Below are 72,089 nucleotides of genomic sequence, written 5' to 3' on the forward strand. Positions count from 1 at the left end.
AGCTTTGAAATCAGCATCATTATTTAAATCAAAGCTGTAAAATTCAGAGGAATGCTGTTATTCCATTTTCCCTGTTGCGCACATTGTGGTAGAAGCCAACAGGCAATACACCATGTGTGGTTGATATTTGAAGGCATCCAGACTGAAAAGTTAATGATCGTGATATAATGTATAAATATTTATGTGCGGATCGTCCACAGATGATTACCCGAAAATTATGAAGTCAATGGGGTCAATTTTGACAGACTCGCCTTGTGTTAACAGGGTGGTAACAGTGTCAAAATGGGACCAGTAGCCTTACTGCCTTGTTAACACTGGTGATACAGCTGTCTCCATTTTCAAAGGGGCCTACCACCGGGTGTCCAAAGCGCCCGCCTGTTTCAAGCGAACAGCCCATTTTAATTTGGAAATCTGATTCCTACGATGTAAATAGGACTCTGATTGCCATTTTAGGCCAAAACTCATCAGCGCCTGTGCAGTGCAGGCTCCAACCAGTTCCACAGGCGATGGAACCAAAGAGGCCTCAGGGGGCCGTAAAAATAATCTGGGCCGCTGCCGCCTGGGACTCAACCTTCCGGGTGGCCCTCCTTACCTTGCTGGCAACCTACCAGCCCATTCTTGAGGCCCTAATCCAGCAGGCTGCTCCGGACACCTGTTTGGCGCCCCACAGCTCGCCTGCCAGATTTAAATGAGGCCGGGACCTCAAAATCGCAGGGACCTCTTCGCCGCTGGAATGGGCGACCAACCAGCACGGTCTGCCAGTCGGTCGCCCAAAAGTCGAAATAGACCCCAATATATATTATATTACATTCTTCAATCTATGCATAACTGTTTAAATGCTCAACACTATTTGCAAAATGAACTGTAATGATGAGGGAAGTTTTGCTCTGTGCATTACATTATGTTTTTTTTTACACAAGGCACACAGAGGAAAGCTTCGCCCCCTCCCCACTATATATATTATTGCACAGTCACAATAGTTGCCTGTCACAGATTTCAGGCATTGTGGAGGTGACATTATTACAGAGGAATCTTACTAATGGCGCAATGATCAGAAATGGGTAAGTAAAATATTAATTTTACAGTAAGATTGAGGAAAAGATGGCACAAGCCCAGTGATTAAATTCAACTGAATTTATTGAAATAGAGATTCTGAGTTTAGACAATGTGTATTTGATGTAACATAAAGAATTTTTTTTTAAAAAAGGTCTTTAAAACTTTGTGTAATTTCATCATAATAAAATGTTCACGAGACTTTAACCTACATACAGTTCAGCCAAGCATTCACAATTCTATCCCTTTGAAATCTTTTAACTTTTTTTTTAAATTTTAAAATATAATTTTTTTTGGACATTCAAAAGTGCAACATGTAACGTGCCTGTGGAGTACATCACAGTCAAAAATATAAACATAGGCAGTGATACAGCTAGACATAAATGTATGGCAGTAACTCAGATGACTACACTGAAATACATATATATGTACAGAAATGATGTATAACATCATCATATATATCCAATGTCCCTTGTCACTTAATAGGACCATTGGATAAAAGTTTAACCACATTTTAACATTCAGGCCATTCAAAGATAAATTCATGTTTCCTAGGCAATGCTACATCAATTTGTTCTGCTGCATTAACTTGTTCATTTAAGGTATTGGCTGAAAACTCCCTTTGAAAGCCTGCAAAATTACTTAATTTTTTCTTTACATTTTATCTTACATTTTAGAAAATGAATTTTCACTTAACATATTTGATTTGTTTTTTTAATACTGGATATGGAGGAAAGTGTTTTGTGATTTCTAACATTGGTCTGAGCATTAGGAGATGTGTGATATCACTGAAGTCAGGATATGAGCCTCGACAACTGAAAGCAGTTGGAAAAGTAGTTCAGGTTTGTAGTTTATGACCAGTTTCCCTTTGTAATTATTCTATAATGCCACTGTTAATACATGAAGTATAATGTGCTATGGAATGTATATTATTATGTAGTATATTAATACCTCAGCAGATAGAATACATCAGCCCCACCTACTGGATTTGTTGTGAATTGCAGTAACAACAGTTATATCCCGGATGTCAGAATGCATGAAAATACAAAAATAAAAAGCTCTGTAATAATAATATTATTGATGGTTAATACATTTTGAAGCTGGGGAGGCTCCTTAATGCACTTTGTTCAATCAAAAGTAGATGTGCATGTGTAGTGTCTCACCAAATTAGGAATAAGCCGGATGACTAAACAGCGAAGCCCAAAGTGGAGTCTACTAGTCTTCTCGCCTATCTCAGTGACAATACTTATATGAAGTCATTCATGTGGGAAAACTTGATGATTAGTTTGAATTTAATCAACAAATTAGGATTTGGTTATTTAAATGTAGCCAATGTTTGTTAATTGATTTGAGTTGACAAAGATTTTCTCAAAATGTTTCAAACTAATGACTAGCACTGGAATTTTCAACATTTTGATGTATACAGAAAATCAGAAAACGTAATCCAGATCCTGGATTGTTTATAAAGGCCTTCGCTTATGGGCCACAAACAAAACCCGATGATTCTTTTTGTGCCTGGAACTTGCTGTTTGTAAATGCAAGCAAGTAACGATAGACTAGTTATCAGCTTCAATCAACACATTCTGTTCTTAAACCAGATACTACCATCAAATTATCCATTGCATTAGTCATTACAAGAAGAAAACTATTCAAAAATAAATCTGTCACTACATGATGGCTTCATATTTGATCAGACAGTAAAAAAATCCATCATTGATATACTGTAAAGATTTCTATTCCATATTTTGTAATATGTTTCATTCCTCCAGTTCTAAACCCTGGATTGTTTATAGTGCACTTCTCCTACTGGTGGTAAATTAGTCCAGTTTAATATCACATCACCACCTCAATCAACAAGTTACAGTGCCTCGAAACCAATCGACTTTCAATACGTCAGTCGGTATGACTGAATTTACGATATTTACATAATGGAATGGTGTGTGTTGTGGACTCCTCCTTCAAATTGCAGATGTGGTTGTAGACAGAGAACCTCTCCAGGACTTTTGGCCCTTACATTGTTGGTACTATTGGCTTCCGATTAAAGCAAAGAGATCTTCTGTTGCCAGATTTGTCCATCAGCTCCAGGCTCAAACAAGAGACACTTTGCTTTTCCATTCAGCTCACTTGATAGAGAATCTTCCTCAGCAACAATCCCCTTCATTACTCCTGAGGTGCCCTCGTCACAATCCTACCAGGTCTTGTACAGCTGGTCGACCACATCAATTTCCAAGCTTGGTAAATCCTTCAATCCTATAGCAGTTGCATTAACACAGGTCAGTTTAAAGTTTGGCTCAATCCACTGGTCCAATGATAACAGTGGATCCCAAAGTCGCAAGTTTTAAATGTAGGTTGCAATTGGTCTACTCCATGTTTGTAGTGTTTTATGCATCAATGGCTTTCCTGAATTTGCACGAACAATTAAAACATTGAAGTGTAGAATCTTGCAATGATGCAGTGTGTTCTTTACATGTAATAACTTCCAAAAATTGTGCTTTGCAAAAAAAATCATCGTTCATAGTAAGTAGGAAGTAAGCACTGAAGAGAACACATGTTTGGTGATAATGTACATTAGGGTTTGAACACAATGACAAACAACATATTTTAACCCATCTGGGGAGTGATAGTCATTGTCTTTCTATTGCTACAGGAATACAACATAAGGTACACAGCATAGATTCTTAGTAATGATTATCATTATGTACATACGAAGCAGTCTGGTAAAGTAATAAATGTAGCCAGTTATCAGAATAAAAGAACCATCTTCCATGTAGCAAAGGGCCTTTGAAACACACAACTAACTTTGTATGGCCTTATGTTTAGTCCATTGGAATGGCAGTGTGCTCACACACTAAAAAAACACTATAGAGAGTACCATAATAGAAAAATAATGCACTGAAATATGCACATGATATGTATTACAATAGGAATCATATTGTTTGCCCAGGATATCTCTCCAAGTTGGACCCTGCTTTACGATATACCATCAAGTTCCCTCCTCGAAGTTCTCTCCTTGGGGATGCCTCAAAAAGTGGTTATAGAGAAGGTAATGTCTGTAATATGGTGCAATTTGTTTTCTCATGATAAATGAAACTGGTTACAGGAAGCTGTCTTCCACAAGGTCTGAAGGATCGATTGCTACGTCATCCATCATTTCCATGTCTTCTATGGTTTCATCCTCACGCTTTACAAAAGTCGAGCTGCTAGAACCTGTCTCTATCGCACTTTCTTCGGATGTCTGGGAACTGCAAAGGAAAAGAAGTGTCAAAATAAAAGGCAAACAAACATAATGTATGCAGATACCCAGGTGGTGCAATGAGCTGGTGTGCCCTGTACTGAGCCATAGATTGGCATGACGTGGTTAGTATGGCGTGACTTACTCCATAGTGAGCTCCCAATCCTCCAGGTGCTACAAAAAAAATGAAAGTCTTCTTGGGCTGCTTTTACCTATCATTAGCATCGGATAAAAAATGGCATTTGAAGAGGACAGGAAACAGATTGCTTCCTGCCCTCTAAACCAGGGAATGATGCATAGCATCCTAAAGGAAGGAGAAAAGGGAAACTTAATAAATTCAGAAAATATATATATTTATATTCCATAAACATTTCTTGAGTTAAACTAAAAAATGCTTTCTCTGAACAGTTAAACAGAATGAGATGATGAACTTTCCTCCCATTTTTTTTTTTATTCGTTCACGGGATGTGGGCGTCGCTGGCGAGGCCAGCATTTATTGCCCATCCCTAATTGCCCTTGAGAAGGTGGTGGTGAGCTGCCTTCTTGAACCGCTGCAGTCCGTGTGGTGACGGTTCTCCCACAGTGCATTCATTTGGTGACTAGAATTATTTCCTGTACATTCCAGACTGTTTTCCTGCAATTTTTTGTGTGAAAACCCCTCAGATACAGAAACAATTACATTTGTTATAATATTTTTCTAAACATTAATGCAATCCAGTACTTAGGGCTAGAATTAACCTACAAGCAGCACTTCTGTAATGCGCCTTACATTATTGAAAGCTGCTAGTTTGGAGATGTGTTCTCATATCTCCATAGAGGACGAACATATCCTGTAACTATTATTTCATGCACCCTACAATGTCTCACCTTTAACAAAAATCATTACAACGAGTTAACGGACATTATTAACGGGACAACAGGATGCACCTCTCTGACTCTTCCTTGTCACCTCTGCATTCTCGTAGTTTTCCTTATTTTCCTTCCTGCTCCTGCTTATAGGTAAACATCATAGGAACAAGAGTAGGCCATTCAGCCACTCGAGCCTGTTCCGCCATGCTATTAGATTTGTGGCTGATCTGTACCTTCACTCCATTTACCTACCTTTGTTCCCTATCTCTTGATACCCTTACCTAACAAAAATCTATCGATCTCAGTCTTGAAAGTTCCAATTGTCCCAGTCTTCTGGGGAGAGAATTTCAGATTTCCACACCTCTGTGTGAAAAAATGCTTCCTGATTTCCCTCCTAAATGGTCTCGCTCTAATTTTAATTTATGCCCCCTTGTTCTGGATTCCCCCACCAGAGGAAATAATTTCTCTGTATCTGCTCTATCAAATCCTTTATCATTTTAAAGACCTCAATTAGATCACTCCTCAACCTTCTAATCTCAAGGGAATACAAGCCAAATTTATTCAACCTGTCCTCGTAATTTAACACTATAAGCCCCACTATCATTCTAGTGACTCTGCGCTGTACCTCCTCCAAGGCCAATATATCTCTCCTGAGGTTCAGTGCCCAGAATTGAACGTAGTATCGCAGATGGGGTCTGACTAAGGCTCTGTACAACTGATGCACCACTTCCTCACTTTTGTATTTCAACATTCTTGAGATAAAGGTAAACATCCCATCAGCCTTTTTGATTTCTTTTTGTACCTGTGCACTAGCTTTTAGTGATTTGTGTACATGGACACCTAAATCCCTTTGCTTTATATTTAGTTTTTTATTTATTCTCGGGATATGGGCGACACTAGTAAGGCCAGCATTTATTGCCCATCCCTATTCTAATATATATTCCACTATTGCACTTATTCCAATTTGGAAAATATTGGCACCATGGAAGATTCCTTCTGAAGATGTTCCTAATATCACCTAAACATGCAGAGATTAGTTCTGCTCCAGCCAGTGAGGTGTTACAGGAACTGATGAAAAGATCAGTTGTAATGGATAATAAAATGGTCCAACTGACTGACTTGTCCAATTTACAGTGAAATGACTGAGGTTTCTCGGCCATGCTAGGACATTCTAGAACATGCTTCATCTCAAGGTACTTGTTACTGTACTTGTACCTGTGCCGGTTTCTTGATGAACCAGGTTCACTGTCTGTGACTGGGTCAATGTCAGGCAGTGGGATGATGTATCCACTGTCAGCACTTAGCCTCTGCTCATCAAATCCACTCTCCCGATCTTTCTTTTTATCTTCATTGGTGTAGGTAACTCCAATGTAAGAATCACTGGATTCCGCCCGCATGCGAGCAACAGCAGGATGGTCACTCTGCAGAAAGTCATCATTCACCTGTTTGTAGCTCTGTTCAGTTAGGAAAAAAAGACTTAGAGGGCTTGAAAACAAAATTTATGTTTGTACAATACATCCCATGAATCATTCAACAATATTATTGACAACAATGACAAATAGGGCTACCTGGGGCCCTAGCAATGAGCAGTGCCTAGATTTGGCCTGCTTGATGCCTATCAAATGCCTGGTCAGATCATCTATTACTGTCAGGTTGTATTCCACTTTTTTAGGAAATACTACCATTAACAGGCCTTTTCACATTTAACTGAATGGTCCAAATGGTAGCAATTGCCTGAATCCTTGAGGTACAAACTATTAGAAAAGTGACATGGACTACATGACCCAATGAGTGGTAGTCATGAGGTCAGCCTATGGATGAAATATTTTCTATAACTCTACAAATCACTGAATTATTCTCTGTGCATCAAATGAAAGATGACGCCATCAAATAAACAACATTGCCTGCAATGCAGAAACTGTGAGAGTAGGACAAGGAATCACAAGTTCAAACAAGTAAAAGGCAAAATTAGGACTGATATCAGGATGTTCTTCACATCAACATAGCGTAATGGAGGCAAAAGCCTTGAAACTATTTAAGAAACAGTTCAATATTGTAATGGAGGGACTTTAAAATCTTTCTGGATGGATGAGCTAAGATGGGATGAAAGGCCTTCCTCAGTTGTACCTATCTTGTAATCTAGTGAGGACTATTTCATTTTAGCCAAGGTCCTTTCCTCACTGATCATTGTAGCTGCTATTCACTAAAACTCTGGTGTTGTACAACAAGCAACAAGACATACCTTCTTGTAGTTCTCTGGTAACAAGCTGCCAACAATTTCAGCCAGGCGTGTGAAGGAAGGCCTCTTCTCAGGCTCACTATTCCAACACTTCACCATCAAGTCGTAGCTACATCGGGGAGGATTAAAACAGGAAACACAAAGATTTAACTTTACAATTTAAGGCTATTATTTATTCACGTTAATTGTTCTTTTTTTAGAAATTAGAAGTATGTCGGCTGAAAACATACATATCTGAAGAAGCATGTTCTGGTTTAGTCATCCTGTAGCCACTCTTTATCTTGTTGTAAAAGTTGGAGTCCACCATCATTCCTGGATAAGGTGTGCCACCTAAAACAGACAAGACAACCCGGTTAGAAATACTGAGAGATGAGCTTATCTTACTTACACAGCACTGGCGCAGCAAGCCATCAATTCATATTCTAAAAGCATCAAAGTGGCTACAATAATCCTTTCAACAGTTCCCATGGATCGTGCAGGAAACTGGTCTTAACCAATTAAAGTAAAGCTGCTTTTGCTGTTTCATCGAGGGGCCAGTTGTTAATTCAAAATAACAGAACTACTAAAGTTAGAAAAGTCTAATATGTAAATAATAGAAATTCATAATTGAACATGGTGAATGCTAACACCCTAGCTACTTAATACAGCTGAAGTTCAAAACTATTTCTAATTAAATCACAACATCTTTCAAAAAGTGTCTTGAAGTAAGTTCTTCAAAGTTTTTTGAATTGTGAGCAGTTCACTGGCAATGGTACCGACACAGTGCAGTAGGGTAATAGCCCTCAATTCCACATGCAGTGACCTCGCTGTATTAGTCAGCTCATTGAGAGGAGATGTAGAGTGAAGGCAAGGTGCTTCCCCAACATCAGTTCCTGGAATGGGTCAGCTGCTGAAAATAGTAATAACTGACTCATACAGACCAGGAGTCCCAGGTTCAAATCATGGTCAGTGTTGAGTTACCTGTTCTCAGTCAGGCCAGCAGTAGGGGCACTACAATTACACTCAGTGGCCATGGGCTAGGAAGCAGGAAATCAGCCATGGATTCTTGGTCCTGATCATTATCCACTGACTCTTGTTGGAAGGTGAGCAGCAGATCAGGCTCAGCTGCGATCTCCCTTCCCCGCCATTCCCCCTCCCATCCCCCAACACCCCCCCAACTCCCAAGTGTTTATCTTGTCAACACTCGCGGTCTGGGCGCGCTTATAAAGAATAACCACTTGAGGGTAAGTTTGAGTTTTAGCCCTCCCATTTTACATGCCAGGAATGCATATCAAGAATTCAGTCAAGCATCCGAATTTCCGATATGCAATCCCAGTAAGCGATGTTCTGTACCAAGGCCACTCCTGTCAAAAATTTACCCTAATGTATTTACCTATCCTAACTCCCAAAAACATGGATGATGCATTGAATATAATTTCATCAAACAGCTGCTTATATGAAATAAATCGTATAAAGAAATTAGCATCTCATATGGCCTCATTTCCATAGTCTGCACCTACCCAAGGAGAATATTTCCCACAGAAGAATGCCATAAGACCAGACATCGCTTAACGTAGTGTACAGGTTGTCAAATATGCTTTCAGGAGCCATCCATTTCACTGGTAGGAAAGTCTGAAAATATAAATTGGAAAGATCCAAGCTGACTTTAAAAGTGATACATAATCATTTAAAAGGGATTTTGTCAACAAGATACTTTACCATGTTTATAAGGGGGGGGGGAGTAAACAGTGGTTTAGAACCTAAGATTAAAATGCAACATTGGAATTGTAAGAATCTATACTGCAGCTGTTGCAGTGCAGCATTTACTTTTCCAGTCACTGCAATAGCACAATAATGGAGTTTTTACAATGGCTGATCTATGGCCTGAACATGCTTGATTATTCCTAAAGCTAGACCAGCCATTGTTGTTTAATTTTATTTTTATTTTCTGATTGCAGAATTCTTCATGGAAGCATTTTCAGATCTAAGATGACTTGGCTGATACTCACGCTGCCTTTAGAAACATAGTTGGAGTCATGCATGATGTCTCGTGCCAGACCAAAGTCACAGATCTTGACAATCATTCCTTGTGCTAGGAGGACATTACGAGCTGCCAGATCACGATGTACACACTGTGTAAAAACAAAGAACAAACACTGCGACTTTACTACGCTATAAAGCCAAACCATAATAGATTCTGTGCCAAAGTAAAATGAGAGCATTCATGGATCTACTTTAGTAGTTCTTCTTGTAAAACAATCTGCACGTACATTTTTAGAAGCCAGGAAATCCATTCCTTGTGCAACTTGGAAGGTGAAGCTGATTAAATCCATGAAAGAGAGGCCCTCTGAGTTGTCATCTAAAAGGGGATTCCAAGTGTCAGTTGTCTCTGCGGGATAAATGGTAAATGTTACCTGTAAGATGTGATCAATAGCTTGCATTTGCTCACATTATAATGGCCAATAAACAATCTGAAGCAAGAGATTTATTTTACAAAGCAAGAGAGGGGAACTGGTTGATGAAGTGTGTCAGACACTGGACTTCCACTTCTTGGAGATGGGTTCCAATTCTGCCCAGTCTCCTCTGACTGTAAGTGTCCTCTATGAAATGAGTTTGGGCAGATTTCATCCAGTTACTAGTGGGCATGAACTTACAACATGAAGCTGCATTTAATTCAGCACTAACTGGCAGTCTCACTCAGAGGAACCACACAATGTCTTATATGGGAAATGGAAAATGTCACAGTGTAGGAGGAGATGGTCCTTTGGAGTTGAGGCTGACGCACAGCAGGGAAAGCTTTACTCTGCATCTAGCCTTGCTATACCTGATACAGAAGCTTTTGATGCTGGCACTGGGTACCTGAAGTGAAAAGTGTTCCATTTCCTAGCACTAACATCTCTCACCTTGATTAGCACAAAAATTCTGAATTTTAAAAAGTCCAGAAATATCAAGCCACAGCAACATTTATTTTTAATGGGGCATGTTTCATGGAAAAGTGTTGACCAGAGATTTTTTGGGGGAGGGGAGGAAAACAGCCAAATGAACTGTGTGACATTTCTATCATGACAACATCATTTGCAAATAATGCAATGATGTATTTCAAGATGATTTACATTATTACATCCTGTGTTTGTAAACAAAATGGAAAAAAATGTGAAGCGTTTTGCATGCAGACCATGCCTCTTTAAATTCTTAGAAATTACATTATTATGTTGCATATATTAAAGAAAACAACAAAAAGCCAGTAGTGAATTTAAGACAATTACACAAGTGCGGTTCAGAAGATTCAGTTGCAGCAAAATGTCACCTCACTAGATTTTGAGGGGGGCTAGTTTCTACAGAATGATCAATTCTACTTCAGAAGACATTACCAATCTTTCATTTATTGGGCTCAGCTCTTCGTCTCCAGTGGTATGTGCTCCACAAGCCTACCATGTTTCAAGTATCATTGAATAAAATAGAACAAGAGAAAAGCAGGCTCTTACCTGTTAAGGATGTCTTTTTGTGCGATGGTGGATGGTCGTACATGCACTGTTGTATGTCGGTGTATTTGGAACTGGCTTTCCTTTCCAACATTGGCACATACTGAGTGCTTTCAGCTTGTTTCATGTCCATGTAGTCCCCATTGTTCTCAAAGGACAAGATCACATAACTACAGAAACAATAACATGGCATTAATCTTCAATACACAAGCAAAGTTCCTAATTACAGAGACTTGTTCTGAAAATCACACTGTCATCTTTAAGAGTCACTGCGAGGTCTTTTCCTCCATCTCGTTGGATAGTGGTCCTTGCTTTATAGCTGAAATTATGAGGGTGAAATTGGTCTTCATCAGTAGCACGAAATGCACTCATAACAAATTGACAGCTTTTTTGTACTGTGGTCGATTTTCTTTTTAGCTGATTTGCTACGAGCACTTTTCACACTACTACCGAAGACCAATCACACCCCCTACATGTCTGTTATGTCCTTTATTCCATTTTAAAAAGATGCATTTGTGTAGCACCTTATCAGGTCTTTCAGAAACGTCTTAAAACATTTCACATATGAAATACTTTGAAGTGCGGTGACTACTATTGTGTAGGTAAATACAGCAGCCATTTTGTGAACAGCAAGATCCCACAAACAGCAATGGGATGAATGACCAGTTTAATTTGCTTTTGATTGTGTTGGTTGAGGGGGAATGTTAGCCATGACACCCGGAGAACTTCCCGCTCTTCTCTGAATAATGCTATGGTATTGGAAACGTCCATCTGAACCAACAGATGGGCCTTAGTTAACGCTTTACTCAAATAATAGCACATCTGACAGCACAGCACTCCTTCAGAACTACCATAGAGTCTCAACCGAGATTATATGCTCAAGTCCTCGAATGGTGTCCGAATCCATAACCTTTTGATTCAGAAGTGGGTGTGCTACCAATTGAGCCAAGCTGCTATTTAAATCTTATGAAGTTGGATATTGGACTTGAAAAAGATTACTGATTTTTTTCTGCATTCTAATATATTCTAATTAACTTGAATTTAACAGCAGTTAAATGGAAATGATAAATTGACCAATATTTTATTTTTTATGCTTTTAATTTAATATTTTCAAAAAAACCAGACCGGATATAATGAAAGCAACACTTTTATGAAGAGATTCCACTAAGTCTCCCACATTGCTCTTTTAATGCATGCAAAGGGATCAAGTGCTTTCATGGTTCTTTTAAAGAGAGTACTTAGTTAAGATGATAAATTCATTTGATTGATCTTATGATCTAGTTATAAAGTAAATTATAAGAGGCTGCATTCCTATTTAGCCATTTAACTCACCTTCTTGTGCTTTCATCAGCAGGGTTTATACCAAAAATATCCACTTCCTTTTTGCTTTTCTCAGAGTATCGATTTATAAAGCTGTCCCTGTTCTTATGCAGGTAGTTTACCAGGTCTCCATAGAAACAGTATTCAGTAATAATATAGATGGGACCTATTGGATAGAAACATAAAATTAGTACAGTGTATTTCAGAATAAAGCTCATTTTCCTCAATCTTGTGTTGAATGGTACATGTATGGATTGGTTGGAGAGGTAAATTTGAATCTCAACTCCATACCCTGGAAATGTTTACAATTGTTATTCTAAAGATGGATCTATACTGAATTCAGACTACAATAGATTGGAAAAGGGGAAAAAATAGGGGAAATAATATGAAAAACAAAACTCACCAGCTTTGGTACAAGCCCCTAGCAGGTTGACAATATTTAAATGTGGGCCAAGATGGGTCATTATCTTCAGCTCCGACATCAGGGCCTGCTTCTCACTGGACCGAGCTGTAGCTGTGAAAAAAATAAACATAGATGTAAATTATAATTGAAACACTTAATTGTTAATGACAAAATTCAAAATTTTTTTTTTTTTTATTCGTTCACGGGATGTGGGCGTCGCTGGCAAGGCCGGCATTTATTGCCCATCCCTAATTGCCCTCGAGAAGGTGGTGGTGAGCCGCCTTCTTGAACCGCTGCAGTCCGTGTGGTGACGGTTCTCCCACAGTGCTGTTAGGAAGGGAGTTCCAGGATTTTGACCCAGCGACAATGAAGGAACGGCGATATATTTCCAAGTCGGGATGGTGTGTGACTTGGAGGGGAACGTGCAGGTGGTGTTGTTCCCATGCGCCTGCTGCCCTTGTCCTTCTAGGTGGTAGAGGTCGCGGGTTTGGGAGGTGCTGTCGAAGAAGCCTTGGCGAGTTGCTGCAGTGCATCCTGTGGATGGTGCACACTGCAGCCACAGTGCGCCGGTGGTGAAGGGAGTGAATGTTTAGGGTGGTGGATGGGGTGCCAATCAAACGGGCTGCTTTATCTTGGATGGTGTCGAGCTTCTTGAGTGTTGTTGGAGCTGCACTCATCCAGGCAAGTGGAGAGTATTCCATCACACTCCTGACTTGTGCCTTGTAGATAGTGGAAAGGCTTTGGGGAGTCAGGAGGTGAGTCACTCGCCGCAGAATACTCAGCCTCTGACCTGCTCTCGTAGCCACAGTATTTATATGGCTGGTCCAGTTAAGTTTCTGGTCAATGGTGACCCCCAGGATGTTGATGGTGGGGGATTCGGCGATGGTAATGCCGTTGAATGTCAAGGGGAGGTGGTTAGACTCTCTCTTGTTGGAGATGGTCATTGCCTGGCACTTATCTGGTGCGAATGTTACTTGCCACTTATGAGCCCAAGCCTGGATGTTGTCCAGGTCTTGCTGCATGCAGGCTCGGACTGCTTCATTATCTGAGGGGTTGCGAATGGAACTGAACACTGTGCAGTCATCAGCGAACATCCCCATTTCTGACCTTATGATGGAGGGAAGGTCATTGATGAAGCAGCTGAAGATGGTTGGGCCAAGGACACTGCCCTGAGGAACTCCTGCAGCAATGCCCTGGGGCTGAGATGATTGGCCTCCAACAACCACTACCATCTTCCTTTGTGCCAGGTATGACTCCAGCCACTGGAGAGTTTTCCCCCTGATTCCCATTGACTTCAATTTTACTAGGGCTCCTTGGTGCCACACTCGGTCAAATGCTGCCTTGATGTCAAGGGCAGTCACTCTCACCTCACCTCTGGAATTCAGCTCTTTTGTCCATGTTTGGAACAAGGCTGTAATGAGGTCTGGAGCCGAGTGGTCCTGGCAGAACCCAAACTGAGCATCGGTGAGCAGGTTATTGGTGAGTAAGTGCCGCTTGATAGCACTGTCGACGACACCTTCCATCACTTTGCTGATGATTGAGAGTAGACTGATGGGGCGGTAATTGGCCGGATTGGATTTGTCCTGCTTTTTGTGGACAGGACATACCTGGGCAATTTTCCACATTGTCGGGTGGATGCCAGTATTGTAGCTGTACTGGAACAGTTTGGCTAGAGGCGCAGCTAGTTCTGGAGCACAAGTCTTCAGCACTACAGCTGGGATGTTGTCGGGGCCCATAGCCTTTGCTGTATCCAGTGCACTCAGCCGTTTCTTGATATCACGTGGAGTGAATCGAATTGGCCGAAGACTGGCTTCCATGATGGTGGGGATATCGGGAGGAGGCTGAGATGGATCATCCACTCGGCACTTCTGGCTGAAGATGGTTGCAAACGCTTCAGCCTTGTCTTTTGCACTCACGATATGTACTTTTTATTAAAACAAAATCATGAATTTATCAAAGTAGCATACAATTTTTTAAGAGAAAATAACATGAAATGATAGAGTGAATATTTTAGATCACTTTTTTAAAGAGTGCTTAATATTATTTTATTCCCTTCCCTCTTTGGTGAGTCTTCCTTTATCAACCACTATGTGTTAGCTGCTCCCAAGCCTCTACCAATTACATGGCAAGGTACACTTGAAGAGTTTAAGGTACCTCTGCCTCTGGTCTTCCCTCCCAACACATGAGGAAGTGTGTGTTTTCCACTTGTCTATACCATCATGCTGACACAGCAAATTACAAATTTAAGGATTCTTGTAGAAGAAGGTTTAGTAATAGTGAGCAATTTTAACAGTGAACACCCATTTTAAAGCCTCTGAGGTACCACCACAACATGCAATATTCTTCTATGAAATATTTATGTTAATGCACTGGTACCTACCATAATACAAAATCACATTCATTTCACACATACCAAAGAATCCTTATAAAAATGTATTGCAACAAGTTACAACATTGCCTCAAAATAAATTGATGTCAGGCCAAGCCCAGCTGTGCAATATATAATACAGGTTAACTTACGCTTCAACATTTTTACTGCAACTTTCATAACAGGCTGTGAGCGACTTAAGCCGTATGCAGTTCCTTCAACTACCTTTCCAAAGGCCCCAGACCCAAGAATTCGCCCTTAAAAAAGCACAAGAAATTCAATAATTAATGTGACATGAAGAATTTTATCATGTAAACAACATGGGTCTAGACATTATCTAAAACTGCCAGAACTGACAGAACAAATAAAGTCAGGATGGTCAAATTCCATTCCAGATTGCAAATTATGCTTGCATATTTGTTAACAAAAAAGTGTGTGATGGCCTACTTTATATTCTGACTTTCTAAGATCAACAGTGGTATTCATCCACCTAGATAATAAAAACTCGATTTGTTTAGTACTAAAGGTACCATAAAGACCAATTAGGTTGGGGTGCCTACTGTTGTTTTCTATAACTCTACTTTATCATTGTCACCATTAGGTAATTACAAGAGGATTATAAATTGCCGATGGCAGAAGCCCTGCATGAAAAGAAGGACTTGCATTTATTTAGTGCTTTTCACATCTTCAGAACATCCCAAAGCGCTTTACAGCCAATGAAGTACTTTTGAAATGTAGTCACTTTGTAAAGTAGGAAATGTGGCAGCGAATTTGTGCACAGCAAGGTCCCACAAATACAAATGAGATAATGACCAGATGATCTGTTTTAGTGATGTTGGTTGATGGACTGGCCAGGACACCAGGGAGAACTCTCCTGCTGTATTTCGAATGGTGCCATGGGATCTTTTACATCCACCTGAGAAGGCAGATGAGGCCTCAGTTTAACGTCTCATCCGAAAGACAGCATCCTTCAACAGTGCAGCGTTCCCTCAGTACTGCACTGGAGTGTAAACCTAGATAATATGCTCAAATCTCTGGATTGGCACCTGAACCCACAACCTTCTGACTCAGAGGTGAGAGTGCTACCACTGAGCCAAAGCTGAAGGAAGTGAAATGGGCACTTTACTCAAAAGAGTTAAGTGGCATTCTGCATGTTAGTTCAACAGTCCTGTTACCTGACATTTGAGCAATTATAGTTAGTGGCTAATAGGATATGTATTTAAACCAGAATGCCTCTGAGCTCCAACACAATGAAGACTTACCAAGGACAAGTCCATCCCTAGGAAACTCCCATCTTGTATCGTAGGGAAGTTGCATGGGGTCAACATAAATATATTCATGCCCATCTGGACTTATGGATTCAATGACTCTCCATCTTATCTCATATCTTGGTTTCTATACAAAACAATAGATCAATGTTTTACATTATTGGAATGAGAGAATTTTTTTTTCCTGTCTTAAGCAGACTAAATTTTAAAGATCTGTTGAAATATATCTACTTTGCACCATTAAGTTTATTTATATTAACACATTCAAAGTCTTAGAGTGCCATCAAACTATCTGGAATTAAAACATTTCCAATAAATCTCGATTACATCTTTTGGAAATACAAATTATATGGGATTATATTAGACGGCTGTAGGAATCATGCAAAAGAATCCTAAAAAATGTAGCCCCGATAATCCGTGGGGCAGCAAATTTTGGCATCAGTGCCGAGATCTGGCTGCTCCAGATCTCCAACACTGATGCTGCTGAATCTGCGAGGTATGTCCCATGACATCAATACCTTCAGTGGTCTTGGGGCGCTGCCCCTGTTGGGAAGTTTGGCTGAAGGGACCCAGAATAGGGGACAGTGGGTGGGTCCCCACCAGAAACACTTTGAAGCTGCCTCTGTGGTTGCCTTAGTAATGGGATCACCGTGAAATCATTACATTAAAAAATTTAATCTTTGGGGTTCCAGGCCATGATTCTAGGCTAGACCCCTGATGGGTCGAACATCTACCCCTTGGTTGACCAGTACACCTGATCTCACCAGGCATTCCTGTACCAACCATAGAAGACCGTGGGCACAGGAACCCCAATGTTCAGAATTCCCACCCTGGCCCCACCCCCTTTATATTGATGACCTTGTAAGGAAGGGACAGAGGCTCCAGCCCACAAAGCCATCCTGGAAACTTGAGCACAAGGCCAGGACCCAGCATATCCAGATCCCAGCCTAGTTTCTGGCCAAATCCCAATGAATTTATGGCAGACGACCACTGAAATGGTCATGGAATTACAGGTCTTATATTCCTAAAGGCCTTCAGAATTTTGATCTGTTCTGTTTACTTGCATTAAATACTTCTATTAAGTTCAAACTCACATTTTTCTCCTCATATTCTTTCTTTCCCCACTCAAAGATAATAAATACTAAATGTCCTCAGGAGGGCAGGACAATTTGCTGCTGGTGCTATCAGTTCCACCATGATTAACTGGGGAGAGCTAGGTTGACCCAATGTTATCTATTTACCCTCTTTTTTTTGCAAGGTGCTGCCATCCAACGGTCCAGTGGGACCTGACAGAACTCGCGTGGGCGAGAAAACTTCAAGAGGTAAATAGACCTAAGTCTCAAGCCTTTGGTCTTCAGTCTGGTGATCATATGAGTTCAACTTCTTGAGTTAACTTGCTTTTCACACTTAAAGAACAACACACGGGTCTTTTTGAAAAAGGTGCATGTTTCCGCCGCAGGATATACTTGGATTGAATTTTTTATTCGTTTTGATTGCATTTTAGGAATTTTAACATGAATGGACTTGAGACTTAAATTTATTTCTTACCTGTTTCCAAACTACGACAAGCACTATCAGAGAAACGATCACGATAACCAACAGCACCAAGACTGCTGCAGCCACAGTCAATTCAGAATGTAAATCTGTAAATAATTTTTAAAAGATTGTTATTCCAAAAGTAATGATACTGTGTTGATGCTTTTGATGGAAATTTTTCATCTGTAAGTTAAAATAGAAGGCAAGGCCCAGTGGGGCCTTACTTTCAGTGTAAAACCCTTACCTGCTTATGGGCTTCATGACACTAGTCCTTAACAGCTATCTTACTATACAGAGCAATTGTCAGATGATGGGCTCCCCCACAGGGCTCTGGAGATGGGCATTTCATTCAAGTAAAATCAGAATGGATGCAATTAAATAACATCAGGGAGAGACTCCTTATGAATCTTGTCTACTGGATGTCACTGAATCCCCTGTACATTTCTCTAGTCACAGACCAAGTACAATTGACTGTCTTTTTTATTTTTAGCAAAGACTGCCCTGATTTGTTATGAAGGCAGCAAATTCAGCAGAGATTGCACGAAAAAGCCAAAGTTATCTGCTGCTTCCGTTTCAAAAGACTGACTATGCAGATATTGGCGCTGGCCAGTGAGTGCAAGAGTTCTTTGCTCGATAGTGGCATGTGTTTGAAGGAATTGTCCTTCTCTGGGCTTTAGACCAGGGATCTTCAGCTGATAAAGTACAGGGGCTGTTGATGGCTAACACCGTGGGACCTATAGTCGGTATATATTTCACATTAAAAACATTTGTTAAGTTAGCTTCTTTTAAAATGATGGAGGTTATCTTCCAGGTATTAATAAATTCACTGCCAGATAGAAATTTGGATGTTGGGCAGAATTTGAGTTGTGGCTGATTTTCCAAAAGCCAAAACTCAAATGCATCCCTTTTATTTGGACAGAAAGGCTTTCCAAATCCACCAATTTGGCATGTTACTTGGAAGAGGATTTAATGAACTTTGAGTCAATGGACCACGACTTTATCCTACTAGTGAAATTTGGCCTACCCAATTCTGGTTTAAGAACAGGGCAGAATGTGTCATATTGCTATTTTTCAAACTGTTTTTAATGAGACCACACAGATTATTTTGAGGAAGTGTATAAGATGCAAGAGGCCCCATGATGTGGGGAGATGTTTCCAAGCAGATAATTATCCAGAATCAAGGATTTTTGGGCCAACAAAATCGAGGCATTGCCAGACAGGGAGCCAATGTAGGTCAGCAAGCACAAGGGTGATGGGTGAACGGGACTTGGTGCAAGTTAGGATACGGGCAGCAGAGTTTTGGATGAGCTCAAGTTTAATAACTTGTCCAGTTGGACAAAATCTAATCCCTTCATTATTTTAAAGACCTCAAACAAATCCCCTCAAAGTCAATGATTTGCCACAGTAAAAAAAAGCCCCAATTCCTTAAACCTATTATAACTAACAGCCCTTAAAATAATATTGATCGATTGCACCCCCCCCCCCGCCGCACTGGACTTTTTCCATGAGGGGGGACCAAAGCTGAGCATAGTATTCTAGATGCAGCCAAACCAAGGCCTTGTATGAATTGTATTTCTAGTTTCATATTTAACTGTCCTAGCTATACAACCCAATGCTTTTGCAACAGCCTTGTGACAGGGTCATGGACCTTCAATGTTTCATAAACTACAACCTCAGGCCCTTCTCCCATGCAGCAACCTTGAGCTCGCAACCCTGCATAGCATTTATATGCGTGGAATTATCCCAACCTAAATGAATCATGCTGCAATGGTCTTTATTGAAAGGCATCTGCCACGCATGGACCCATTCCCCCAGTGAATTTAGATCCGCAGTATGAGATGGAATAGAAACCATTACTTACTGTGAGCCACTAGTTTGACTTCACGTACAGCAGCTGCAAGCTCATTCTTTGCAATGCATCTCACAGCTACGGTGTTATCGACTTTCTGAAAGGTCAACTTGCTTTCTACAGTATTTTTCTTTGTCTGATGGGTCTCAATACTGATTTCACTCGAATTGTTGTGAAGTACATTCCAGAGCATAGTGTCATTTGCACACCTATGGGAAGGTATAAAGATCATTAGACTTGTTTCAAAGACTTGTTTCCATTTTATTACCTAACTGCAATTTATTATATCTTAAAAAAATATTTCCAACTAAACAATTTACTGGCTACTTGGAGGCAATGAGGGAAATACTTTACTCAACTGCATCTTTTTATTTGGTTTTCCAACAGAAGTGAATATCAATAGAACTAGAAATTTTAATTCAAAGTAAGTAGTTTCCTCACTTAAGTATGCTGCATGATTGAATGATTAAGTCCTCACTTTTTTAGGTCCGTACAAATCAGCCATTCGACCTCTGGGCTGGGCGTCCCGTCTGCAGAACATGAGACTATCTGGCCACTAGCAGAACCATGGTGAAGGTCAACAAGATTGATGATTTTTGCTGGCACTGTAAAAGAAAATAGAAAAAGACATTAAAAAAATTTGATCTGTACTTGTCTGCCAAAAACAATGGGAGAGAAAGCAATTTTCAAAATACTCTGCACATGCAGCGCTAAAGATAGACACAAGGTATTTTCCCATCATTACACTCAGTTAAAAAGCATCGCTGACCTATACAGAGACTTAGAATATCAGATATCTCGCACAAGGACTAAGAAAATCAGAATGTCTAAGGTCCCAGATCACTAATGAGATAAAACCCCTGTCATATTTTGTTCTTTAATTTAAAGGGTTTTCTTCAACATGGAAGACAATCTGTTTAAATGGCTAAGGAAAGTGAAAAGATAGATTAACATGAAATCAATTGTCAGAACTAACCAGTGGACTCACCAAAGTTGATTTTAACCCTATCCGCCTGGCAGAAACCGGACAGGTGGTCAGTTAAAACTGAGCAGGTCAGTTACCTGCTTGAAACTTTCCCTCAGGGTTAATCTGCAGGGTTAAGCAGGCGGGGGCTTCATGAATTTATACAAATCATGGTGATATTACTTCTAATAGGACCCTGATTGCATTTTAACCTGGACCTAAGTGGGAAAGCTGCCATGACTTTCCCACCAGCTGAGAGCAGGTTGGCAGCTGTCAGGAAAGGCAAAGAGTTCCTCCAAGGTTAGCGAAAAGCTCTTTTTTGTGGGGCCCACAAGTGCAGGAGTGCTCTCCAGGCCCCACAAGGAAAGTTGCAGCCTCCACTGCCCCAGATGCCCCCCATCCATACTCTCCTGTGAGACCCTCCCGAAACCCCTTCCCTGCAAGGCCTACCTGCTTGCCGACAAACCTTCCTTTGGTGCCGACTGTTTCAGACAGACAGCAGACCGACGGCATGTATATGCGGCCTGCAGGTTAAAATTACCTGCGCCTCAAACTAAGGCTAGCGAAAGCATTTTGCATTCGCCCCGCCTCCGCCTGCCTGAAACCTGCTGGGGGTTAAAATCGATCCCACCATTTCTGAAGAATAGTCTTTAACCAAAACATTAACCTGCTCCTTCTCCTTTGAGATGCTGGTGGACCTGTTGTGTATTTCCAGCATTTGAGTATTTATTTAAGATTATGCAGTTGTGTTTTTAATCTTTTAAATTTGAAAGTACCACTACCTCAAATATTCACTATAATGTAATATTGCAAAGAAGTGCTAAAGCAGAAAAGTACAGGTACTACAAATATCGGCTAGTTAAAGGACCCAATGGAGCTTGTGGGCTTACCTTTAACCTGTAAGTAGAACGTATAAGTGGTACTATTATCTTCATTTTCAACGACAATGGTATAAGCCCCACTGTCTTGCTTCTTTGCACGAATCAGAGTCAGATTACTTTGATACCTGGACAAAGTCAACAAATAGCAAGTAGGGTGTCAGTAAATGGAGGTGGCATCAAATGTTTCACTTTCTTAAACGTTTGAGAGTTGAAAAATCTTTAGTTTAGAGTGACCTCAGGATGTCTTAGGACACAGTCACTGTTGCAATGTAGGAAACGGGGCTGCCAATGTGTGCACAGCAAGATCCCACAAATAGCAATGAGATAACTGATCAGGTGATCTGGTTCTTAGGTGTTGTTGGTTGAGGGATAAATGTTGATCAGGAGAATTTCCTGCCTCACTATGGGATCTTTTACGTCCACCTGAGAGGGCAGATGGGGCCTCAGTTTCATCCGAAAGAAGGCATCTCCAACAGTGCAGCGCTCCCTCAGTAATGCACTGAACTGTCCACCTAGATTATATGTTGAAGTCTCTGGAATGGAGCTTGAACCCATACCCTTCTGACTCAGAGGCAAGAATGCTACCACTGAGCCAAGGCTGAAGCCTGAGGTAGTGAACAGCATGCATGCCTGCTTTCTACAAACGTACGTATCATTTGCTATAAAAGGAACGCCTGAGGACACATCCCCAAACTGACAGAGGAACAGAAGAAGCACAGCAGAAGTAGCGTCCATTCTTCTTCCATCGGAATTTGCCGTGGCTGCTTCCAGGGGGCAGAAACCCAGCAGAGACGGGATCCATCCCAATTTCCTGTCATTCACCCACCCCCCGCCACCCCAGTGCTTAAAGCCTGACTTCTACCCCAAGAAGGAGTAGACATTCTAGGCTGTATTTTTTTGTCTAAGCTAGTATTACAGAAAAATATAATGCTGGAAAATTACACATTAGTGAATGAAGATGGAGATAGCTGGGAAAGACCGGGGGAATGGAACTAACTGGGTTGCTCTTGCAAAGAGCCAGCATGGGCTCGATGGGCCAAATGGCCTCCTTCTGGGCTGTAACTATTCTATGATTCTACTTTGTATTGGTGAGTACTGATCATATCAGTGATGTAGAAGATAAATACTTTTGAATAGATTTCATTCCAACAAATGTGCCACGTGCGATCAACTATATACTGGACTGTGCTGTGACGTGAGTTCTGTTTTACCTGATTTCCTGGGTTTTTGCCGTGTTGATCATCACCTCGTTGTTATCCTCATGCAGGGTGACATTGTTTTTTAGCCACCATACAGTGGGTTCTGGGTAAGCCTCAATGTTAACCACAAACTGCTTGACTTCATGTAGGTCTGCAAACTCTTTTGTTCCATAGTTGGGATCCAAATGGATAAATCCTTTCTCTGGGAATGGGAACAAAAGAATGGCAAGTAAATTGCAATAGCCCTGAAAGACTTTCTGTAATTCTCAGCAATATGGTTACCATTTTTAGACTAAGGATCTAGTGTGCTCTACTAGTTACCATTTTGAGCTTCAATGACAGAATTAGAATAGGACACCCCATTAACAAATAAATGTTGCATCTTCAGTACTCACTGCCTCCTTCAGAAATTACTAAATCCACCACTGCAAAAAATACGCTTTTGTGCACTTTTTTCCATCTAACACAACTGGGAGAACATTGGTTATAATTGCATATTAAGCTCACACCGCACTGCATTCTCATAGGAAAAAAGATTTATATTTATATGCGCCTTTCACAACCTCAGGACATCCTAAAGCGATTTACAGCCAATTAAGTATTTTGAAGTGTAGTCACTGGAAATGCGGCAGCCAATTTGCACACAACAAAGTCCAACAAACAGATAGTCTGTTTAAATGATGTTAGTTAGGAGATAAATATTGGCCAGGACACCGGGGATAACTCCCTTGCTCTTCTTCGAAATAGTGCCATGGGATATTTTCTGTCCACCCAAGAGGGCTGAAGGGGCCTTGGTTTATGCCTCATCCAAAAGACAGCACTTCCAACAGTGCTGCACTCAAGTGTCAACCTAGATTATGTGCTCAAGTCTTTGGAGCGAACCCACAACTTTCTAACTCAGAGGCGAGAGTGCTACCACTGAGCCAAGGTTGGCACCTGGCCTTAGGAATGCTCCTGCGAAGATTAACTCCCTCCCTGCCCTCAATTCCTCCACTAGGACCTCCAGGGAGGCATCAAAGAAGTGGGTGGGGAGGAGGGGTGAACCATCTGCTCTTTGTAGCATGCCAGGAAGTGTTCAAGATGAAAGCAACAACATTTCTAAGCAGGGGGGATACAACTTTGTTTAAAGAAGTACTGCACCAAAGTGTCAACTTGCATTATGTGTTTAAGTCTCTGGAGGGGGATTTGAACCCACAACCTCCTGATTTCAGAGGTAAGAGTGCTACCCCTGAACCACGGCTGACACCTGACATTGTAGCTACTTGTTTTCATATGTCATAGGTAAGGTCACTGGATGTTGGCTTTCACAAAAAAATGAAACAGATTCTGGAATGCGATCGCCAAAACACTGGTAAAAATCCTGAAATCCCATGTACCAAAAATCTAGCTTCTTCCAGGAGATTGTGTGGTTAGGGAATGTGTCAATAGTGTTGGCACTTTTACCATGTTTGTATGGGTCAGGCTTGATCGACCAGTGGGTCTTTTCCTGCCCCTCATTTTCATATGTTCTTATGTCTATACCCATTTTTCACCCAATTTAGTATTGCATTGATAATCAGATTTATTAGGTAAATGTGTCCTTTCTGCCAGTTATTAGAATGCTCTGTTTATAGAAGATGTTCAGCAAGCCAGCAGATAGAGGAAAATTGGCCAATTCTGATTTTGGCTCCTCCCACTCTCCTATAGCAATCCTACTCCCACTCTGTGTTTCTTTTTTTCTACCTACTTTGGCTGCTGCATGAATTCTGGATTTAAAAAGGTTTAACAAAATAATAAAATACTGTACATGTGCAATATTTTCATTCAGCACTCGAGCATCTGCTCCCACTACATGGGAGTATCAATGGGTGTAGAGAGAAGAAATGGCTGGGATTCTTTGATATCACCCACAAGCCCATTCAGTGGTCAGTACCCCAAATTAGCACAGGTCTCAGTCCCAAGTCTAAGGTGGGGGGGGGTGGTCTAGAAGAATTTAGAGCTCAGAAATTAGCAGCAGCTCATTTCCATTGCATTTGGTGCAAGTCAAATCTGAATCCAACATCTTTTGTAACAACAAGTGAAACATTTGGAAATCATACAAAAAAGCATCTTATGTGACAGGTGACAATATATTAGAAAACCTTTTAAAGGGAACCTATTGTATGTGTGCATATGTTTGTGAAGATGCACCAGTATAAAAACTAAAAGAAAAATAGACAAATACATATTAATTCATACTTACCACTAACGTGGATGTGAACCTGCTTTAATCTGTTCGTATCTTTAGTTGCATGAAACACGAAACATTCATAGACTCCAGCATCTTCCAGACTGGCTTCCTTAATTTGAAGGGTCTTCATTATTTTTAAGCTTGGTTGTCTTACTTCTTTAAGAACTTGATGTGCCTCAATTCCCCTCTGTAGTGAAACAAGGAATCTGTGTGAATGACTATGATTCCTCTTAGTATTGTCCTTTAGAATTAAAAAATTATCATCCAACAGCACCAAATATTCTGGGGGTTTTTAGCAACAGAGCAGATTTGAAAACTCTTAGGATGCACTTACACATCAACATTAGTGTTACAGCAAAAAGCTTTCCACTTGAGGACAACACTAAAGTTGGTGTGTAAGCAAGGATTTTCCCAAGTGATCTCACTCTGGATCGCACTGGAGGGGTAGAATTGAAACTCCTAGTAGCTGAGGGTTTCACACTCAAACTGCAAATCCCAGGCCACAGTTTAAACAAGGTCTTCTGCAGTCAAGAGTGCAAAATTGTAGGTAGAGTTTACATTTCCCATTGTAGAGGTGGTAGAAAAGTTATACTTTTTTTTAAAATTGATCTCGGGATGCGGGCCGCTGGCAAGGCTGCATTTATTGTCCATCCCTAGATGCCCTAAGATAGTGTTGACCCTTCTCCTTGAACCATTGCAATCCTTGTGCTGAAGGTGCTCCCACAATGGTGTTAGGTAGGGAATTCCAGGACACTGATCCAACAACGATGAAGGATCAGTGATATATGTCCATGTCAAGATGGTGTGTGACTTGGAGGTGATGATGTTTCCACCACATTGCTGCTCTTATTCTTCTCGGTAGAGATCGCAAGGGAGGGAGGTGCTGTCAAAGTAATTCTCCTCAAACCACATAACAATTTGGAATGCCAAATTAACTCTTTTTTAATAAAAGTGTTTTGCTGTACTTCAGCAGTCAGTTACAAGAAATATAATGGTGCCGCGATGTCAGAACATAGTAACAATTAAAGCCATTGTGAACACCAGGCAATAAAGATCAGGTTTGGAAGAGCCAGTGTAAATTAGCTCGCTATACTCAAAGTAAATTCAGGAGCGATGCACTCTTGTTTCACATTGCAGAGTATAAACACATCCTTAGAAATGTTTGAATAGATCCAAGCTTCAGTCCATGCAGTGGAAAAATGCATATAATTTGTCTTCTACATTCAAGGGAGTGCTGTGCAGCATACAGTTCTGATGGATTATTTTTGATTTTAGACTTTCCTTAGATGGAGTCTCAATATGTATTTTGTCCTCAATTATACAATGGTTTTGGAGTTCAGAACGGTGGGCTAACACCAATGGATATCACTTTATCTTGGCACTTCTTTCAACCATTGGATGCTGCATCTCAGGGCCAGAAATAATCCTTCTCTATTCAAATTTCAATTAAGTGACAAAAAAGTGTTTAAAACCACAAACTCACCAATGCAGAAAAGTACACAATCATAATTAAGATGGGGATGTTTTGTTAAAGCTCAGAAACATTACTGCTTCACAGCTTTTAGACCATCCATATGACATGAACATCTGACCATAACCGTCTTAATATAGTCTTGATCGTATCCCTTCATGATGCCATACGTAAATAGAGGAGGCCCTCTGCTTCTTTTGTTTGTCTTACTTTACACCAGTCTTCGTGAAATTTTAATAACTAGTATTAGTTCACCATTGTTTAAGATAATTGGCAGAAGAACCAGAGGGGAGAGGAGGACAATTTTTTTACTCAGCGAGTTGTTATGATCTGACAGGGTGCTGGAAGCAGATTCAATAGTAACTTCCAAAAGGGAATTGGATATATATTTGAAAAGGAACATTTTGCAGGGCTAGGGGCAAGAGCAGGGGAGTGGGACTAATTGAACAGTTCTTTCAAAGAGCCGGCACAGACACGATGGGCTGAATGGCCTCCTTCTGAGCTGTATGATTGATTCTATGATTTGATGATTCTACGATTGTACTAATAAAATATCATGCTGTTGAAATATCTCAGTGCGCTATTTCTAGTGCACTGGTTAATGTGACATCGTTAAAATAAGGTAAACAAGCATTTGACAAGATTGCATTAGTCAGTGTACTGAAAATAGTGCACAAAGAAATTTCAACCCACAATAGACCTAACATTTTGTCACTCCTGCTTCATGTAGTCAGGTCCACTGATTGCTTAAATGTCATATTACACTGAAAGCTATGTAGTAATTGTTATCTTCAGGTCTACATCATCATCTTCTGCTAAAATATCAGTTGCACCATGAAAATATTACACCTACATTATATTTAACAGATAAACACTGTTCTCCCCAAAGTTGATTCCACATGAGGAAGCAAAGTAAGCCAAGAAAAAAGGTAACTATTTTTGCTCACCTTTTTTCCTGGATAATTCCAGTCAATATTCACCACTTCATTGTCCATTACTAGACAAGTCACAAAGATGGGTTCACCCACTTTCACTACCGTTTGAAGAGCTTCTATTTCAACTTTAAGATCCTCAGCCACTAAAACAGAAGGTACAAGAAAATAATGTTAAAATCCATCTCAGTGGGAACAGATTTAATAACACTTGGTATATCAATACCAGGAGGTTGTTCAGAAATGGAAATATATCATTTTAAATGTTTAGAAAAAGATTCTGTTTGTTATTTGTAACAAAATTGTAGAATACATTTATGATTTTACTACAAATGGCAAAAAAGGACATCTCCCCCCTTAATATTGTCAGAAAGAGTAAAGACATTCTCAACATTACAATGAAAAGAAACTCAAAAGTAGATCTTCACTTTATAGCCTGATAGTATCCCCAATTAAATGACATTATGCAGTAGGAAATAATAACAAGTCATATATTTGGTGATGTATGTTGGTTGATCATTATCCAATCATACTGTGCAAATTGTGTTATATACCATTTAATATTTATAAAGTTAAGTATTAATCCCCAAAAGGTAACATAGTAATAACTATCTTTAATTGTCTTGACATTTAGTCACCAGAGGAGCAGTTTATTGCCTCATTAAGTTACACATAGGTTTGTGATGAGGACTGAGTGGCACAATGCGCTTGCACCATGCAACCTAGATTTAAAATAACTCCAGTCCAATAGAATGAAAATCTCTTCTATTTGTTCATTGTAAGGGACTAATGTGAAATTGATTTAGGCAGTCTCCATTCAGTTCCTAATCAGACTGGGCATCACTGCCCATAATTTGGCACTCAATTGGCAATCTCACTCAGAGAGGCTAAATAGATGGGTGGTGTGGGAGAAAATTGACGCTAATACAGCAGACAGCGCTCTTCTGAGGCTTGGGTTAGGACATATTGTTGGACATAGTACAGGGAGCTCATGCTGTATCTGTCTACTATGTCTGGGCTAGGTGGGTTCAATACTTCCTCAACACTGATATCATTTACATTAAAAAGAAAAAGATGTTTGAAACAAGTAAGAAAGTTTAACTTATTTTTAAAAAAAGAAGCATTCATTTTCAATATCAAAAACCTTTCACAGCGTTTTTGTCTATAGAATTGCTTTATTTTGAATTAATGACAAATAAACTTAATCCCAGAAAGTATGATTCAGTACATCACAGCTAGCATTGATCAAATGAAAGACAGTAACTTCGAGTTGCTTCACCTTTAAATGTATTAACAATGTACTCTTCTGATCTGTGCTCCACACCATTGATTGTTGCGATGCAGATGTACGTCCCCTCTTCGAAGAGGCCCATGAATCCTTCTTTATTATTATATTTGGCAGAGATCATGCTCTTAGTATCAACATTACTCAGGGTGACATGGACATCTGGATTGGATACACGACATGGGATTTCTGCAGCCTCACCCTCTGCTGCCATTACTATATTTTCAAAATTCGTTGGTGGGACAAAAGGATAGTCGGGATCTGAAAGAAACAATATGTTTATCAATTAACTCCGGTTCAACACTGTGAAAAAACCAATGTATTTAACAATTAACTCCAGTTCAACACGATGTTTGAAAAATGCCAATTTAAAATGGATGTATAAAGTCTAAATGTATATGTGACATACTTTGCAGGATATCACAAAGCATCTCCAATAACCTGCATCAAAAAACCTTTAAACTGAATGAGTTTATAACGGAGAGTATTTTCATTTCACACTGGCATCTTACACTGTTTACACTCTACATCTGTCACTTATATACTATTGTACTCTTTCAGTTAAAACAAGAATTTGGACCCAATGTCCAGCATGTTTTCAATAAGAGCTATTATGCTGTACCTTGTTTCCACTACAGAACTTTTCCTGAAGTGAGTCTAGCATTATTCAACTCCAGAATGAACTTTGGATTATAAAACCTTGTACCAGTGTCACACTAGAACAAAAAGACACTTCAGTGACTTTAGTTAGAACTATGGTTACAGAAAGCCATCTAATTCAAACTGCTGAGTGCTTGGCAACTAAAAGGTCATCACATCAACTAATTTCTCTTGGTTTGAATGACTTTCAGCTGCTCTCAGCCAATTTGCAGAAGGGAGGTGCAGCTTGGAGCAAAGGAAAAAGTGATGTCATCCAACTTGTCACTCATATTTTTTCTCCTACCAGCTAAGCACAGAGCATCATGGAAAGCCTCCAACTCAATGTTCTCGCCTTCCAGATGCAGGGGTCACAGCTATTGCATAAACTAGCTGAGGAGAATTCAACAATATAATTAGAAGAATTTTTTGCTTTTATAAATAAATCTTTGGAATAAATTAGAACACCTCTGACCCTTCTGTCCTTCTGAAACTACTGTTGGACTTTTGAACCGAAGCTTGCATTTCATAACTAACAGACATGTGATCCTACAATATATAACCACTCAATTGGAATGTGACATTTTTTAAAAGCCTAAATAAGTAATTTTAACCTACCCTGCCTGGCAGGATACTGAAGGGATCAGATTGCTTGTTTTTATTTTTTAGAACTCTGCTGGATTTTTGCAGCAGTGTCAATGAAAATTCACAAGCAGCTTCAGTAAGCATGTGATGGGGTGGGGAGGGGGTTGTTGTAACCAGGGGGCATATTGGCAGTGCAAGGCAGCTGTGAGAAACATTAATGATGAAAGCTGGGAGGCATCAATGGCAGGACGAGAGTCCATGGAAGCCAGGAAGAATTGGGAGTAGGTGACCAGGCATGGGGGACAGAGTTGGCAAACTAAGGGTGGTCGCAGGAGTTGGAAGCATTGATGGTACACTGGTGACTACCCATTACCACCATTGATGGCAGGAGGAGGGGACGCCTGCTGAGATATAGATGATAAGGGATTGAGGATGACTGTTGGTAAATAATTTAAATACATCACTGCAAGTTATTAGTGAAAATATATATATGACATTCCAGGTGCACCAGCCTAGCCAATAAAGAAACCCTATGCTCACTTTTACTTTACTCTGATGTTAAAGGTGGTGAAAACAGGAAACCCATGCAATGGTAATGCCACCAATAGTGATGTCTCAACATGCTCCCCCCCCACCACCCCCATAAAATTGTATTCTTATTTCAGTCTTTACTGCAAAATCTTGAAAGATTCAAACTTCATGAAGTTTGTGCTAGATCATGACTTTCCCAATTAATTTTGGTGACATCCTTCCTGGGGTATCCTTGGCACATGTTTATGTTGTCATTGCCTTTTTCTGGTCCTGGTCTGCTATAGTTGAATAGCCTCCCAATACTCATCAGCAAGGCTCGCACAAAAGTGAGGTAACAGTATATGTTAATCTGTACCCCAGAAAAGGGTCAACACCTTCAGGAGAGGAAGGGAGGAGAAAATTGCTGAGAAAAAGATATATTTATTGTACCGGAATCAGTACAGCTAGCACAAGTTTCTGAGATAAACTTTTATGGAGTCTGAACCTAAATCCAAAAAAGGTAGTCAGGCACCCAGCATATCCAAGGTAAAAGATAGGTAGCAGTAGCTCCTTGACAGCTCAGTTGGTCAATGCAGCGCCAAATGTGGAACTCAGCCATATAGTCTTTGGAAGCCCCAGGTTCAATTTGCGCATGAGTTAGCTGATCTCAGCCAGGGTGTTCTAATTAGGGTCTGTGCCCAGGCTAGGGAAGGAGAAAAGAAAATAAGCTAAATTCCTTTTTCCTGATTGCTATCCAATGAGTCTTGATGGAAAGCGTGTGCTTATGGTCATGAGGTGCGGTCATGATAGAGTTCAGCTGCAATCTTCTCAAGGATTGATAGGCTGCCAACACTTACTGTACAGGCTCACACTTGAAAAATGACCACGTGGCTGTGGTAGCAAAGAGTAGTGCCCCTGCAAGTTTACCACAGCAGCAGTTAGGGCTTTCACAAGATATGGGGAGAAAAATAGCATGGGAGGGTTTTGAGAAAAGGCAGCTAATAAAGCCACTGGCTGTTAAACCTGATAATTTCTTATGTACAAATTTGAGCTGTTCCCTTACACATGCACGCACCTGGAACGAAAACATAGATGTCCCGGCCCTCAATCTCGTCATTGTCATCGAGCTGGGGCTGTGGATAATAGCAGGTATACATGCCAGTATAGATTCCTGTTGCGTCGTGGAACTCAAGTGTTTTCACAAAGTCTCCGCTGTTGTTGTTTTCATCTTTTCTATTGACATTCTCATAAGATTCGTAAAACGGCAACTCCCAATCCACTTCTTTCTCCCCAGAGCACTTCAGGCTGAACGATGTATGGAGATCAACTCTTATTTCTGCTTTGTTGGGGTAAACATCTGGTAAATTTTGGCATTTGGCCAATTGGGGCCCTAAAAGCAAGCAAAAGAAATATGATCATTATTCATAGAACTAAAAGGATACTCTGCTGTGCTCAATTATCCTTTGTGTCAGGGTTGATTACTTCAATGTCACCACAAGCAGAATGAAATGCAGAGTAAACATTGGAATGTTCAAACAAGGAGTAATTATTTACATTGCTCCCAAATTCATTTTTCATCCCATCCTTTGGTACTGGGCCCTCCCGTAAACCATTCACCTGCTGAGGGGATGGGCGAGTTTCCCGACACCAGAACTTTGCCAATCCATTTCTGCAACATTCTGTTAGGTGGTTCAGGAGAGCACTTCCAAGAATTCTTCCCCACCATGGGCAGGCAAGTGCCTCGCATCCACCTGGCTCCTCCCCTGATGACCTGGCTGAAATTGGAAGATCACTAAGGCACACATTGAATATCTTACTACACCACAACCTAGAAGTAAACCAATACTTTATGCCACCAGATCAGTAAAAAGTGTTTATAAAAAATTTTAATTCTGAGTTTAAAAAAAACTCACCTTGCCATCAACATAAAGTAAATAATAAAAATGGAATTTTGGAACCAATACAGGCTATGAAAACACATGATGGACAAATGAATGTTCCAGGTGCAAAACCTCACCCACCAGGAGCACATATCGGTAATTTTTTAGGCACATTCCCCATGATTTTCAGTCTAAATTGATGAAAAATCATGAGGCACATGCCCACTATTTCCAAACATGCATTCCCGGTAGGTGAAGCTCCAGTCCCGAAGCATGCATTCAGAAAATCGGATCCGTTGTTCTTATTGTTGTATATATTATTCTGATAAGAGCTGAATGCCAAGTAAGGACTTATCAGGAAAGACTGAACAGGCTGAGGCTCTCTTCTCTGGAAAAAATGGCTGGGGCGTGACCTGGTAGAGGTCTTTAAGATAATGAAAGGGTTTGATAGGGTAGATGTAGAGAAAATGTTTCCACTTGTGGGTGAGTCCAAAACTAGAGGTCATAAATATAAAATAGTCACTAACAAATCCAATAGGGAATTCAGGAGCAACTTCTTTACCCAAAGAGTGGTAAGAATGTGGAACACGCTACCATAAGGAGTAGTTGAGGCAAATAGCATAGTTGCATGTAAGGGGATGGTAGATAAGCACATGGGGAGAAAGAAATAGAAGGGTATGCTGATAGGGTTAGATGAAGTAGGGAGGGAAGAGGCTCGAGTGGAGCATAAACGGCAGCATAGACCAGTTGGGCTGAATGGCCTGCTTCTGTGCTGTAGTTTCGATGTAACATGATATAATGTCTAGAGCAACATGAAGAATACAGCTACTCTATGGACTCTCTTCCATTACTCTCCATGCTCCATACAACCCCATCTTTCATTCCTCGTAGTTGCCTATGCATTGGCAGTCACACTTGGGTGACCTGCCTCAGTTAACAGACAAAATTAGGTAAGGGTAACTGGTGATTCAGCCATTAATGAATACAAAGGAATGTCCATCCTTTAGTACATAAACCTATGTGGTGGATCTGGCAGAAAAGCCTAGGCTACTTGATGAAGGTCAGCTACCTGAGGCAAATGCTAGATATACTTGCTTTTGGAAAGGGAAGACAGCAAGGACAGGGTGAGTTTGACATTGTATTTGTCCACCATTTATGACCAGTTGGGAAAGCCTGCCCAGAGAGATCAATCACTGACTCATGGTGATGGTCTCATGATTCCTGAAATTCAATCCTACAATTCTTAGTGCCTACCCATCTACCAAACAAGCAATGACAAGAAGGAAAAATGTTATGACATCCTGCACTAGACCACCTCCTTTGTCCCAAAGGAGGACAAGCTCATCCTCCTTGGAGATTTTAATTCCTGCCTAGGCCATAACACATGGATGGGGAGCATATTTATCTGTTTCATATTAAGATTTTACATCAGTTTAATATTTGTAATTGAATTGCACTACCAGAAATGCATTTTTTGAATTTTCGCTTAGAACAACATACTGAGATGGTTACCTTTAAAGACTCCCAGGAAGAAGCAATCCACCATCAGGAATATCCTCCAGAATATGCCCATGTTTGTGGAAAATTACTGAAGAAAAAGAGAAAAAAGACAGTCTATACATTATTCCAGAAACATTGGTAGATTTTCTATAGTTTATTATTATGTACAAGATATGTTATTTCCTTGTAACACTCACCCAGCAAGAGCCTGCAGCATGAGTTACCTGATACCTTGTCACTACCATTTGAATCACAGCCACTTACTTGATATCGTTACTGATTTTTAGAAAATGGTACATGTTGTGTGCATATAGAATTACATAGTGTTGTATTTCAGGCAGTTAGATCAATTCTAGTTTAAATAGCATTTTGATTTGTAGATCAGCATATTCAGAGAATACCGTTAATGAAAAAGCTGCTATAGTTCAGTTGCTTCCCCTTACCGTCCTTTATAATATACAGCATTATAAATTTAAAATGAATCTTTTCAGCTGACACTTTATGATAGAAACCTGTGGGGTTATCTCAGCCTTCCGCCTCCATAGCACCCTGTTAGCTGACGAGGGCCCTGACCTCAATCAGTTTGACCAGAACTAACCCCCAGCACTTTGGAACCTGAATCACTGCACTTGGCCATACCAGAGCCAATAATCCAAGTAGAAACCATGGCTCTTTATCTTTTCAGCTGACTTGAGATTGAACTTCTTGAGAAACCTGCCATTTTACAAGGAACTCAAAACTGAACCAAACTATGATGTGGAGATGCCGGTGATGGACTGGGGTTGACAATTGTAAACAATTTTACAACACCAAGTTATAGTCCAGCAATTTTATTTTGTGAATTTAAAATAAAATTGCTGGACTATAACTTGGTGTTGTAAAATTGTTTACAATGAACCAAACTAAACAGACCTCAATCAGACCTGATCGAACAAGATTCAGTTCAACCAGGTCAGTTGACCGAGCAAGCATAATGCTAGTGCTATAAATACATTATTTACTGTAGTGTCACTGTATTTATGTGTTTTTTTAAAATTTGCCATGAAGTACTAAGTTGACATTCCTGCCCTATACTATGCTCCCTCCTGCTACTCCCTAAACTCGATGGCCCAGAAATTGCGACAAAAATAACAGCGAGTTCACGGTGACCGCCATCATTAGTGCGTAAAAAACCCAGCAATTTGTGGCAAGGAAGAGATACGCCATGAGTTCTGATTCACCACAAATTGCTGGATGATTTGCGCCGCTCTGCCGTTAGCCTCGCCAAAACTGAAAAATTTACCACCTCACTGTGAGCCTCCCCATTGTGTGGCATGAAATTGCTGAATTTACGCCGTTAATATGAATTAATCTCATCACAGCCATTTAGGGCTGGTAATTCATGTCACTGTTAATTACATGATTCACGGTCCTGACATGCCACTCATGGAGGCCCAGAAAGGGAACAATTAAGCTGTGGAGACTCACTCCCGCAGGTAAGTAACTTGTTCCTAGAGGTTTTTCACATTTTAAGTTATTTACCATTTTATTTTTTTCTTATTTTTCCTTTCTGTCTCTTTTTCCATCTTTCTTTCTTTCCCTCTCTTTACTTCTAGTTCTGTATCTGTTTTGACTCTAATTCCCCCAATTCCTTCTCCCTTATTCGCTCTGTTTCTTTCTCCAGCCTTAAATTTAATTGGTTAAGGAGATAGACCTTTGGTCCGATCCAAGCACTGTTGACCTCCCTGCACCGTTATCAACTTGGACTTCTAGCAATTTGCCGCGCAAATATAATACGATCTGAAGCGTGAGGTAAAAAGTGCAATTCACAGCACTGAGATGCCCCGCTCCAGCAATTTCTGGACCAATCATTCCCAAGCACTGCGAATTTACTATTATAACGACTAGACCTGAAAGATATGAAAATCTTCAGCCATCTAAACTTGCAGTGCCTCCTGGGGGATGAGAGAATTATTTGGACGCCACTTGGCCGTTTTAGAGCGGTGTCCTTTGGTGCCTTTGTTTTTGGCCGCCGCCTTGTCTTCCCATCATCAGGCTAGGGCTCATCTGAACTGGACTTTTCCTTCACCCAATGATCTGATCGGACTGGTACGGAGCAGTGTGGTTTTGATGCTGTTAGCATCACTGCCAAAAAAATCAGAGGGAAATCTGCCCATTCCAAGCAATCCAACTCATGGGAGCTGTGCCGTGAGGATTTTGAACATTGCAGCTGGCAAAGGATGTATACCTTATGCGGCCACGGTTTGAAAATTAAATAAACTCAGATGTGTCCATTGATCGCTTTCACAAGGTGTCTCGTTCTTTTTCTCACACCCACACCCCCACCTACATTGCCAAGAACACCCACATTCCTACTGGACGCCAGCGCAGTATTTCAGACCTGGACTGTTATTCCTCAGCATTCCGCGGGGAATCTCCCGCCTGGTCGGATTACATTTTACTCTACCAGGTAATTTCCACATTTTACCGCTGTACTTTCTCTCTCTCTCTGTCCTGGCAGGATAACATCAGCTCAACTCTGCTAATGAGAAATGCTGAAGAGAAAAAGTATCTCAGAGTGCAGCACATAAAAACAGATGACAACACAAAGTTGTTTTTGCAGTACGTCCTTCTTTTCTGTAGGCTTTTTACTTCAGTATAAAATCTTCCTCCAACCGCAAGTCTCCAGCCATTTGCAGACTGTGATGTCAATGCTGGCTTGAATCAGTTGGTTGAAAGCCGACTGCAGGGCTGAAGGGCACCGTCAGTATTTCCATTGGTGTAACTTTACCCGGTTGAGATTTGACATATGCAGCATTACACATACTGCAAGCTGAATCTGAGCAACGGTCTAGACAAAGGCCCAACACTCCAGGGTAAAGTGAAGCTATATGGGTCGAAGATTGGAAGGAAAACCGTTATCGATGTAAAAAAAATCCACAGCAAATGTTAATAGTCAGTGAGTGGACTTGTCAGGGTGCCATTAGGGGAAGGAGGCGGACACCTTTCGGTTCGTTCATTCTGATCCTGATGGTTATAGTCATGTCTTTCTGGGCTTTCGTTCTTACCAGCGATGATCTTAGTGTGTTCTTATCTTCGAACCATTTGATGATCATGGAGGAATTAAAACCTTTCATTCCATATTAATATTTGGTTAAGGGTTTTTCTTTTCTTTCTAATGATAATCAGCTGCATGTTGGATAATAGTCTGTTTCTGGTGTCATTGTAGGATAGAAACCCCCATAGTGGATTCAAATTAAATCTTCAATTTGGTAATAATGAAGAATTGTTTACATTTCAATAAGAATAAGCAGATTAAGTCATTTTTTTATTCATTCATGGGATGCTCAGCATTTATTGCCCATCCCTAATTGCCCTTGAGAAGGTGGTGGTGAGCCGTCTTCTTGAACCGCTGCAGTCCGTGTGGTGACGGTTCTCCCACAGTGCTGTTAGGAAGGGAGTTCCAGGATTTTGACCCAGCGACAATGAAGGAACGGTGATATATTTCCAAGTCGCGATGGTGTGTGACTTGGAGGGGAATGTGCAGGTGGTGGTGTTCCCATGTGCCTGCTGCCCTTGTCCTTCTAGGTGGTAGAAGTTGCGGGTTTGGGAGGTGCTGTTGAAGAAGCCTTGGCGAGTTGCTGCAGTGCATTCTGTAGATGGTACACACTGCAGCCACAGTGCACCGGTGGTGAAGGGAGTGAATGTTTAGGGTGGTGGATGGGGTGCCAATCAAGTGGGCTGCTTTGTCCTGGATGGTGTCGAGCTTCTTGAGTGTTGTTGGAGCTGCAATCATCCAGGCAAGTGGAGAGTATTCCATCACACTCCTGACTTGTGCCTTGTAGTTGGTGGAAAGGCTTTGGTGAGTCAAGAGGTGAGTCACTCGCCGCAGAATACCCAGCCCCTGACCAGCTCTTGTAGCCACAGTATTTATGTGGCTGGTCCAGTTAAGTTTCTGGTCAATGGTGATTCCCAGGAGGTTGATGGTGGGGGATTCAGCGATGGTAATACCATTGAATGTCAAGGGGAGGTGGTTAGATTCTCTCTTGTTGGAGATGGTCATTGCCTGGCACTTGTCTGGCGTGAGTGTTACTTGCCACTTATCAGCCCAAGCCTGGATGTTGTCCAGATCTTGCTGCATGCCCACACGGACTGCTTCATTATCTGAGGGGTTGCGAATGGAACTGAACACTGTGCAATCATCAGCGAACATCCCTATTTCTGACCTTATGAGGGAGGGAATGCACATGTAAATAGTTGGCTGAGGGTTAACTACTGCAGAGTCTGTGTCTCTTAGGCACAGTGCAAACTACAATGTGAAGTCCATTCAAATTCACCTGCCCTCGATTAGCGAGCTTGTGTTGGGAGTTCTTGAATTTGGAGATGGAATGTGACCTCCATCAATGGGAGGAAGAAACTAAGGGCGCATCACGAATCATCTTTAGTGTAGTGGAAAGCCCTTCCCGATTCCCCGCGACTGAAGATGGGGTGTAAACGGGGAAGATGGCAGAGAGGGAAGCAAGATCAGAACTAACGGTCTAACATTGGTTTCAGGAGGCAGTTTTGACGTGGTTTTCTACTGTTGGCGTCCTAAACGGCAAAGTTTAGCAGCGCCAAGAAGAGAAAAAAATAATTAAATATATTTTAAAATCACTCCCTAATTTATTGTCTCGCCTCAGGGTAAAGTTTAAGATATTTATAAAAGTTAAAACAGTTTCGTGTACCATGCATCGTGACATCGCAGCCGAACTCATCGCCATCTGCACACACCGAGTCTTGGCCATCCCCGTGTGACTGAGGCTTTCAAACTTCAAGCGAACTTGCGAGCGACTCACTTTGAGCTCAGTCCGTGGTGTAAGAATGGACCTTGGGGAGTCGCAGTTCCTGATGGTCGCTGATGGTACAGCCTGCACTCCCCAGACACTAATGCAGGTTTATACAAACAATGGTAAAAGACTCAGTGGCCATGTTAATTGCAGCTTCATGGGGCTCGGTGGAAACCGTATGAAATATTGCAGCACTGAAGGAATAGACTGTAAACGCCAAACAAAGCTGCACAAAACAAATTAACCTACATTCGTCTTGACTGCCAGACAACACTGGTTGGCATGTACTGTTAGGGTGCTTTATAGTGCGTTTACACACCAGTGTCTGGCCATTCTCAAAACATTTAAATTAACTCCAGGTAGATTTGACGTTGCACTGGAGTTACACGTCATGTGGTGTCAAAGCGGCGTGAGATACGGACTCTCAAGTCTCTCACTCCGCTGTCCCGTGCAGTCAGGTGGCCCCTGACTCTGGATTCACGCTACAACTTTAGGACAATGCGAGCAGAAGCTGCTTTGCGCCAACCTTGCTTGGCTCGAACTTTAACTGTCATGTTCAGGAGGGAGCTCACATGCACAGCTCATCTTCCAACGGTTAGAAATTTAAATGTTTATGGAAGGGAAGGGGAGGGGAGATTCCCTGATCTCTAAACATTTTAAATTAAGGTTGTGTAGATTTACAAATAGTCCATAAGGTCCAACGGACTCCCCTGTACACTTTGTAAACCTGGTTTGACACTACTGGACTCACACTCCATGCGGTGTCAATCTGCCGCAGTGTACGACTACCATCTCCAGGGACTCTTATTCCACCACTCCAGAATCAGGCCAGGGTTCTGCGTCCAGATTTACACTGGAAGTTTAGTGTCATGTAATGGAAATGGCTAAACTGCACCTTTGATGACATTGGGTTGCCCTGCATCCCAAATTGAATGCAGAAGAACAGATATTAAGAAGAAGCCTGAAGATGACAAAAGCTGCTTTTACATTGCACTTGGTGCGGTGATAGGGCTGTTGCTTTCTGACTTGCAGGTTTCACACAGCTGGCAGAAAGCCCAGGATAAACTTTTTGGATTCCCCAGCACTTTTTGACCTGGTCTTTCTGGCGTCTAGCCTCAGGAAACCCAACAATTTACTCTGGGCTTGCCATTGGCTGCGTAAGACCACCTTGTATCAGGAACCAACAACCCTAGCACCCCATAAAGTGCAATATATAAACACCTATATGTTGTGTGCATGCGCAGAGGTGCATGCGCACATGTGTTTATATACATGTGATGAAGGGATGTGTCAATGGGCGCGCAGAGGTGGGAGCGCATAAGTGTGCACATGGGGTGGAAGGGTGTATATGTGTACAACCAATGTGGAGGAGCATGTGTGTGCACACGCACGGATGTATAAAAACACTTACATTTTAGGATCATTCCATTAACTTATTAGTTACAGAAATTCAAATGTAAACATTTATACAATAATGATTTTTTACTGGAGTGTTTGGTAACCTTGATGTTTAAACTCACACCATTCCTAAATACATCATCTTTGTACAGTGCTATCCAATGTGTAGCACAATAGATTCCTTTTTTGATCATTTGAAGAATGGTGTCCCCTTAATTATCCGTTAATGGAAAGAGAAAGTAAAGTCTGAAAATGGAGCTGTGTTTGGTAAGGAGGGAGAGGAGAGGAAACTACTAATTAATAGTCTTTAAACAAACAAAGCGACTTTAGGAAGTATTTCACTTTATTGCACTGATAGTTGCTGAAGAATTTTGTTAAAACCTCAGAGTTCAGAAATACCATTCCATACTCCCTGTTAAAAGATGCACCACCTTACTCAATAGCGGCATTAAGAAATAAGTTCCCTAAAGCTATTTTTACCAATCATTATTTCAGCCTTCATATTGCTACAGTACATAATGTTCATAGATTGAATTAAATGTATATGCTATGAGTTTTGTTTTTTTATGTTGATTGATTGATAGCCTAGATGTGAAAGCTGCAGTAAAGGAATAGCACCCCTCCGCCCCATACACACACGTACTCCCCTCCACCTCTGCGCATGCAAACATACAGTATATTGGAGAGTTATTCCCTCTGTTGTTAATTGTGATATATTACAGTACACTACTATGAAATCACAGCAAAAGGAGCGAGAGACTCGGAGCAAAGGAAAAGGAAAGGATAGGATTTGTATTTATAAAGTTCAGATTCCAGGCGTGATCTCCATTCACAGCGGCTTCCTGCAGAGGGCGAGTTTCCCCGGGCTCAGCCAGGTGGTCTTTCGGAGGGGAAAGACTTTAAGTGGTTGGAAAGAAAGATGCCCCCCACTCAATCTCAAACCCCCTCCACCCCCGTAACCCCCCACCCCCCCCCCCAACAAAATAAAAAAATGCGTCTCCTACTGGATTGGAAAAGCCGTGATAGTGACTGAAACATCTCAGGGAATAAACTCAGCAAAATCTGTTGAGCGCTGATCAATCCAATAGCCCTCAGGTCCTTGTAACTCTTTCTCTTCTCCTGTCAGTGTCTCTGATGAACAAATAAATATTGTATGGACACTGTGAACAGTGAATTAACCAGCCTCATTTTTTTTTAAAAGTCATTCAAATGTAGTCACCTTGCTGAAAACTGTCAAAGCTTTCACCACATAAGGTTAGAAATTAGAATACGTTGGAAATATAAGATTGTGTGTTAGGTTATTCAGATAATATACTACAAATCAACGCCTTTAACACAGTAAAACGCTTCACAGGAGTGTTAGCAGACAACATTTGACACCGAGAGACATAGGAGATATTAGGGCAGGTGACCAAAAGCTTGGTCAAATGGGTAGTTTTAAGGAGCGTCTTAAATGATGAGAGATGTTTAGGGAGGGAATTTCAGAGCTTAATTCTGTGATTTTGGTGGACCTTTCTTCATAACACGAATTTTGGATATAATATCCGCAGACGAATTGAGAAAACTGTATCCTATTGAGTTGTGGGGATGAATTGTTCTAGAACTTACCCATAAAGAAATCTAAATGACTTCATTGAGATTTCCTCTGGTCGGATTTTCTCGCAAAATCGTAACCATTTAAAACACGTTTCCATTTCATTAGAGATGCTGACAGACGAACGCCCTCCCCCGGTGTCAAGGGGGATGTGAATTTTCACCTCATTCTCTTCTCTTGATTACCTGCTATGACTCTTTAGATTACATCAAAAATACGAATTTCCCCCCCCCCCCAAAAAAAAATCTACGATTCTATTTATTTCTGTATTGGCGAATATTTAGAATTATAAGTGCATCCACAATCATTTAGCAGATGATCCGTGAATGGAAGGAAAATCTCTATTCATTGAAACCCTGCTACAACTGACACAACTGTCCAATATACTGACACTCTGATAGAGCACTCACAGGCATTGCAGAATATTAAAACACAACCACTGTCTCCAGGGCCTAAGTGTGTATCTTCCACAACACTACTTCCTCCCTCACTTTGATCTTAAAGCACACATGCAAATGAAATTGACAATTGACTGTTGTATACGATCCTGAGTACTGATATGCGGAATGTTTAGATTCTCCCATTTAATTGCATAAAGCCTAATCCCATAACCCACTTCACTGCAGAATACTTTTTTCACCTTTTCTCCCAAACCAGAGCTATTGAATGAGTATGTGCACAGCCGCTGTTCTCTTGTGCAATCGTTCTGTCTTCAGATCAATTTCTATCCTCCACCCTCCCCCTTCTGTTTGGATCATGATGCTATGTACACCAGTAGCCTGGACCTCTAATGCCACTCCCAACCTGCCATACTTCACTGTACAAATCTTGGCAGCCAATGTTCGAACGTTATTCACTCTTGGGGAGGGCGGGATATCATAACCAAATAAATGCACGTCCCATTAAATACTTACAAGCAGGAAGAAACGCGTTTTGACCAAACCCCCCGCCCCCCCGGTGGAGGTTGCCGAGTGCGTGTCGCTACGATCCGTCTAAACCAGCTACTGACATAGATCAGGGCCTGAAGTTGAGATTCTCAACTGTACAGTTCAGTAACACACTGGGCAGTGCGTTTACACCACTAAAACACGGGGGCTTTCCACCCAGCCTGTGTATTGGTATATTTCAACACAGATTTATTTCACAATACTCGACTGCACGAGAAAACAGCGACTGTGCACATACACCTTCATGGTCAAAATCTCATCTGGGTGACAGCACCTCGCGGTTAAACGCGGGAAAATAATCAATTCAGAAGATATTCTGTTGTTTTGGTTACTTTATGCTGTGTTTTTTGGAAATAAATCCGAATTCAGATTTGTGGATTTGTATTCGGAGATAGCGATGGGAGATTGGTTCCATCCAATAATTTCAGCACAAATATTTTAAAGCATATCCTGCTTAGTAACGAAAACAAACGTCCTAGTGTTGTGCAATGGCTGGAGTTCTATAGTTCAAAACACTGCTGGATTGAATGCATCTGCTGTAATCTCACAGAGGAAAAAATCTTGATAAAATATGCTTACCCAAATCGCAATTTCTTTACAACAACTTGTATTTATATATAGCGCCTTTAAGGTAGCAAAACATCCCAAGGGGCTTCACAGGAGCGTAATCAAACACAATTTGTCACAGAGTCACAAAAGGAAGTATTAGAGCAGAGAACCAAAAGCTTGGTCAAAGAGGTAGGTTTTAAGGAGCGTCTTAAAGGAGGAAAGGCAGAGAGGCAGAAAGGTTTCGGGAGGGATTAAGGGTTTCGGGAGGGCAGCTGACGGCACAGCCGCCAATGATGGAGCGATTAAAATCGGGAATGCGCAAGAGGCAAGAGTTGAAGGAGTGCATAGATCTAGGAGGGTTGTAGGGCTGGAGGAGGTTACAGAGATACTACACGTTCAGTAAATATGCTTTAATTTCGCCAGCCAGAACTCGACTGCAAATTGGAGTTTGGGGCTAAGGCGAGATATCGATTTCTTAACACTTTCAGCAGCTGGATTTTTCAGTCACATTATTCTAAATTTAGAACTAGCCCAGTTACTTACGGATTGATTCATTTAAATAATAAAAATAATAATGATAGCATCACCATTTAATGGATTTCTTTGTCTATGAGCTTATAAATTGTGTTCTCGCGTGCTTTCCGCAGCAATAAGCAGTCTATTTGCGAACTTTGCTGGAAAAGCCGGTAAAGAAGGGGTTAAGTGTAGATTTTCCTACTACCGGAGATTGTCCACAAGGGGGAGCTGTGTCTCCACTGAATAGTAGCCTGCAGCAGGGTGTTGCCTGAACAGTTAGTGTAAAACCCACCCCCACCCTATCATTTACATTGGTAGTAGACGCACAAAGCTCCTTGCACAGACACAACATCCTACTCTAACTTTATTTTGCAGTGTATATTTACTTTCAACTGTGTAATTTTGCACTTTTACAAACTGTATTCACAGCCTATGGTATTTGCCTCTGAAGGGGAAACAATTCGTCAACGTGATTGTCATCCAAACTAATCTAAATTACACCGAACCAGAAAAAAAAACTGGTTCAAAAGTGAAATCTTTACATTGAAAATATGTTAAAGTTAACACATTAAAGAGCAACTCGACTCTATAAGTAAAATGCATTTACTTTAAACAAATTCGAATATTCTAATTAATTTGTTTAAGCGTTTCGTGGTTTATTTAACCAATCAGATCAACCTGGTTTTGACATTTTTCAGACAAAATAAACAATTTTTTTTTAAAGCGATTTTTCAGTTTCATCCTCTGTAACAGATGATTTATGACAGGAAACCATTGCAGGGAAGAGTAAAAACAAAACAATCCTTTCTTGGAAATTCGATTGCATAGGAAAGGGGTATTCCTAATACACGAGTGATTCGCCTGTAGGTGCAACTGCAAAGCGACCGAACGAGCAGAAACTGTAAACATTTATTTCTGAGAAACCGAGTAGTCTTACAGCGAACGGAACTGCCAGATTTATGGACTAAATTTAAATCAGGCGCTGGTGTTTAAACTTTCCCAGGATTTTAATCCTGCAATTTAGTTTGGGATAAATAGGAGCCTTTTCCCACTCTAAAACACAGGCTCAGAGAGAAAATATAAATGGCTATTTTAGTTTAAAGATATACTGCGTTTGTTAAATGAAGGCTATGTTAGATTATAAGTAAAACTAAAAGCGGTAAGCACATAATAAGCATGATTGTTTACAAACACTGACCCCTTTCGGAGACCGTGGCGCTATGGGATTACCATAAAGATGCCTGCGTTACTTCGTCAAACCAACGCCTGGCTCTCTGATACATCTGAGAACATATAATTCTCAAACATCATTCGAGCGAAGCCCCATGAAGCACACAAGATTCTAAAGTTTCCATTAAATCTAAGTAACGTTTACATTAAAAAGCAAAATACTACGGATGCTGGAAATCTGAAATAAAAACAGAAAATGCTGGAAAAGCTCAGCAAGTCAGGCAGCATCTGTGGAGAAAGAAACAGAGTTAACGTTTCAGGTCGAAGACCTTTCGTCAGAACGTTTATATTCGTGTTTCCTATATCTTCCGTGGAATAAACTGATGCACATGGGGTACATGTATAGAAGGCCTGTATACGGGGTATTACTGCACTGGCAAGGTCACTTCAGTAATCCGTCTGCCAATATTGTGTCATCTATTGTCATAAAATTGCAGTCAGTGTTTGTTTTGTTATATTCTCTGGCTGGTCTGTTATAACTCGCCAGTGCATTGAGGGCACCGAATCCGAATAACCCGATACATGTGTTTGAATGTCCATATGTGTAAATAAAGCCCGTGTCTATCACTCCCCCGATACATCCAATGCCTTTAGAGAGGAACCATCTCATTGTGACATGACACAGACAACAATGATCTTCGATGGACGTCGCTGGCAGCAATACATTTCAATTCTATTGCCCCGGAAATGTCACTTCCTGAAAACCAGTTATTGTCCTTTATTCCCAGTCAGTGGGGAACAAGAGGGGCAGTGCAACGACATGAATGATTTACCTTTTGTTAAATCCCGCCTGCAATTCGACTCTGAGTATATAGGGGGAGTAATAGATGCATATGTATCATTGTATATCTCCGGGAGGCCGCCATTTGTCTTATTGTTGTGACACTTTTAAACCTCTTTAATGGTTGCGAAATGTGAGATGAAGAGAAAGTGATATATTCAAGATTGAAATTATTATTTATCCAAAATCCTAATTTCAAACTAAGTGCTCTTTGGAGTAAGACAACGAACAACTTTGTGAGCACTTTATTTTTTCCGTGCTATAAAGGAATCCACCAACCAGACACCTACAAGCATTAACCTTGCAGGACTATGCGGTTGATGCCACTCAGTTGTACATTTTGTCAGTTCCAGCCTGTACAGGTTGGGGTTTATGATTTGGAACCCAATAATTGATTTGTAGTGAAAAGATCAATCTCCCACCCCATTCGACTCTTGTCCGCCAAAGGTTGTCAAAGCGAAAGTGAGTTTACCTGAGCAATGGGTTTCGCACTATCTGTGCATAGTTTAAACCCAACTGTTTTTGAAGACTGCTTGGGGTCTGTGTGAAACATTACACTGCCTGCTATAGTAAAAGTCAGAAACTATTCCTGTAGAGTATTTCTTTATCAGACTCTGCGAACCGCCTTTAATGTTCAACTTCTGGAGTCCATCAAAAGGGGGAGCAGATGCCAGACTGACAAGGACAGAGCCACATAACCGCCAGGATTCGCGACCCTTTTTGCAAAATCCTACATTCAATCCCTTAGAAGCTGCGAGGAGCACAGCGCACCTCTCTCGTGTTACAAATGAAGGGAGGACCTGTTTAAAGAAAGCCCTCATTTGCTTATTTGAGCTGGCAACTTGAATACGTCGAGGAGAAACTCTCCGTTCTGGTATTAACATCTCAGCATCTGAGCAAAGTGGCCAGTATCACTCGCTGGTTTGAGTCCGTGTTACATTTTTTTCTGAATACAGGCAGAGTTAATAAAAGATACAATTCTTCGCGCAGAATGAACCTACGTGACGACACGATCACTACAATAAAAGAAAGGTTTATAATACTTTAAAACAGTCGCCTCAAGATTGTCAAATAAAGGGATTAAACTGAGACAAACAGAAGGGATTTCCCTGTGACAGAAATTGCTTTATCAAAAGATAGTCTTACAGGAGCTCCATTGTTTCAGACTTTACATATCTAAATAAAGCAGCACGGTGCTGCTCCTTAAAGTGCCAGCTACCGACAGAGGACGGATGCCCGCTCTCTGTGCGATTTCTCTAATCGCCTTGGTTCACATTAACCGTTTCAGTGCCACTGAGCACAACCCCGACTGTTTCGATCTTCCCGCTGGGTTTTGGCACTTGAATAAAGAGCTGTGACAGCTCCGGGCCAAATGGTTGCTCGATCGCCCGTCTGCTGCTTTTCAATCTCCTGTGTGAAAATCTGGCAAAATGTGGAGAGGGAGGGAATGACAGGAAAGGGAGAGATTGCACCGAGAAGAACACAGAAAGGAAAAGGGGAGCGGTGGGGCTTGGTGAGCGGAGCTGGGGAAATGAGAAATCAAATGCGTTTTAGAAAAACCCAGAACTGGAAAAGCAGCGAAACTTATAATAGACTGCAGATGTATTACAGAGAGGGGGTGGGGGAAAGAGACAGAGAGAGAGAGGGGGGGGGAGAGATGGGAGCGGGTGGGAAAAGGCTGCAACTGGGCGAAAGAGGAAACAGCGGAACGGGAGAAAAGTTCAACGCTTTACTGATCAGACACATGGATATGGGGAAAGGGCTTTATGAAGGGGAGGGAATTAAAAGTTAAAGCTATGGAGCGTGGGATATAAGAGTGAACAGAGCGAAAGTGATGAGGAGAGAAACTGGTAGAAAGTGAAAAGACAAAGGAAGAGTCACAACTGAAATAAATAATTGTGCTTCATTCCTACCTCGATTACCTCTCTGCTACTTTTTCTTTTCACCCCAGCGAACGTTTCGCTGAAGCCTCTCCGTATCGTCTACTTCACAGACTGTCCAACTTCCCTGGCACACTTCTCCTTTCCTTCCTGTTTACGTGATTCATCCGCATGGCAGAGCTCCTGAACAATCCTAAGCTCTCCCTCCGCCACCCTCGATCCCAGGACAGCAGTGTATTCCCATGAAAAAAGGCCTGTATCCCGTTCGAAATTCCTTAAATCCCTGATGCAGGCAACGGATGGCTTCCACATTCACCGCCAATGTGTTTGTCATTACAGAATTTGCGCAATGGAGCCATCATCGAAAGGTCTGTCCAAGTAAAATGCAGCGGGCGGGCTGACGTGACACAACACGGTCCAGAGAACCGCTTACTTTACTCACTCAATAGCAATACAACACAAACCTACTACAATCCCAGACAAGCATTTAACTTCAAACCTCAAACCCTCATCGAAGTCAAAGAAATGCACCGTTTTCACGGACACATTTTTTTTGCCAAAGACAACAATCTTCTGAGAATAGTCAGCGATATTAATACAACGAGCTAAAAAAAACTATCAAAGAATAAAGTCAAAACAATTCTACAAGTGTTCGGATGTGTGTATACATGCAGACTGGGAGAAAGCAGCAGCGAAATAAGTGCAACGGCGGCAAGGCAGGTCTGGTTGCAATCTGGATTCCCCGTTGCTCCTCTGGAACGCGAGGTTTCTTTACGAAATCGGTTACACAAGGCGATAAAAACAAAGTACCTTCGCCTTAATAAATCTAGGTCTCGTTTCCCCTTACCTTGCGTAAAGTGGTAAATCCACAAACTCCTATTACAACGAGGGGCAGCATATACGTTTAACGCTGGAGCCGTGCTCAGATCGTTAATGGGCGCAAAGAACGGCGGCTTGTAATTGATTCAATGTTGCAGTCCATCCTTCCAAAAAAACTAATCATCTGCTTTAAGTAAATAACTGTCAGGAAATGAAGCCCCTGTGGTCGCTTCAGAATAAGAGTCGGCAGCTCTCAGTCAGCGCCTGGAGTCCTGCTGGCTTCAGGCTGTGGAGGTTGGGCCTCCTAAACTCTTATCCACGCAGGGCACAGTCACATACAGGGCTGTCTTGCTCAGAAAATTGCCATATGTGTTTTTTGAGAAAAGTTTCATATGGAGGAAAATTCTTTTTTGCCCCCTCTTCTGATAATGCGCCCTCTGAATCCTGCTCTTTATGAATGGATTTCCATCTCAAGATGGAATTTATCGGGGCAAATTATCAGTACAAACTTACTCGTTAAGAATTTGCATTTGTGACTTTAGTTTAACTAAAATAAAAACGATTGAGGTTGAGGGGAAATGGGCGTTTTTTAGGGGGTTGCATAAAATGTTATTTTTCTGAACGTTGTCAACCGTAAACATTTTGCAGAGAGAAAAAAGGTTTTTTTTAAAAGGGTCATAGAAAAGCAGAACGCATTCTACAACACTGAGTATAATTGTTTTACTATGTTGTAAATTGATCGTTTTGAGTAATGACATAAATCAGCATCTATCGGTGAGAGAAGGAGGCGCCCTTACTCTGTTCTAGGGGGTTATTGCCTAGCTTCGAGGTGATACTGACGACTGCCTCGTCCCTTTGCACAGAAAACCCCCAACAGGATGCATAACAAGATCGTTTTGAAATGTTTGTTTGCCTCACAGGCACAGTCCCTGTCCCCCTTCATTACCGACAGATCATCGCTGGGGCAGAAAATCTCGCAAGGACTGGTGGAGTGTGTGTGGGGGTGGAAACATTGAAATAAGCGCTGGGGTTGTAAACGGGTGTGCAAAGTACGTGCCAGCTCTGGGTCTCTGTTGGAAGGAGAGGGTTTGATGGTTCTCCTGGGGTTTTTTGCTCTGTGCTGTTTCTCATCTTGCCTCCAGCCGCTAGCTGCAGTAATATATCTTCAGCGCTATGAATGTACAGGCGAACTATTACTTCCACATGTGCTTCAGGAAATCATTGGAGGCAACGGCGAGGCCAATCTGAGCAGCCTCTTGTTTTTGGATGCTAACAGATACCGTATTACCCCGAAATAACCAGTCGAGAGCATCGTCATTATCGGGGACGACATTTGAATGTTTTTGGTGTAAACATGAGCATTTTATAAAGGGATGGTGTTAGTAACTGTACATGTCCCCATCGACAGGCTGGGCTTTCAAGCGGGAGAAGCGCTCTTTTTTTTCGTCTGTATCTTTGTCTCTCATCCTCCTCCTCCTCTCGTTCTTTCCTCTACCTGCCTGTTTTTACCCTTTCTGCCTCCTATCTACTTTATGTTTTCTTGCCCTCTTTCTCTGGGGCTCGTCTATTTTTCACCCCCTTTGTATATACGTGAGCGGCTCTTACACCCTTGTTTCAGTTTTTTAAAACTACCTTCATACTAGGAAAATAACTTTTAAAAAATAAGTTATTTTATTTATAGCTGCCTTTTTAACGACCAATTATTTTAACTTATAAGCAATTGATTAATGATAATGATCCATTCTGGTTAGAGTGCAGCTATACTGCATTTACAAGTCAGGGATTTGTCCAGTGTTTCAGTGTGCGCCTTTGGATAGACGGAGTCATACTGTGCTTCCAGTGAACTTGCTGCATTCTGAAAGACGCTGCTGGCTCCCTGGAAACGTACCGACCATCGACTTGATGCATACATGGATGACCACCAAGCGCAGAGCAAACTTTGTGCAAAGTGGAGTTGGGGGGGGGGGGTGGGGTCTGCTGCTGAATTGCTAAAACAATGCAACTTACCAGCAATTTCTGTCGACCTAGAATCATACCCTTCCGTGCACTGACCTGCAAGGTTGTCTGGAGCCAGGTTGTAAGAATGCCAGCTCCATTGACCAGTCTACCTCTCCAGGTCTCGGCAATAAGCCTGGCTAGGTGGTCAATCACCATCAGTGCCTTGGATATTGCAGGCCTGCCTGGCTCGGGTATCAGATTACCCGAGTCTACCAGGGAGGATCCAGTTTCAACTTCTCATCACTAGACATGTAATCTTGAAGCCAATTCAATACTAGAGAGACACGATTGATCCCCTCCCCCCAGGAAGATACTCACTATCGGTTGAAGTGGATGAAGCCAAGAGTTGGCAGGAAAAGCATTTGACTTTTGGGGAAAACATTTGTCCCATGGTGAGGTTCCCCATGTCCTGATGCAGAGGAGCCCTCTCACCTGCTGCTGTGCATCTGGACTCAAGTAGGCATGAACACAGCAGAACGGTGTAGAACCAACGCTGTTCCTGTCATAATGTGTCTATCCAGCTCCCGAGTTATACTTCCGCTTTTGTGTTACTGTGAATGAGATTTTTTTTGTATCCTTGCACAAAAGTGCTAGCATAGCATTAGCATTAGCCCAGACTGGATGGGATTGTTTTCTTCATAGATTAAAGGGAAAGAAAAACTGAATTATTGTATACGCGATCAATCCAGATGTGTTCAGATACACTTTAGATAGAGGACGCAGATGTGCAATGACATATCTTTACACAAAAACACGACAGCATAACCCCGTAAATATTTGAAGATGACACAAACAACCCTAATGCAAGCCTACTCCTTGCCAAGGTTTATTCTTAACGTTATAAGTACAGCCATTGCTGTTATATGCAAGTCTGGGTGGAGGCGACGCCGTAGATTTCATTCTATTTTATGTAATAAGATGCAATTTGCCGCAACATTTCGCATTCCAGCAATTACTTCGGGTTTTATTTTCCATTTGTATTGTGGCCTTATTCAAAATGAATGCTTTGATGTATATCTTTTAAACAAGCAAAACTGTCCTAAGCAGCAGAGTTAAAGAACGGAAATCAAAGGATGTGCTGTTTATGATCATCCAGTCGGTGAAGCTTCAGTGCATCCGCGGGACGGCAGCCAGAAAGCGGAGCCTGTCACTCACTGGAGAATGAGGACTGACCCCGGCTCCTTTTAGCCCATCTAACTGTAATTACCAGTCTCATTCCAATAATCACTGGTTTGCGCTCGTTAACAAACATTTACCAAAAAAAAGTTCCCTTGTGTGAGAAATTATTTGCAGATCTTGGAGTTTGGCGGGAGGAGGAGATTGGCTGTGCAAAGCTAGCTCTGTGCCTGAAACGCAATTACCCCTCCCTTTGGCGCTAATCTGCTTAATTTAATTTAATGAGAGAAGATAAACTCCTCATCTGAATGCCTCGACTTTATTAGGGTAGCATTCATGTAAACATCACTGAGACCAAGAAAAGCATTTCACCAGGTGTGACACTATTTGCGAATCCCATTATTTAAAACTCCACCCCAACTTCTCCGTCCTTTTTGTTCCTTTTGCCCAACGCTCTTCGTTAAATAAGTCGGACCAGCTGGACTATTTTCCTTATAGTGGAGTGAATAAATCTGCCGGGAAAAGCAATTAAAGAAATTGTCCAGCAAACAGGGTGGTTCTGTGTGGTCCTAATGGGTAAAAGGAGGGTAAAAAATGTCTCCCAAATTGACAGGTCTGTTTGTTTATTTGTTTCTTATCAGGCTATGCGTCTGATAGAAAGCGTTAAAATGCACACCATATGTGTCCCTCGGTGGCTTGCTGAGGGTCCCCAGTCACCTCAATGCCAGCTCCTCTGACCATATGTCACACAGTGCTGGGAGACAAAATGACCTATCACAATGATAACAGGCTGTTATCATTCCCAATGTGTTTGTCGAATATTTAGTAAAACATTAGCCTCCTGCACAAAGCTTGTATTTGTTCAAAGTGAGCACTAATAGAGCCCAGGTTCTGTGACATGCCCACGGCCCCCGTAGTGACTGTTATTCGTCTTTTCAGGAAAATAATTTGCCCCATATGAATAACGACTGAGGCTTTTTTTCGGGGGCGAGGGGTATTTTATTTTTGCTTCAAGCTTTAAGTTGTAAACTATTTGTGCCGAGTCTGTGAGTAAATGTGAGCACATTGCTGGCGTGTTCGATGTAGCCCGTGACTCCACTGTAAACGAAGATTTTCTCTGGCTTTTGATCCCATCTTTAAAACTACAGTTTTACGAGCTAGTGCTCGTCCATGCTTAAAATTGACAACAAATAGCGCAATTGTTTCCAATGTGCGAGCTTTGTTTTATGATCATAAACCATCAGGCTTGTTTTGGAGATTGGACGGTTTGTTAGGTCGCGGATGTCTGTTTATAATTAAATGTTGAACGGTATTGTTGTGTCTTTACCAGTCGACGACCCTCGCCTGGAAAAAAAAGGTTTGATTAATTTTCAATGGCACCGAAACAATTTATTTCTCTCCTGGTGGTCAATTCCCCAACTTCATCTGTTTAGCTCCATGTCCATTCCTTTCAGGACTGCCATGATAAATAAGAAATACATTAACAATCTAATCAGATACAAGAACGGTTAGGAACAGGCAAAGGTATTTTGATTAACCAACTGCACCTACTGGCATCCCGCAACCCAGCCTTTCACTAGAAACGCATCTAATTGGCTGGAAATCCATTCGTACTGATGTTTCAATCACGAATATTCTTAATTGTAAACAATTTTACAACACCAAGTTATAGTCCAGCAATTTTATTTTAAATTCACAAGCTTTCGGAGATTTTCTCCTTCCTCAGGTAAATGTTTCAAGATCTCCTTCGAGATCTTGAAACATTTACCTGAGGAAGGAGAAAATCTCCGAAAGCTTGTGAATTTAAAATAAAATTGCTGGACTATAACTTGGTGTTGTAAAATTGTTTACAATTGTCAACCCCAGTCCATCACCGGCATCTCCACATCATGAATATTCTTAAAACAGCCAATGACAGCATTGCCCCAGCTCCTAACACAATGTTAAAAAGGGATATCTTTTAATATTCGAGCACATCAGATTGGGCCATAAGTTCTATCATTTTAAGTAAGAATTGGGCAATGAAGAAAAGTCACATCCCACTCGGCCCATCTAATTCATTCTACTATTATCCAGATCACTGGTTAACTCTTCAATATAAACTAGTGTATCATTCGTCAACTCCATTCTCTCTTCAACCATTCCTGGTTTTTATTCAATATTCAGCCTTTATTATACCTAGGGTATGTAGCCTTAGATCCGTCATATTGATATTTTTGTAGGCTGCAAATTGGTTTGGTCTGTACATTGGGACTAATTGATTGTATAATTCAAGAATCAGATCCCAAACTATCTCCCTAGTGTACTAAAGCCAGGCAGCATGAGACCTCCCAAATCCACCCCGCCCCCCCCCCCCCCAACCCCAATCCCTACCAGGAGGCTATCTCGCATCAGTTGAGTTTGGCTGAGGTAAATATAACTCCAGCCTGGTATAAATCCAGGTTTTCAAAAAGTGCTCACATGGTCTGTGGAAGCTCTTGGACACTTTATAAACTTAGCACTGAACGTTTTATGAATTTTCTCCGAAAGCTGGAGCTCAATTTATAGCCAAGCGAAGTGGAGCTTTGTGCATGAATGTGTAAAGCTTTCTCCCGGTCGACAGAGTGTGACTCACAGCCTGCAGTATGACTCCATACTTCACACTCAACATATACCAGTCTCACACCAGTAGCGTAATATAACGACATCTTTAGTTGTATTCAGACTGGAAGAGCTACTGCTATTCTCAGATACAGACTGAGTCCTGCACGTCCTCGGTGCCTATTTGAGGAGCCGGTAGTCAGTCAATGATTTCAAAAGTTTCTGATGGTCAGAACAAACTCGAAGCCTGTCCACCTCGGTAACAAATGGTACAAAAAGAAGCATTACAGAAGATACTTTTTAATCGGAAAACACCAGCCTGAGTACAGTTCTGAGATAAATGGGAATGTAAACAAGCAGAAAGCATCTACGTATATGTGATAGATATAAATGAGTAGATAGACCAATAAGTGATAGCCAGAGGTAGACAGATATGCAGTGATAAGACACCAGAAAGACTGACAGACTGGTATAGATGGTGGCTGAATAAAAGATACTGAACGTTGTAGTGACTGTCGACAGCTCACAGAATATTTACCAAAACTGCTAATAAATGGAAGCCGAAAAGAACTGTATCACTAAAGTGACGTTAACATAAGAACATAAGAAATAGGAGCAGGAGAAGGCCATGCGGCCCTTCGAACCTGCTCCGCCATTCAATAAGATCATGACTGATCATCAACCTCAGCTCCACTTTCCCGCCCCATCCCCATATCCCTTGATTCCCCAAGATTAATTCACTTAATTTAAATTAATTTAATATCAGAGTAAATAGCGAAATCTGGCTTCGTTACAACTCGTGTTACCTATGAATACGACAGTCTTTTAATTTGAGTTTAAAAGGCATTTTGTACCGCCTCGCTCGTTGTGGTTTTTTTATATATATAAAAATGTGCAAAACGAATGAATGAGGAGAGCTATAAATCTGTGTTCACAAAAGCAAGGCCGGTTTAATAGAGCAGCAACTCTAAAGTCAAAAGCCTGAATGAGCGCTGACAAGACAATAGCATCGCTGAGCATAGCACATTTCTGGGTGAGTAAAGGAGATGTCTGCCTCCAGTGACATTCTGACCTTCGAGCAATAGATTTGTTTAATCTGCTATTTTCCAATGAAAGAATTCCGGGCGGAGTTTGACTTTTTTACCTGCGCAGAAATCATCACAAATTCTAGGAACTTTAGGCTGATTACATAAACTTGGCAATGGCTTATTGTCCATTCACACTGATTTTTAAACGAATTGAAGTAATTAATCGGGTTATACAATGGGTGAATCCATTTAGAAATTATGTTTACCCTAGTGCTTTACAAAGTCAAATCCAACAAAAGAATTAGATGAAGAACCAGACAACTGATAAGGAACCCGAGTGGACACATGGCTTTTGGGTTCTTTTCTATTGTAGTGTGTGTATGTATGTGTGGTGTAAAAGAGACATCGCTCACCTACCCAGTTAAGGAGGATGTGAATTGATTTTTAAATCCTTTTATGTCAGATAAACTGATTTATTCCTATGTACTAAGGAATGCAATTGCGTTGTTTCATATCTTAAATACAGAAGGGGATAATTTCACAAATTCTATATCTCGTACAGGAAATGTCTGATTTTACACCCATGGAATTAGCTGCATAAGACAAACAGTTAATTGTAAAACGGGAATAAGATGAATAGGTATATCATTAAATGTACGTTGTACGTCTTTATACTTTTGTGTTCGTACTTATTCGATTGCAATTTTTTTCTCTTTATTCCACTCCGTCGTTTTTGTCAATCCTAAAATGCATGACTTTCGCAGTGTTATAAATAATAATAAATCTCCACGGCGACCACCTCACTATTGTTAAATAGCAGAAAAAAACGACGAAACGAACAGCCGCAGTTGTGTTTAGTAAACTTCGGGCAAAATCGCCCCAGGTCCAATAGCTGTAGATTATCAATGAAGGGGTCCCCTTTGAGTCGGATTGAGTTTTCCCAGATTGATTCATTGATGGTGGGGCTGCGGCAGACGCTGCTCAATGTGGTCAGATTGTGGCCAGCAGAGGGTGCAAGAGTCCGGCCGAGACAGAGGTGCCCAGCGAGGGCATCGCGCAGCGCTGTGAAGCCGTGGCACTGGAGTCCTTTCCAAACTCGATTGCACACCAGGGATTCTTTTTAAATCACACGAGGGACCTTTAAAAAATTGGAATAGATATTTGAGAAGTAATGGTTCCGACTCCGATACTGTACATTACTGTACCTATTCTGTATATTATAGCAAGGATAAATGATGCGGTGACAAAATATTTAATTTAATACTTTACAATCAAGTATGTTGCCCTGCAATTAGTTTAATTCATATCTGCATAAAACAACGCTTAAAGAAGTGATTGATGTTTTACACAGCTGTTTAAACTGCATACACTTGTTCATCATTAGGACTAGTTGATCTCCAGTGGAGTTGCTCACGAACACAAACAGGAATTGTATCTCGTTTGTTCTATGTTTATATTATGTTGGCAGTTGTTAGTCATTGTGTTTGTGCTGTTCTTATATCAAACATATATTGTTCTCTACTTTTTACAAATTAATTCTTGGGATGTGGGCGTTGCTGGCAAGGCCAGTTCAAGAAGGCAGCTCACCACCACCTTCTCATGGGCAATTAGGGCAATAAATGCTGGCCTTGCCAGCGATGCCCACATCCCATGAACGAATAAACAAAAATATTGCCCATCCCTAGTTGCTCTCAAGAAAGTGAAGGTGGGCCTTCCACTTGAACCGCTGCAGTCTGTGAATCTACTAGTGAATCTTGTGGCCTTGCTCATTGTTAGCTGAAATGAATACTGGTGCTAAATTTAAGTGAAATCAATCTCCTGCCAGAACTTCAGTGGGATATCGGTGGAATCCCTGGAGAAACAGCCTGAACGGCCATCTCTAGGGGTTCCACTGATCTCCTCATTTATGTTTTCAGTTATGGGAAGTTCAGGACCAATTTGTCTTTCAGCTGTGTTAATCTAACAGGCTGAGGCTAAGAGTTTAGATGGTTAGAGATCATACAAGAGTAACAGGGTTCTCAGAGGTTTTAGTAATATCTCTGGAAGAAGTAAGAATAGCAGGTATTATCATTGCAGTATAAACCATTGATTTCAATGTACCAAATGTCACAATTATGACAAACTAAGGAAATCGCAAGGTTTTAATATATTATAACTAGTCACTCTCCAATGGTGTTGCACTTGGTCAAGACCAACTGCAGTCTTCAGATCAACTGGGGTTAGATGGCAAGGGGTTAAATGGACCAGGGGCAAGGGAGGGTTGCAATGGTAAAGGTTACAACTTGAGCACAGAGGTTGGGAAAGATAGAGAGTGAGCCTCTAACAGAGTGAAGTGCTAACACTGGGGATTTGGTGAGTGTGGGAATTAGGTGCAGTGGGGAAGAAGATGCTAAGTGATTTAAACCAAAGAACTATAGACTAAGACTGAGCAGAGCATGAGGAATCAAAACAAGGCAAGGAGGTGCGCCAAGGGTGAGTCAGTAAGTATTTACTTCATTGGTTAGTGTTTTTAGTGGTTATTGGGATAAAAGGAGCAGGAGCGGAGGCCTGAGAGCTCAAACAGGCAGACTTTTGAAAGAGTGACATCAGAGGACCAGCAGGTTGGTGACTGGTTGGTGAGTAATAGATTTTTTGCTCTCTAAGCTAGGGGAGTGGTTTAAACCAGGAACTAGGAACCTAGAACTTGCTAATACTTTAATAAATTAATAACTTAAACTGGATAAATCAATTTTAAAAATAACTAAAAATAAACCAAGTGAATTAATTACATAAAAACTTTAAGTAAATAAATAAAACAAGGTTAGAGAGAGACAGCAGGGCAGGTGGTGTGCCATAACTGCAGCGTGTGGGAGTTTGTGGAGATCAGCGTGATCCCAGGCAGCCACATCTGCAGCAAGTGTCTGCAGCTCGAGGAACTTCGGCTCAGAGTTGTTGAGCTGGAGTCCAAGGTGCAGACGCTGCGATGCACCAGGGAGGGGAGAGTTTTCTGGACACTTTGAGCCAGGAGGCAGTCACACCCCTTAGGTTAGGTAGTGGTTTAGATTTGGTTAGTGGTCAGGGACAGGAGGATGTGACTGCAAGTCAGGCAGGTAAGGGGACCCCAGATGCAGTGATGGAGGAGCCTCAGCCTTTGACCTTGTCCAACAGATACGAGGTACTTACTACCCGTGTGGATGAGAAAAGTGACTGCAGGGAGGATGGACAAATTGACCACGGCACCGTGGTACAGGAGGCCGTTCAAGAGGTATGTGGTAGTGGTAGGGAATAGTATAGTCAGGGGGATAGTTACTGTCCTCTGCAGCCACAACTGGGAATCCAGAAGGCTGTGTTGCCTGCCCCGGTGCCAGGTTCAAGGATATCTCCTGGCGGCTGGAGAAGAGCTTGGAGCATGAGGGGGAGGATCCATTAGTCGTGCTCCACGTAGGAACCAATGACACAGGTAGAAATAGTAATGAGGTTCTGCTGAGCGAGTTTGAGGAGCTAGGGTCCAAATTAAAAAGCAAAACCTCAAAGGTAATAATCTCTGAATTACTATCTGAGCCACAAGCAAATTGGCATAGGGACAAACAGATTAGATGGTTAAATGCGTGGCTCAAAGAGTGGTGTGGGAAGCAGGGTTTCAATTCATGGGGCACTGGTACCAGTACTGGGGAAAGAGGGAGCTGTTCCGTTGGGACGGGTTCCACTTAAGCCAGGCTGGGACCAGTGTCCTGGCGAAACAAATAACTAGGGCGGTAGATAGGGCTTTAAACAAATAAGGGGGGGGGGGTTGAAGTAAGGATAAATTTATAAGTCTAAAGAGAAAAGTCAAGGCTGCAGAGCAGAGTAGCGATTTGAGTGAAAACAAACAGAATGTGTCAGGAAGGGACAAAGAGTTTAACAAAGGTAAGAGGGCATTAGTGACTAAGGTCAAATGCATGAAGCATTCGTAACAAGATAGATGAATTAATGGCACAAATAGAGATAAATGGGTTTGATCTGGTAGCCATTACTGAGACGTGGTCACAGGGTGACCAAGGTTGGGAACTAAATATTCCAGGGTACTTGACGTTTAGAAAAGATAGGGAAAACGGAAAAAGGGGTGGGGAGATGGGGGTAGCCCTGATAATAAAAGATGAGATAAAGGCAGGAGTGAGAAAGGATCTTAGCTCAGAAAATCAGGATGTAGAATCAGTATGGGTGGAGCTAAGAAATAACAAAGGGTAGAAAACATTGGTGAGAGTAGTTTATAGGCCCCCGAACGGTAGTTATAGTGTTGGACAGAATATAAATCAGGAAATTAGAGGAGCATCTAACAAGGGTAATGCAATAATCATGGGGGACTTTAATCTTCATATAGACTGGGCAAATCAAATTGGCAAAAGTAGTTTGTCGGACAAATTCATGGAATGCGTTCAAGATAGTTTTCTAGAACATTATGTCAAGGAACCAACTAGGGAACAGGCTATTTTAGATCTAGTATTGTGTAATGAGACAGGGTTAATTAGTAATCTTATAGTTAAGGATCCTCTGGGGCAGAATTTCATATTGAGTTTGAGAGAGATGTTGTTTAGACTGAAACTAGGGTCTTAAATTTAAACAAAGCCAATTACGTAGGTATGAGGAGCGAGTTGGCTAAGGCAGATTGGGAAATTAGATTTAAAAATATGACGGTAGATAAGCAATGGCAAACATTTAAAGAAATAATTCATAAATCTCAATTAATAAACATTCCCTTGAGGAATAAAAACTCCACGGGAAAAAAGATCCAACCATGGCTAACTGGAGAAGTTAAGGATGGTATTAGATTAAAAGAAGAGGCTTACAATGTTGCCAAAAAGAGTAGTAAGCCTGAGGATTGGGAGAGTCTTAGAAATCAGCAAAGGATAACCAAGGAGTTGATAAAGAGGGAGAAAACTGAATATGAAAGTAAACTAGCAAGAAATATAAAAACAGATTGTAAGAGCTTCTATAAGTATGTAAAAAGGAAGAGATTAGCGAAATTAAACGTGGGGCCCATAGAGGCTAAGATAGGAGAAATTATAATGGGGAATACACTCTATAATATTAATTGTAGTTGGTTATCATTGATTGAGAAATAATTATCTTGTGTATACGGATCAGAGATACATAGAAACATAGAAAATAGGAGCAAGAGTAGGCCATTCGGCCCTTCAGGCCTGCTTCGCCATTCAAAACGATCATGGCTGATCGTCTAACTCAGTACCCTGTTCCCGCTTTTTCCCCATAGCCCTTGATCCCTTTAGCATTAAGAAATATATCTATCTCTTTCTTGAATATATCTAATGACTTGGCCTTCCACTGCCTTCTGTGGTAGAGAATTCCACAAGTTCACCACCCGCTGAGTGAAGAAATTTCTCCTCATCTCGGTTCTAAATGGCATACCCCGATCCTGAGACTGTGACCCCTGGTTCCGGACTCCCCAGACATCGGGAACATCCTCCCTGCATCTAGTCTGTCTAGTCCTGTTAGAATTTTATTTGTTTCGATGAGATTACCTCTCATTCTTCTAAACTCCATTGAATATAGGCCTAGTCGACCCAATCTCTCCTCATACGTCAGTCCTGCCATCCCAGGAATCAGTCTGGTAAACCTTCATTGCACTCCCTCTGTGGCAAGGATATCCTTCCTCAGATAAGGAGACCAAAACTGCACACAATACTCCAGATGTGGTCTCACCAAGGCCCCGTACAACTGCAGTAAGACATCCCTGCTCCTGTACTCAAATCCTCTTGCAATGAAGGCCAACATACCATTCGCCTCCTAACTGCTTGCTGCACCTGAATGCTCGCTTTCAGCGACTGGTGTACAAGGACACCCAGGCCTCGTTGCACCTCCCCTTTTCCCAATCTATCACCATTCAGATAATAATCTGTCTTTCTGTTTTTACAACCAAAGTGGATAACCTCACATTTATCCACGTTATACTGCATCTGCCATGTTCTTGCCCACTCACCCAACTTGTCTAAATCACATTGGAGCCTCTTTGCATCCTCCTCACAGCTCATATTCCACCCCAGCTTTGTGTCGTCTGCAAACTTGGAAATGTTACATTTAGTTCCCTCATCCAAATCATTGATATATATTGATATAGGAGGGATCAGACAGGTGGCAAATGCAAGACAGTCTAAGACGAGTTTGAAGTCCATGTGCATAAATGCACATAGCATGGTAAATAAGGTTGGTGAGCTACAGAGACAAGTCACCATATAGGGCTATGATTTAGTGGCAATAATAGAGACCTGGCTCAAAGAAGGGGGGGATTGTGAACCTAATATTCCTCGCTACAAGGTATTCAGGAAAGATAGGAAAGGAAAAAATGGAGGGGTTAGCAGTATTGATCAAATAAACTATTTATGGCACTGGAAAGGGATGATGTAGTTGAGGGGGTCAAAGACAGAATCTATTTGGTTAGAATTAAGGAACAATACAGGAGCTATTATGCTACTGGGTGTATACTATAGGCCACCAAATAGTGGGAAGAAGATGCAGGAGAAAATTTGCAGGCAAATTACAGAAAGATGCAATAACTTTGCAGGCAAATTACAGAAAGATGCAAGAACTACTGAGTAGTGATAATGGGGGACTTCAATTATCCCAATATAGATTGGGATAGTAACAGTGTAAAGGGCAAAGAGGGGGAGGAATTCCTGAATTGTGTACAAGAGAACTTTCTTGATCAGTGTGTTTCCAGCCCAAAGAGGAAGGAAGCAGTGCTGGATCTAGTTTTCTAGATATAAAGGCCAGTATTCCAATAGCCTTATTGATTATTTTCTGCACCTGTTCATGACACTTCAATGATCTATGTACCTGAACCCCTAGGTCCCTTTGGACATCCACTGTTTTTAACTTTTTACCATTTAGAAAGTACCCTGTTCTATCCTTTTTTGATCCAAAGTGAATGATCTCACATTTGTCTACATTGAATTCCATTTGCCACAGTTTTGCCCATTCGCCTAATCTATCAATATCGCTTTGTAATTTTATGTTTTCATCTACTCTGCTTACAATGCCACCAATCTTTGATGATGTTGTGTATACGGACTTTCAAAAGGCGTTTGATAAAATACCACAAAATAGACTTATTAGCAAAATTAAAGCCCATGGGATTAAAGGGACAGTGGCAGCATGGATATGAAATTGACTAAGGGACAGAAAGCAGAGAGTAGTGGTGAATGGTTGTTTTTCAGACAGGAAGGAAGTATGCAGTGGTGTTCCCCAAAGGTTGGTATTAGGACCACTGCTCTTTTTGATATATATTAATGACCTGCACTTGGATATAGAGGGTATAATTTCAAAGTTTGAAAATGACACGACACTCAGAAATGTAGCAAACAATGAGGAGGATAGTAACAGACTTCAGGAGGACATAGCCAGACTGGCGAAATGGGCAGACACATGGCAGATGAAATTTAACACAGTGAAGTGTGAAGTGATATATTTTGGTAGGAAGAATGAGGCGAGGCAATATAAACTAAATGGTACAATTTTAAAGAGGGTGCAGGAACAGAGAGACCTGGGGTTGTATGTACACAAATCTTCGAAGGTGGCAGGATAAGTTGAGAAGGTTGTTAAAAAAGCATACAGGATCCTTTATTAATAGAGGCATAGAGTACAAAAGCAAGGAAGTTATGCTAAACCTTTATAAAGCACTGATTAGGCCTCAGCTGAAGTATTGTGTTCAATTCTGGGCACCACACTCAGGAAGGAGATGCCCTCAACATCAAGGCAGCAGTTGATTGTGGTGCCAAGTAGCCCTAGCAAAACTGAGGGGGTCAAGGGGAAATTCCTCCATTGGCTGCAGTCCACCAAAGATTGTTGTGATTATCAGAAGCCAATCATTGCTGCCCCAGGATGTCACTGCAGAAGTTCCTTAGGGAAGCGTCCTAGACTCATGTATCTTTAGTTGCTTCATCAATGACCTTCCTTCCATCATAAGGTCTGGACTGGGGCTGTTCACTGATGATTGCACAGTGTTCAGCTCCATTCATGACTCCTCCAATAAAGAAGCAACTTATGCGATGTGAATAACTTCCAGGCTTGGGCTGACAAATGACAGGTTACATTTGTGCCACATAAATGCCAGGTAATGACCATCTCAAACAGGAGGAAGCTCAACCACCTACACCCCCGCACCCCCCCACCTCCTCCAATCTTCAATGGCACCACCATTGGTGAGTTCCCCACTATCAACATCTTGGGAGTCACAATTGACCAGAAGCTTAACCAGATCATCCATACCAATACCTTGGGGTACAGTTTCCACTTTGGGCACAATCAGGAAATGTGCTTAAAATTGTGCTGATTAGGTTACATTTCAAGTTTCCACTAAAATTCATTTGCATAATCACAAAGGTAAAGTCTTTCACGAACCAGCGTAATCGGGCAGCGTAATAGAACGTAATCATTTCTTTTTTTCCCTTTCTGTTAAAAAGTATTCCTTGATGTATTCAAGAGTGGTAACCTGGTGCAGTTTTATCGATATAGCTGAAAATGGCTTTATCACAAAAATAAGCATGTTTAATAAGGGTGTCCAGTCTTCCATCTGTGAGTAACCTGATTTAAAATCATTGAAGACTTAAAAAAAGCTATACTGAACCATTTAATAGTTTTATTGGTGTACACTAGTCAGTTTCTTAATAAATCAAATATTCCTTGGTATGTAAATACTTTTAAAACATGCCTACTAGTGCCTGTGCGCTTAAGAAAATGAGCACAATTTGAAGAGTCTTCCCGAACCACCGCAATTGGCGGAATCTCGCAATTTCAACCTGGGAGCGTGGCCAGTTTTGTGGACGAGGCCTGATGAGGGCAAGTTGAATCTTGAACCAATGTAAAAGATGGCGGAAAGCACAAACATAATTGGTTTTGGGCGTAACTCACTTACGTTTAAAATTCCCCGATGTTTTGTGCTGGTTCGGCCGATTCCATCCGGATTGTGCAGATATTATTGGCGGAAACAAGAGGAAACTCGACCCCTTTGAGTACAAGAGCAGGGCGGAAGCCAGTTACTATGTGACGTGTGGCTCACCTCTCACCCGCAAAGCCTCTACACCATCTATGAAGGTCAAGTGTGAAGTGCAATGGAATACTCACCACTCATTTGGATTGGTGCAGCTGCAACAGTAATCAAGAAGCTCACCATTATCCAAGACGGAGCAGTTCACTTTACTGGAGATCCTGAGACTGGACTCAACATGCACCCCCTCCATTATGGTACAATTTACAAGATGCACTGCTGCAACTCCCCAAGGTTACTTTGATAGCACCTCTCTCCCCTGAAACCTCTACCACTTAGAAGGATAAGGCAATGACGTCATGGGAACACAATCATCTCCAAGTCCCCCTCCAAATTACACACCATCCTGACCTCGACATATATCACCGTTCGTTTGTTTCAACTAGGTCAATATCCAGGAATTCCCTACCTAACACCATCATGGGAGCATCATCACCACTAGGACTGCAGCAGTTCAATGAGAAGGCCCATCAGCACCTTCTCAGGGAAACTAAGGATGGACAATAAATGTGGCCTTGCCATTGTCATCCACATGCCAATAATATAAAAAGTTATAATTTCTGAGATTTAATCATAAGCAATTAATTCAGTGTTTGTACAGATCTAATAGAAACTTACAAACCAATGATGCCAGTCCCCTAAACCATCCCATGCTGTCAGACCCTTCCCCTTCCCCTCCCAATTCCCACTGCTAATAGACCGCATGAGGCCACCACTGAGCTAAACTCCACATCCCACTCCTCAGTTGCCAGCACCACCCACAAATTTCAAATAAGAAAAACCCCAGTTTAAAGATGAAGTCTTGAAGTGCTGTTGACCTCAGCAATGGAGAGAAACTGGAACATTTGTAGTGAGGGAGGACGGCCAAGGAGGTAGCAGCAGTAGCAATATGTTTTTGGCAAAGTGTATTTTGTTTTAATAACTCTGAGCACTTGGCTGCAGGACCAAAAGAAGTTTGGCTTCTGTTGTATTCACACTACAAGTTTTGCATCAGTGTGAAGCAGTTTTTGCTGCATTTACATTACAATTGAAGTGTCAGTGTGAAGCAAAACTGCTTTGTAATGATGCCCAGTTATAATGTGAATGAGCCCTTAGGGACAAATGCATGACAAAGGCAATTTGATAGCTGAGCCAGGCTGGTCTGTCTGCAGTACTCCAGGGCACTGTTGTTGATCACTCAGCCTATCTTATTACTGGGATCTGGAGGCGTAAACCAGTCACTAGGTGCTAGGATTCTTCCCACTAAGCTCCAGCTATCCCTGAAAGCCAATGATCTAACAGGTAGAATGGGTTCTTAGCTGGAAAAAGCAACAGGAAGATTACCAGTGGTATGTGCCAGTAAGCAGTGTGCTTTTTAACTGGTTAAAGTCAGCAGTGCCTTTGCATACACTTTCATTTCCTTACATTTTGGCTGTTGCAACCTGCACCTTAGCTGTAAGGATTTTGAACAGTAGAGCCTTTCCCTACCCAGTAGAGGTGGGCATTGTATTCTATAGGGGGCAAACCGAAATTCGACTTTTGTGGATTTCTCAGTAGCTTGATTTGGAGACTCTTAAGGAGAATAGTGACAGGCATCAAACCCTGGACCTGTGAGTGTGTGTTCTTATGCCCAGTCTCCAAGTAGCACCATCCAGCAGCTGTCATGCCAAGGGAGATAACGCCTGTTTCGGGCATGTACTCTGGTTGCCTATGGAAGAGTCCTAACCAATGTGGTGGGTGGTCCATGTCTGGCATGGAAAGTGTGCACACAGCCCCTGCCATATTGGATCCTTAGGTGCCCACTTTACGCCTGTAAAAGGGGCGCAGCACAATCCAATTTGTAGGCCCTTATGTCCAAGCACACTTCCTGTCAATTTTTCTCATTATAAATTCTAATATCCATAATTTTAATGGACATAAGAATTTATGTAAACTGTCTCTGTAAACTTGTCACACTGTAACTGCACTCTCTTACTTCAATTTTGTGTCTCCCAGCTCCTCAGCCTGTGCTGCAGACCAGGGCTGACTGGCCACATGGAAAAAAGGGAGATTTCCCAAGTGCCCTGTGAATGGTTACATAGCGCTGTATTACCGGTGCTCCCATTTTTCCATGAAAAACCTGCACCCTTTCAGGGGAACAAGACTGCCCCTGCTGCAGAGAAGCTCCTATGCTCCAACTAACTTTACTTCTCTACTTCCTAAAATGGTTTAACTTTTGCAATTTAACTATAAACGGTCATATAAAAACAAAGTATTATACAAAATAAGGACAGAATGTATAATTTTAAAATGGGCACTGAACTACATCAGTGTAGCCAGGTCTAATTATCCTCCATCCTCTAACCCCGCTTTATCTGAAGACCAACCTTGGTCTTGACTCCCTTTGTACCACGCCATGAGCGATTATATATAAAATAAAGGCCACTCATTTACACTTTTCACAGAATAATGGACGGACTCACGGAATTCAATCCCTGAAGCACCAACAAAAGTCTCAGCATACCATTTAGGACAACTGGAATTGACTTCTTTAATCATTGTAACTCATTGGCCCTGATTTTATGCCCTATACGGCATAAACTCCCCAATTGTTATAAAACAGCATATCTTCTGACTCAACATGAACAAAGGAAATCTATTGATATGTAAAGAAAGATATATAGGGGCCAACTTTCCTGTGGTTTGTGCCCAGGAAACGCTTAGTCCCTAGGCATAATCCACAGGAACTAGAGGGGGAACCAATGACACTTGGTGCTCGATTTTCGCACCCCCGATCGGGTGTGTTGGTGGTGGGGGGGGCTGCGAGAATCGGGGATTCCCGGAGCGGGTCCGGAGCCCGGCTCCAACCCGCCCACTTCCGGGTTCCCCAGTGATGCGCTGACATGCGCGCGCAGCCCCCGCATGTGGGACTCCCACCGGCAATTAAAGCCAGCGGGGTGCCACTTAAAGTACTCATTAAGGCATATCAGATCGTTTAGAGACCTGATTAACATGACATTTTAGGAGGAGTGGAATTTTGCAAACAACTGGGACTGTTTCCCGTACTAGGGGAAACACTCCCAGTTGAAATGGACGTGTTGCAGCCATCAGCCTGTGGCAGCTGCAAAGGTCCATTTGACAGGTCGGGGGGGGGGGAGACCCTCACTCATTGCAGGAGGCCACTCTGTCACTTTGGACAAAGTTTGGCCTCCACCACCATCCTCCTAACAATAAAATTCACCAACTTGCACACTTACCCCGGTGTCCAGACACATGTACCTACCTTGCGGACCCCCTCAAATGTACATCTTCCGGATGGGGGCCACCATAACTGCAGTCATGACCTCCTCGGAGGGCGAACAGCATCACCAGCCTCGCCGGCCACGCTGTCCACCTCTGACACATGGATCCCCATGACACAGTGCTGTGACACATCCACCTGCAAAGCAGGAGGGAGGGCAACGGCAGAGAGAGATGCGTTGCAGAGGGCACTACCCTCGCCACAGGGTCTACAGACCGAGACTCAGCTTCCTGGACCTCTCTGAGCAGCAGCGCACACGGAGGCTCAGAGTCACTCGACATGTAGTCGTGAACATCTGCAGCCTCCTTCAGGCCGAGCTGCTCCCTGCTGGCCCGAGCACCATCTTCTTACCTGTCGCTGTCAAAGTCACCACTGCCCTCAACAACTTCTCCTTCGCATCCTTCCAGGGTGCCACTGGGGACATCGCCGACGTCTCTCAGTCCTCTGCACAAAAGAGCCATGCAAATACACCTACACCCACTCTGCAGTGACACAATGGGTGGCATCAGATGTGGGTCTTCATTGTGATCCTCAGGAAAGGGCATTATTGCACAAACCAGACAAGATTCGCGAAGACATGGCAGTAGTGGTGACAATATAATATGTTATGTGAGTTGATCAGAAATTAAATATAGGTAAAAACCATGACAAACCCTCAAACACCCTTCATGCTCATGACACGTTTGCCTTACGCTTCCTACTGGACATATGTGACGCATGCCCTGTGGCTGCAGCACAGGTAGTGGCAGGTTGAGTGAGGCTGACCGTGAAAGAGATGCATGAGAGGATGAGTATGAGATAGAGCCATGAGATTGTATGAGGATTGGGTTGAGTGGTAGTGACGGGATGAGTACTGGCGAGGTGAGTAAGTGCAGGTAAGAGGAGGATGAGCTTTGAGTGGGTGTGAGGAGTGATGTGATAGAGTAGTGTTGGCAGTGCAGAAGGAGATGTGGGGTGGGGGTGATGATGTGGCAGACGGAGTGTAGGGGAATGAATAAGTGTACTCACTTCGGCTGACCTACTTAGGTAATTGAAGCGCCTCCTGCACTGTATGCAGGTGGGCGATATGTTGGTGGTGCAGGTGACCTCCTCTGCCACCTCGAGCAAGGCCTTCTTGGTGGCAGAGGCAGGGCGCTTCCTCCCGCCCACCGGGGGAAAGATCTCTGTCCTCCCCCTCCTCCTCACCCCATCTAATAATACCTGGAGTGAGGCATCATTAAACTAGGAGCAGCCTTCCCCCTGGGCTGCTCCATGCTGTAATTTTGCCTATTTCCTGCAGCATCAGTCAGTGGAGGACTGCCCCTTTAAATAGAACTCCTCCAGCTGACTGCCTATCCTGCACATGCGCAGTCTGCCCGCCGCGCAGCTTTCTAGTGCGAAACCCGGAAGCACAGGTAAGTGGATCCAATTAGCCTGCGATTCCGTGCGGAGCACCCCCGTTTCACTGGGCGCGTTACCCACGCACCCAGTCGACCCCCCACTGCGAACCCGCCGCCCTCCTAATATCGGGCCCTGGGTCTCTGGCCCTGTTTATGTTGTCCCAGGATTTCTGGGGCCTTTTCAGAGAAGGAAGTGGAGTGCCCACGCTCACAGCAAGTGCAGGTGAAACACAACCATTGAAATGAGGTGGAAGGGTGAGTTCCCAACCATCCTGCCTCATTTTCTTCAAGATTCGCCAGAAGGGCTCCCAAATGCAGAGGTACCTGAAGAGGTTGACGCTGGGATTGTGCCTCAATCCCTTTCAGATGAGATGATCGAGGGGGGCAGGCAGAAACGCAAAGTTGTCCTTAAAAGTTAAGACCCACCTTTCTCTTTGCACCTCCCCCATGATCTTAGGGCCTGGAGGCCTTCTGGCTGCTGTTTTTCAAGAATAGCCAAAAGGCCCAGTGGCAATTGGATAGACCCACACAGCAGACCTCGCAAATCAACAACTGTACCTGTATTCCAGGCACCGTTTCTAAGCACAAGCCCCCGCTAGGGTGATGGGCCTGTGTCGGATGTACAACTCGGCCATTTGCAAACCTGACCTACCTAATTTAGGCCAGGGCAGATGCAGCATATTTTGGGTGCACTGTACCCATGCAGAGTCTAGGCAAAGTTGGCGAAGGTGAACTGTGGGCATTCTCGCTCCCTGTATATGAATGGATAGCATACAATTACCCTCTTTTATGAATGGTTTATAATTTCTCACTGTATATGAATGGAGGATATACAATTGCTTTGTGTGTGAATTAAACCTGCACAATTGCTCCTTCTGCATGAATGAAAGATGCACAATTTCTGATTCATCAGTGAATAAGATACAAATGTCCTGGTTCATGACAGAATGTTATATAATTTTTCCCTGTGTTTGAATGGACAGCAAACAATATCCTCCACTAAAGGCATGATATTAACATTTCCCCTTATATACAATTGTTAGGAAATGAAAATGTACCTTTGCCCCTGTATAAAATGAGAAAGCAAGACATGTATTTATATAATGCCTTTTACATTGTCAGGACATCCCAAAGCACTTCACAGCCAATACAGTACTTTTTGAAGTGTTTATAATAATGTAGGCAAATGTGGTAGACAATTCGCACACAGCAAGGTCCCACAAACAGCAAGTGCTGGTTGAGGGATAAATGTCAGTCAGAAAACTGAGAGACTACCATGCTGTTCTTCAAATAACTCCATGGGATCTTTTATGTCCACCTGAGCAGGCAGACAGGCAACACTTTAACATTTCGGGATAATATTAACCTAACTTACTCAGTGGGAAACTGACAGGACTGGATCAGCCGCCCGTTTTTACTTTTACTAACCAAGCAGGTTAGGTTAAAATAATGCCAGTAATGCCAGCCTACGTTATGCGCTCAAGTCTTTGGAGAGAGACATGAACCCATGACCTTCTAATTCAGATGAAAGAGTTGTACCACCGAGGCAAGACTGACACTTAGGGCCCGATTTTAGCAGGCCTGCGGGTTCCCAGCGGGTGTTCCTCCGGGAGCGTGGAAAACGCGGACGGCTAATTGCGTGCGCCCCCCGCGCGATAATTGATCACATTAAGCCCTGCTTCCGGGTTCTGCGCTCCCCAGCTGCGTGCCGGCGGGCTGCGCATGCGTACTACCGTCGACGCGATGTAGGAGCTCCACTTAAAGGGGCAGTCCCCCAAAGCCCCTCCTGCTGCAATCAGGAGGCAACACACGATGGCTCAACCCAGGGGAAAGGCTGCGCCACGTTTTTCTGACCTCGCGCTGCAGCTGATGCTGGAGGGCGTGAGGAGGAGGAGGGACACGCTGTTCCCTGCGGACGGATGCAAGTGCCCTGCCGCCGCCACCAGAAAGGCATGGGCAGAGGTGGCGGCGGAGGTCAGCAGCAGGGCCGACACCCCCAGGACATGGGAGCAGTGCCGCAAGCGGTTCAATGACCTCACTAGGTCCGGCAAGGTGAGTACACCAACGCACCCTCCCACAACCCGTCCCCACCATCATGCCAAACAGATCACAACCCCTCCTGCACAGCCACCACAGCGCTCCCGCAGCAATCCTCACATCCAGTATTGGTGGGAGTGACCACCGCACAGTCCTCGTGGAGATGAAGTCCCGTCTTCGCACTGAGGACACCATCCAACGTGTTGTGTGGCACCACCACCGTGCTAAATGGGATAGATTCAGAACAGATCTAGCAGCTCAAAACTGGGCATCCATGAGGCGCTGTGGGCCATCAGCAGCAGCAGAATTGTATTCCAGCACAATCTGTAACCTCATGGCCCGGCATATTCCTCACTATACCATTACCAACAAGCCTGGGGATCAACCCTGGTTCAATGAGGAGTGCAGAAGAGCATGCCAGGAGCAGCACCAGGCGTACCTAAAAATGAGGTGCCAACCTGGTGAAGCTACAACTCAGGACTACATGCTAAACAGCGGAAGCAACATGCTATAGACAGAGCTAAGCGATTCCACAACCAACGGATCAGATCAAAGCTCTGCAGTCCTGCCACATCCAGTCGTGAATGGTGGTGGACAATTAAACAACTAACGGGAGGAGGAGGCTCTGCAAACATCCCCATTCTCAATGATGGCGGAGTCCAGCACGTGAGTGCAAAAGACAAGGCTGAAGCGTTTGCAACCATCTTCAGCCAGAAGTGCCGAGTGGATAATCCATCTCAGCCTCCTCCCGATATCCCCACCATCACGGAAGCCAGTCTTCGGCCAATTCGATTCACTCCACGTGATATCAAGAAATGGCTGAGTGCACTGGATACAGCAAAGGCTATGGGCCCCGACAACATCCCGGCTGTAGTGCTGAAGACTTGTGCTCCAGAACTAGCTGCGCCTCGAGCCAAGCTGTTCCAGTACAGCTACAACACTGGCATCTACCCGACAATGTGGAAAATTGCCCAGGTATGTCCTGTCCACAAAAAGCAGGACAAATCCAATCCGGCCAATTACCGCCCCATCAGTCTACTCTCAATCATCAGCAAAGTGATGGAAGGTGTCGTCGACAGTGCTATCAAGCGGCACTTGCTCACCAATAACCTGCTCACCGATGCTCAGTTTGGGTTCCGCCAGGACCACTCGGCTCCAGACCTCATTACAGCTTTGGTCCAAACATGGACAAAAGAGCTGAATTCCAGAGGTGAGGTGAGAATGACTGCCCTTGACATCAAGGCAGCATTTGACCGAGTGTGGCACCAAGGAGTCCGAGTAAAATTGAAGTCAATGGGAATCAGGGGGAAAACTCTCCAGTGGCTGGAGTCATACCTAGCACAAAGGAAGATGGTAGTGCTTGTTGGAGGCCAATCATCTCAGCCCCAGGGCATTGCTGCAGGAGTTCCTCAGGGCAGTGTCCTAGGCCCAACCATCTTCAGCTGCTTCATCAATGACCTTCCCTCCATCATAAGGTCAGAAATGGGGATATTCGCTGATGACTGCACAGTGTTCAGTTCCATT

The 72,089-nt window shown here is 42.2% G+C and overlaps 1 protein-coding gene across 2 annotated transcripts; it reads right to left on the minus strand.

The window, feature by feature from the left end:
* Positions 1-1,119: 1,119 nt before the first annotated feature.
* pdgfra (platelet-derived growth factor receptor, alpha polypeptide) lies at positions 1,120-48,531 on the minus strand. 2 transcript variants are annotated; one of them, XM_067987405.1, is made up of 23 exons: positions 48,178-48,531; positions 33,643-33,718; positions 31,326-31,640; positions 28,514-28,780; positions 27,250-27,380; positions 24,844-25,018; positions 22,635-22,824; positions 21,433-21,548; positions 20,057-20,183; positions 19,591-19,787; positions 17,742-17,836; positions 16,188-16,320; positions 15,078-15,182; positions 12,558-12,668; positions 12,167-12,320; positions 10,838-11,004; positions 9,623-9,741; positions 9,362-9,484; positions 8,873-8,984; positions 7,604-7,703; positions 7,377-7,482; positions 6,350-6,588; positions 1,120-4,295 (listed from the first exon to the last, which is right to left on the minus strand). In XM_067987405.1, exons 2-23 carry the CDS (start codon positions 33,701-33,703, stop codon positions 4,148-4,150), a joined length of 3,291 nt encoding a protein of 1,096 aa, XP_067843506.1. In that variant the 5' UTR covers positions 33,704-33,718; positions 48,178-48,531; the 3' UTR covers positions 1,120-4,147. The 2 variants fall into 2 exon arrangements, with proteins under 2 accessions (XP_067843506.1, XP_067843517.1); XM_067987416.1 differs by lacking the exon at positions 48,178-48,531 and adding an exon at positions 47,364-47,626.
* Positions 48,532-72,089: the final 23,558 nt, after the last annotated feature.

Source organism: Heptranchias perlo, chromosome 1 (assembly GCF_035084215.1).
Source record: "Heptranchias perlo isolate sHepPer1 chromosome 1, sHepPer1.hap1, whole genome shotgun sequence".
Lineage (NCBI taxonomy): Eukaryota > Metazoa > Chordata > Chondrichthyes > Hexanchiformes > Hexanchidae > Heptranchias > Heptranchias perlo.

What these genes read in the sequence shown, in the direction of transcription:
- pdgfra (XM_067987405.1), bottom strand. Translation starts at nt 33,703, where the DNA reads ATGGGCATATTCTGGAGGATATTCCTGATGGTGGATTGCTTCTTCCTG. An exon ending in GCAAAAACCCAGGAAATCAG is followed by an intron (nt 21,549 to 22,634) that starts GTAAAACAGAAC and finishes GACTTTGTCCAG; the next exon opens with GTATCAAAGTAATCTGACTC. An exon ending in TACCAGAGAACTACAAGAAG is followed by an intron (nt 6,589 to 7,376) that starts GTATGTCTTGTT and finishes CTAACTGAACAG; the next exon opens with AGCTACAAACAGGTGAATGA.